Below are 72,089 nucleotides of genomic sequence, written 5' to 3'. Positions count from 1 at the left end.
GTAGTGAGTAAAGCCGAGTGCATTACGTTCCCCGACCGGCCTTTGTAGTATTTAAGTGGTCGTTAGATCTTCTATCGTGTCATATAAAAGCTTTTTACGTCTTCATGGAGAAGTTACGATTTTTATATAGACAGTCATTTGCTAGCATAGCGGCGATAAACGCAATCTGCCGTCCTTTCGTATTGGACGGCCGGGCAGCGAGCGCCTCCATTCTTACGAGTCGATACTTTGTCAAGCTTTGAATATTTCTTTACAAACTCTCGGTTTTTCTTAAGAATGCTTTTTTTATTTCAATTCTATACTGTTTCGATAAATGTTTGTGTTTTTTTTTTCTTTTGCTTTTTCGTTGTCTCGCCTACCTCGACTTGTTATTGGAACCAATTTCTGAAAATTATTATTTTTGGATCTGTTACGGACGCTGACTTTTATCATATTTTTATTTGTAACAGATTTTCCTGAATGGATAAATACTTTGTATACCGCTTCCATCGACGGAATAAATATAAACGATTTACTATTCCGTATCGTGACATTCAATTGGTCCACTTAGTTACCTAAAACCGATCATTCCACGAAGCTATTACTGCTACTTTCCTGTTATGAATCGAATGGATCTCATCCATAAATATTTCTGTATTTTCTATTCCGCAAAAGTAATAAAATAACGAGAATGCCGATACCGTGACTCGACATCATTCTCTTGTATCCCGCGCGCCGTACTCGGTACTATATACTATTGGATCACAGTAAATGCTGAGCAAATGGACATAATAAATTCAGTGGAAAACAATAAGCCGCACGGAGGACTTTAATCCAATAATATGGCGGTACCTGGAGTATTTACTGGCCATCGATAGGGCAGGAGTGTGACAGGTACCACGTGACTGTGACACTCGACAGCTGATACCTTCTTACTTTTTGAACGCGCATTAAGAACTTCTTTATATTCAGATCGACCTCAGGGACCTCACAGTCGTCGTACTACGTCCACTATATTTGGATATAATATTACATTATCCTTTCTCTTATACATGGTCAAATTGTTACAAATTATCCATAAATAGACAAGTAGGTACTGTACACATATAAGCCTTGCCTTTTACCAAATGGGGTAAAAACCAAAGATTGTATTTTGCTATTCACTTATATACTAGATGCTCTAGTTTCGTTTAATATCATACGTTCGACAAATAGACACATCAAACCGATTTTACTGACTGGCAATAAACATCGTATGAGTGAATGAAAAACGTGACACTCCATAAATATCGCATATAATGTATACATACATACATATACCTATATCCATACACACATACATACAAACATGCACGTATGTCAATAAAATCGTTTTATGACACGTAAGAGTTTTTGAAGTATCATTCATGTTTTTGAAGAAGTATAAAGTTTATGAAATATTCAATAGGAGTCATTTGAAGAGATGCGAACACTGACGAATATTGGTTTCAAACTACTTGTAAATAATTTTTATGTCATAACTATTAAAGATTAAATTAATTCAAATTACAGCTTCTAACTTGAACTATTCGAGAAAAGCTCTACTAATTACAAATCGCAGCGAGACCCATAATTATGAGCAGTATTGAAACTAGTAGACCGTTTCTCGATTACTTCACACGAGTAAACCATAATTTTAGTATTTATCACTAATTAAAGTTATTGTGTAGACAAACTAGAAGCCATCAATAGCAGTCGGTAGCTGGTACCGGCAGTGTCTGGAATGCCGCGGTCGGTAGGAAGCAATATAGTTTTTATTGATTCATAGCCGCTGCGGATTGTTTGCCCACAACGACTGCTTGCGGCCGATGTTATTGACAGTGCTGCGGATCGAAACATCAACCGCTTTGCTAAACTTTTAATACGAACGATAATAGAAACTTTGTGATGATATTTTATGTAAAAGAGTCAAGCTTTGCACCGTTGGGCCGGCTCGAGTGGAATGATACCATGGCCCAGAAAAGATCGAAACGTACTTGTAACTTATCCGATGTTGTAGGTGTCCAAGGGCGCCATTGTTTATCATCAGGTGATCCATATACCCGTTTGCCTTAAAATGTACTGGAGGATACTAAGCTTGTTTAGTAAATTAAAAAAAAATATAAGTGTGGGAGAGTTCTATGCTTCGCCACGAATGGGCCGGCTCGAGCGAAGTTATAGGTACCATGGTTTCGCAGAAAACCGACGTGAAGCACCGCTTACGTTGTGTTTGCAACGTACTTGTAACGCCTCTGATGTTTCGGGTGTCCATGGGCGGCGGCAATTGCTTACCATCAAGTGATCCGTCTGCTCGTTGTTGTTGTTCACGTTTTTTTCCATTGTCAACATGACTATTTCAGCCACAAGACATCTAGTACTACACGGAGTGTTTCATTACCTACTAAAAATGTATTATGAGCGTTGTATAATAAATGGCCAAAGTTAGGCAATATAAGAGTCAAGGGTTTAGTATAAATAGCTAAGGTTAAGACATTTACAATATAAAGTCAAGTATTAGATACATAATGCTAAGCCGAGCCGCCAGCCCAAGTTCTGGAGTTCTTCTTCAAACATAATTTTACGTAACAAAGTAAGAGACGAGCTCCGATTGAGTAAACATAAACAAATACCTACTATATTATACATGTATTGATGAAATGTTTGATTTCAGGATCAGTGGGAGGAACGTTTAAATAGTTTTTTACTCGGAACAATTATAATTTGGAATATTGAAATCCATGGAAAACTGCCTTAATTATTGAATGACTGTTAATGATCATTGGTTTTTGAATTCGATATCCGTTTTAGGAAATAATTTTTAGTTATTTTTTTATATTAAGTCAAGACTTGCAATAGTGGCGGAAAGTAACTAACTATTTCAAGGGGGACAAGGGGCCTGTGTTGGGCCTCGCGTTCAATTCCCGGTTCGAACCGGGTATTGTATGGCTCAGAGATAGAGTTTGGTGAGTTGACGGTAACGTGGTGTAAGATGGGAAGCGTGACACCCTATTACATGGAACTTGTAACAAAAATTGTGGGTGTACATTATACAGTGCTTATCCCAATGGGGATAAAAAGGCGTGACGATACGTATACAGGATTGTATGTTCCGTAATAATATCAAAGGAAAGAATGACGTAAAAGTTTGTTTTTTCAAAAAATTCAATTACATGAAAATAATAATATCGGGCCACTTTGTTCAGCTTTTTACTGCGAAGTGTGGCGTGGGTGTCGACGCGAATTACTTTCGTGTTGTAAGCAGAGAGGGAGCGAGGCTTGAACTGGAAGTTAGAGATCTAATACAAGTCAACAAAACGAAGCTGTGATGTACTGGACCAGACTTTTTTTTTGAGGGGGTGGGTCATCCAATGACTTCTCCCGCCTTGGGCAAGGCGAGAGGGAGTGTCAGACTTTACTGACTAAAAACTACCCCGTTCCTTCTCCTGCTTTTCGACCCGGAGCTCCGGTAAACCCGCTAGGTAGTCCGCAGCTCCGGAACTGGACCAGACTGGACTGGTTTTTATAAGAGTGTTATGTGAATGTGAATAATGAATGATAACTGGTACTACGATCCAGTATAATAGTATTAGAAAACAGAGAGTAAAGCTCCTTGAGTTCGGAAAAGGAGGATCCTCCAACCAGGCGAGGTGATCATGACTGGCAGGGTTTCTGCCCAGCAGTTCTTCGTTGGGTTTTCTATCCATATTTATTCGCATGTAAACTTCATATGTGCGATGTAGGATTTATGACGTCATTCATAGATTTGTTCGTCGGTCGTCTATGTGCGACGTCTGTCGTCTGTCACTTGTCGTGTGTCACAGCGTGACGTTAAAAATAAACGCCAATATTATTGGTAGGACCTGGGCGTCTTCAATTCTCGAATGAATAGATCACATCACTTAACAGACGAGATAGAGATCAAACGCCTACGCAATAAAAAAAAAACGTTAATAATTGTGAAGAATTTCAAACAGTATTGTAACTCTACCTTCTACAGTATTGTTGGGTTTCTAGCTACTCCTTTAGTTCTTTGTATCGATCTCCAAATCTTGCGAAAGTTTACCCGAACTTTGCTTAATAACTCCGTTGGTGATTAAGGGTGATTTTCCGACCAATCTTCACATTTATTTAACAAATCATTGTTAATCAGTTTGTCAAGCAAATTAGTAACTTATTATATCAGCAACACGGTTTAATTTCTCAAAAGCATGTTAATTTATGTTTCATTTGGCAGAATTACTAACTTTGGGTTGAGGGTAATGATATAGGTATTTTTTATTTAATTAATGTAAAGAATCGCCCTTGAAAAGTATGAAGTTTAAGGCTCTCGCTTTTAATGCATAGAGTGCGAAACCTAAACTACCACCCACAAACGGTGAAAAAAACATGAAATCACCAAGCCATATTATGCAAACGTGGTGATTAATGCTTAAATCTTCTCTGTGTGAGAAGAGCAAAACAAAGCTTTGTTCAGCCGTGGACTATTTATATGATGTGATGCTGAAGCAACAACTTAAAGTTATTCTATTCGATTCTTACAAAAGAAAGAAAAACAAAACGATGTGAGTATGGGACAAGTATATACTGATTGAAATAAAACAATTGTGAGATACTTCCCGGTCCTTATCGCTCAGATAGCAGTATAGAGTACAGTATAGCAGCGAATGTTCGGCGATAATATAAACTATAACAATAAAGGGAAACTGCTGCTACGACCCGCTAAACTGTAGCCGCTGTACGTTCCTACACGAGACATGTTTGATAATAATATGGCATTCTGTTCTGTACAAAATGTATTAAACATTTTTGTACAAACACAAAAATACGTTGATATGTTCCTGTTTAAATATTCTATGACATCACGGCTTTGTACCTCCATTTCACTAGAAGTGACGTTATAATGTCGGACACGCTTTACAAAACATACCTGTGATAAAACAAATATTGTTCATTTATCAAATAGAATTTATTGTCCCCATATCCTGTCATTATCACTATGACGAGAATGCAGTTATTTATTATACGATAAAATAAATAAACGAATAAACTTTCACGTGAACAAAACAAATAAAAGAATTGAAATATAAATCGATGAACAAAAACAAAGCAATGACAGGTAATTTCCCGGTTTATGAAATGGGCAAAAACTAAAATGATAAATATATTTTGTGATTATAAACACGCGCCATTTGTAAATAGAGCTATCAATTTTATTCTGTGTAATAATAGAGGCGTGCTGTTGTTCGGCCGGTCGGCCTCAGCAGTCGGCCTCGGCAGTCGGCTCGGGAAATATTAATATTTGAGTAAGAGCTGTCGGTTCCAGTGAACCGTTTCGGACAGAACTTACAAATTGGTCAGGATAGCAACTTGGGCAGCGGCTAATTGAAGGTTAAACTCGTGGAAACTTGTATCTCCCGCGCCGGCCAGGTTTACGACGCAACTTATACTTCTTCAACTTGATGAAGATTTCTTCTCGGGTTTTTGGAGACATGGTTTATAGTTTTGATATGCGATGTTAGTTTAAAGAGTTGTATTTTTTATTAAAATATTATTTAGGTACCTAATAGTTTTTTGTTCGATAAATTTTTTTATTGATCATTTCTTTACAGGGTTTTTTCTATATAGTATATGTCACCCTGATTATAGCTTACATTTAACTTATACTAGACTAATATTTGTTCAATCATATTTCACATAATTATCTTCTTAATTTTTTGTCAACTTATAGCTAAGGCATATAGAATTTCAGCTTCCTAACTCACATTTCATAATATTAAACATACATATTAAACGAACGGTCAGCCAATACAAAAACCACACATCATTAAGAGAAATGTTCTCAAACCTAAACCGCTGCCCTCGTCCGAGAAAAGTAGAAATACAAAAACACGCAACGGATTATCTAATAAGCGGATAAAGAAGTACGAGATATCAGAAGATAAAAGACGTTCTGATACTAAAAATAGACATATAATAGAATCAATTGAATAGTCCGGGAGCCCGCGTCTTCCAGCCAGCACAATCTAATAAACTATCAGCCTTCGATGCTGTAAAACTAATACGTAACAGGATCCTTGTTTATCCTTTAATATTTAATGTGACAAAGACAAAACGTGATATGATTCGCACTTGACATAAGTGTATTAGTTGTCAGTTGATACCTTGTCACACCACGTCGTACATATTGCATGGCTCCACAAAGACGGTGCTAAATACATCTTAAATCGACACCAGCAATTTATACTACGCTAACTCGAAATTTGGTAAAATCGTTTTTTTATGCCAAGTTGCTTAAAAAGTGTTTTTACATACGATATAAAAAAATTGAGAAGAAATATGCAAAAATAAGAAAGTTACAAATCTTATAAAACGCTAAGTAAAGGTACTTTTTGAAATCACTCGATTTATATTACGCCAACTATTATTAGCGGAGTGTGCGCGGGGATCACTTTGGTCAAAATCTGTGCAACACTGCGCTAACTCATAGTTAGCGTAGTTTAGTGCGTTCGTGTGTATACTTGTTCGTTTGTAAAATGAACTACTTAGCGACTTTTACGTAGTAAATACTTATGTGTTAACGTATTAATTAGTTTATTAATGGTACGTTGACTATTCTTTTTGTAAGTAAGTACATGTTCTTCATAAAAATATTGAAATATGCATGCACTACGACCTCCCGTACTACACTACGCTAACATTAGTTAGACGTGTATAAGATGTAACATTTTTTTTATGAATTACGTTTATATACGGCTAACTTGCGCTAAATCAAAAAATAGAAATAATTAAGGAAATATAAATATGAGATATTACAATGAATAAATTAAATATTAAGCATACCAAATTTCAAAAAAGTATCTTAATTAATGGAAAAGTTATCACGTTTTTCCCTTTAAAAACCTCTACTGTAAAGTACGCTTTTTTGAGTTAGCGTAGTATAAATTGCTGGTGTCGAAATGTTTAACATTGATACCATTAGTGGTGTTTCGGCTTCTTGTCTTATTACATTACTGACGTGAACCTATCAAAAATGTATCGCGGACTGTTTATTTGATAAAGGAGCTTAAATGTGACGTATGTACTTATCCTTAGATAGGTAATACGATGACGACGAATAATTAGGCGATGCAATCATGATGATAATTAGAGGAGAGATTATTTATCAGAAACTAAAACTCGACGTTCTGTTATTATCCGTTCCAAAGCAAAATTTAGCACTTCTATTATATTTCAACAATAGGTCTTTCCTCTAAGTGATGAGTAGTAGAATCATTAAGGAAGCCTACATCAGCGTTAAAATATCGCCGCCGACATTTAGCTCCATTAATGCTCACGGTTTAATGTATTCCTCCCACGCCGCCGATACAAGGAAAGCAAAATGAAATTATATAAAGATGAATGTTATTGCAATTACTTTAATCTGCCGCTGAATGTCGGACAAGTTAATTTGACGCCATCTTGCTAATGACGTCACCGTGCTGCTATTGTCATGTAACGAGCCCCGCGGGGCGGGTCCCCGCTGCCCGCCCGCCGCCCGGCCGCCGACTGCGCTTATTATAAAACGCTGTATTTTGTTGGAAGTTCCTGTAGGATGGTGTTATTGTCTGGTAATTGAAGATATCTCCTTTTTGTATGTCAGATGATATTTGTAAACGATTCGCTGGGATGATGGATTTTATTTTTATTTACCTGTTTGTAATGAGTTCTGTGATGAGCAAGCTTTTGAAAATTTATAAAATTGATTTACATTTAATAGCCTAAATGTTAAAAATAAGGACGAACGAAAAGAAATGAACTAGAACGGGGAATTATTTTATGAGGATTTTGCGGAATTATTTTATCTACTAAGTGGATAAAAACTTATCAGAAAAATCTTAAGCCTAGAAAATAAAAGTTCCTTTTAAAAAATCGCTGAAAAGGTTCATCTTTAAGGAACACGTTATCGCGTTGACTTTTCCTTAATATTCAGGAACCTGGATTATTACAGGTCGAGTGTCGAAGAAAGGTAAATGAGGGAAGTGGCCGTTAAGTGGCGACCTCTGGCGGGTTTCTTAAAACATTGGCTGAACGCACGGACGTCAGGAACGCTACTTAATGCTAAAGTAGCTATTGACCTTGAACTGTCAGCAACATTGCTCACTTACACTTGGTATCTTTAATTCAGTGTTTCGTTATTTATTTACACTTTATGTACCATATACAAACGAGTATACATGAGTGAATTCTTTAGTATTAATTCTTTATCAAACAAACGCAGGTGAAGAATAGTTTTGACTTGAGAGAAAATTATTTCACAACTCTTTGCAACTATTATACCTATGTACACATACATAACACACGCGTACATATCCGTAAAGGTGCAGCGCCACGATAACATTACGTGATGGATAACAATGATAATACAACATTCACTAATTCTTTCTTCCATCAAGGCCAAAGAGATTACGTACGGATTACAGGTAGCTTATTGTGTCTTAGTAGCATACAAGCCGCTATATACCTACACAGAAATGTATTATTGTCTTAAGGAAGACAAATTAGACAAGTATCTCCGGCCACTCTAAGTGTGGGTCTGCGGACGGCGAGCAAGGGTAGCTCGCCGCCCAACCAGAACCAGACACATCAGACTACCATAGATGGGGCCCAGTAGGACTGATGCCGACCCGGAGCTGCGGACTGCCTAGCGGGTTACCGGGGTCCCGGCTCGAAAAGCAGGAGTAGGAACGAAGTGGTTTTTAGTCAGTAAGAGTCTGACACTCCCTCTCGCTTCGCCCATGGCGGGAAGTCATTGAATGATTTTTACCCCACAAAAAAAACTAGGCAAGTGCCTAGGGCGCCAGGGTAAAGAGGGCGCCTTTAGTGTGACTGCGATGCCAAAAAAATTAAGACGTTTGCCTAGGACACTCGCTAGGTTTAAATCTTCCCTGCACTCAGTACATAGTCGTGTATTTTAATTTAGTTTAAACAAAGTCAGAGGGCTCGGGGTTAATTAAGCGATCCGTTATTATAATCTGTCCCCGTGAGCTCTACTTACCAGCCATTCTCCTCCAAACTACCTTCGCTGCCCGCTCTGATGCCTTCAACTTTTACCATCGAAGGAAAATTAGTTACACAGTAGAAAGATCTAGAAGTAACACTATTTTTTTCTCAAGGGAACTTACTTATATTTGTGTGTGACCACACTTAACTTGCCTCTAGTACAATATAGATTTAAATGTTATTCAATTATTGAGTAAACATTAACTAGTTGAAATAGCCATATTAATGGATTGGACAGGATTTGCCCAATAGTGCCACTTAGTAACAACTAAATATTTAATAGTCCAGTCTTCATCGCAGCGAGGATATTGCATAGAATATTTTACGTGATTAAGTTACTACAAATCAGAGTTAGACTTCTACAGTTTCCTGTATAGTGTCCCTCTCTGCACCTTTTTCATAATTATATAAGCACTTCTTTCTAAATGACAACGGAGCTTCAAAAAAAGGCAAACTGTATGCATTGTCCTTGTTGAGGACAGCTGTACTATAGAACGTGGGCGGAATATTCGGCGGCAGGTTATTTTTATTATTTTCCCTTTATTTGTAAAAACAGAAGTGATAATATTTTCTTTTGATGGTATCGCAAACAATGTTCTTAATTTTCGTCTTTTTCCTATGTTTTCTTTTTGTTTTGAGTTGTTTCAGTGAGTGCAGTGTTGTCTTAATGTAGTGCTGTTATATTGCAACCGCGGAGGGTCGTTATGTAAATTTAAAACAGAAGAATATTTAAAGAAGGAAGAATTCTTTCTTCCTTCTTTAAATGCAGCGGAACCTCATCACAGCTACTACGAGCTGTCGGTGACACATTACAAAACAAACTTCACTTTACATAAGCTACATAAAAGTGCTCCCATAAGTTTGTCCAAGTTCCGTAAAAAATCCCCCAAGTTCCCCGGGAAGGAAGCTCCCTGTAGTTTCCACATGGCACACACTACACGACACCCAAACCGAATTTACTTTCCAAAACTGTCGTAGAAAGTTGTCGATAACCCCCATTCAGAAGTTGCGTTAAAACTAAACAAGAAACAAGACATCCCGTAAGTGCGGCCGTCAATACCGCGGGTCGTTGCGACCCCACGGACTGAATAAACAGTAAGTGTATTGGGCTTAGAACAACGGGGTACGATTCGTCCCCAACTAATTCGATTTCATCGGTCGGCTGAAAGTGGATCGTTAGCGGTGAAGGGTTGGATGGATCTCGATGGACGGCGGCGAATCTTATCGACACGTAAAGTAGCGAGTACACGAGCCGTGCGTGGCCGTGTTACACGCACGTCTGCGAGCCGCGCTGATCTAATAAACGTAGCCGATAGACCTTCGATACAGATACGATCTACACTAACAACTTCTACTACTACAGAATTTTATTGAAGCCATTTTGTAACGAAACTAGTTTTAGAAAAGAATTCATTATTTTATGAACATTTGCATAGTCATGACGATTTTAATTAAAATGGTATTTAAAACACGCGGTGGGGATTCAGAATGCATATGTTGTAGAACAATTTTATCGCAATTCATTTATTCTATGTCATTCTAGTGTGTGTGTGTGTATGTGTGTGTGCTGTAGAGAATAAAAACTTAAATTAATTTTACAGCTTCAATTACAAGGAGACGTGAGATAGATAAATTGGTTTTTAAATAAATAATTTACAGCGACATAAATAATACTTTGATCTCTTCTACGAGTAGATAGCACTCGAGAAAATAATTAGCAAACGAAATTAGACCTAATTGTAAAAAGTTAAGCAAGTAATTCAATTAATTAGTATCAGTTTCAAAACTTCAAAGTGGGACTAGTTGTGAGAGCTAATTATTTACTGTATGAACACAAGTATATGAGTAAATTAGTACTACAATATAATACATATATAAAGGGCGGTTTTATGAATAGAGAGTGTTGTCAATCATAAGTCATTTTAATTAGTTTTAGTTTCTTTATTCGTTTATTCAGAATTATTGAGAAATATTTCATCATCGTCGTCATCTATAAGTGCCTATTAGTAGCCACTGCTGTCTAAGCATCTCACACGGAGAAAATTTGAGTATTAATCACAACGCTTGCCTAATGTGGATTAGCCTTTTAAAGCTTATAATTAGGAATTATAATCCCGAATCCAGACCATAATCTACCCTGGTTCTAATTGAATCCTGATGCCAGCTATTTTGACGTGATTGAGTAACAAACATACCCAAAAATACACAAACTCACAAATATTCGCATTTATAATATTAGTAAGTTAAGAAAATAATGTCACATATATTTTGAGTGGATGCAGTATGACATTGCGCCACCAAGCGCAAAGACATTTAGTTTTTAATTTTAGTAGCGTTTAAATTACTCTACAGCTCTTCACAGTCATACAGTGTTTTATAAAAAGCTAACATTTATGTTTTTTTCTAAAAACAGAATCTCCACATTTCCAGTTAATTTAGTTGAATGTTATTCTTTCATTCGTAATAGTATAATGAAACTTTTTTTGAATGAAATACCTAACGTAATTAGCTACTAACTGTACCTACATAAAACGACAACTAAAAAGATATTTCTTCTAGCCCGAGGTAATTAGACATTGCTTGCAAATTAGATGAACTAATTATGTGGTCGCTCCGTTATTTACTTAGCTCAGATATTTTAATAATGGTGTATTACCTATGGCTACAGTTTGAACTGAGTATACCCAGTTTACTATGATCTTGCGTTGTATGATCTTTCTGCACATTCGATGGTTAATTTATACTGGTTAAGTATAGCCGTATGTTACGTATGTAGTATTTCGGTGGGACTCATCAGTCTGGGTTAACTTTTTTTAAAAAAAAAACCTTGCCCAATTTCTAGGAATTTCTCATGTGTCGTGGGAGCGTTTAGAAACCCACAAATTAACATACACGTGGCACCCAGACCCGAAGCAACAATTTGTGGATCACACAAAGAATTGCTTCGAACCTGCTACCCGTCACACGGCAGCCTGTTGCCCAGCCACCGCGTCAACTGTGCAGTCATTGTATATACCTAGTCTTATATACTGACAATAAATAATTATTTCTAATACAGAATACAACACACATTTGAAATGTAGTTGATAATTTATTGTTTTATTATTCGACCCAGCTAAAACTGCAATTAACACTATATTTGTGTCAGACTAAGTCAAAATCATTTATTTCAATCAGACCAGGAAGGTGTCAGTCTATCGGTCAGTCCTCTCCAGTGAAGATATACATAAACGACTTTTGTTCATTGATTTGTTTGTTCTGAGTACAAGCAATCTGAATCTTGTCACCCGACATAATTATCTAAGATCAAGATCTCGATTGAAACCATTTCGATTGTACTCGAGTGAAACCACAGACAGTGTACTGGAGTGAATCCACGAGAGTATTTAAATGTTGAACTGTTTAATCATGTAACCGCCATCAATTCATGCGTCCCTGGTACTTAGGAGTAGTAGCGGTTTAGCCATCCGTTTGTTTTATCATGTTACTTATGATATTGCCTGCCTTTTTTGCTAGACTCAGTTATTACAGTCTAGTTTACGAAGCAGAAAATTTAGTGTTCCCAGATAACAGAATGGCTATTTACACTTTTTGTAAGGAACAGTTTTAAACCAGAATAGACTTTGTATATTTAAAGGAACCCCCAAGCTAAGATAGGTGACTCTTAATGTAATTTTTGTTTTAACCAAGCATAAGAGATATCTAACAGTACAAGGAAGGGGTTAGTTTAGGTAACTCACCATGACACCACCACAGATGGGGCCTGCCAAAAGGGAGGTAAAGGACCCATTACCATAAACTAAACGAGTCCGGTTTTCTTTTCGAAACTGTTTTTTCATGACACTATTTATATGCAGGCCGATCATTGATTCTGCATTAGACTTTACAGGGAAAACAAATTGTGCAGGAAAGTGACAGCCTCCCTTATTGCGTGTTTAGTCAACAACGTACCTATTACGATATTCATAAATGTACGTAACCTTATATTGTATGCCTTTGTCTCTAGAAAAAGGTTATTACCGTTATCATGTAATAATGTACACAATCTGTGTACTTCATCTCGGCTCCATAAACAAGTTAGTAGATAACTGGATGAATCTGCCGCCGCCAAGCCATTGCTCGTCCTTTTTTACATTCCGCAGCTAGAAGATTGCCACTCCGTCGCCCGAGGGACGAATCTAAACAACTTCGCCACGTAAACCAATTCCAACTATTTTCCGAGTCGCGGACCTCATTTCCCTCCAATCGCGGGTATTTTAAAAAAGCCACTAAAGAGCTTTAGCTAAACGCAACGGCGGCCGTAATAAAATCAAGCCGGCTGCCAGCGAGCGGAAAACGTCGCTCAATCGAATTCCATCGCCTCGCTTTTGAAGGAAATTGGGTTGAAACATCGCGAGGCTGCGGAGACATCATGGCCGCCCTGCCTGCCCGGCCGTGCCAATGTTCCCCTTAATTTCTAGCGAGGACGCCGGAGTGCGCACTGAAATCAATTTGCCTCAAATTTAATCAATAACTGCTCTCAAGCTTTTTCTACTACATTTTAATTCCAGTAATGTCTACAACTTGACACGGTGAAAGGTTTCATTTTACGAAATAAAAGCTTTTCCAGTTTCCTGAACCGTAGTAAGTGTGTCGCCGTAACGCAGCTACCGGAGTATTTACAACGAAATAAACGAACACAAAAAGCATTCACGGCCGTCATGCAAACAATACAATATTCAACATTTACTGTTTTTCCACAAAACCAATTTAAATTCAGGTCTGTCCCTATTTAGGCTTTATAAAAAGTTGGAAAACAAAAATACAACGAGAGCACATGTGCCCGAAAAAGTAAAGTTCCGACGATTTGGAGCTCAAAAATGAAATATGTGTAGTAACATGCCCCCGGGCCATAACTCCGCGAGTCGTGATGCCAAGGGACGGCACATAAAAAGTTTTTTATCATCTTCCGTTAATATACGGCGGCCGTGACATTACCCTTTGCAAAACAACGGACAACTTCCCTCGCATTACTCACGCCGGCTCTAACTACCGCACTTAGCGACACGCCACGCTCCTCACGCCGCCACCGCCGCGATACCACACCACTACTTATATCATCCCACCTATTAAAATGTTCCGGATAAACGTTCCTGAGGGGATACCGGGGCTCCAGTTCGAAGCATAAGTAGGAACGGGGTGGATTTTGTAGTCAGTGAGAGTCTGACACTCTCTCGCGCCTCACCCAAGGCGGGAGAAGATATTGGACGATTTTCACCCCTCAAAAAAAGGTATCAAAATGTACCTAAATAGAAAAACTTTCGATCAGTGAGTCAGACAATGAAATGGAGTTTATCGGGACCACATCATTCTAAACTAATCAATCACCATTTACATTATATGTTTAAATACCATACCAAACCTAATTTCCTCTAAAATTTTATTTTAATGTAAACACTTGATTGTTTTAAATTCAGAAAATATTTTGCAACAATATTATGTTCTCCGAGTACTGGGAAGCAGTGGGAATCGAACATCAGCAGCATATTGCTCAGTCAAGAACAGCGGGCGCTGACAAACAGTTTTAATTAAATTCACTATTTTTAACATCAAATTAATTTTTGTGTTATTTTTTAACCGACTTCAAAAAAGAAGGAGGTTCTCTGTTTGACCTGTATGTATGTATGTTTGTGCGCGATTATCTCACGATTGGCCGAACCGATTTTGACGCGGTTTTCAGAAATGAAATGTGTTTGTTACTCTTAGGAACCGGTTCTTAATAGACCTTTGTCCTATGAAAGGAAGCTAAAATTACAGAGCGCTATTGTCTCCTATAACGATCCTTGCATACTTCTTCGGCGTCCATCACACTCATGCACCTAGTCACACACCTGTTAAAATAACAAATGTCCAACAACTTGCTAAGGAATGTGATCAAACACAGGTACTAAATAGCACAATTAAAACAAAACTTCGTTACCATTAATAGCATATAATTATATATCATAATATGGCACTTACAAACTAATTTGTATGTTAATGTGTAAGCAGGTAATACCGCCCGCGATACATTAGTTACGGCTGTGTGTAATTAATTCTGATCATCGGTAATTAACTTATTCGCGGTTACAATACTCGTTGGGGAGAACATTATCTGTAACTAGGTGTGTTTGTCTTTATGTACATTGTAGTGAAAGTGGGATGGCTATGAAAATTACAAAAATATATGTAGTCTGTCAGTTAGATGGTGAAAAAATATTAAACATCTTTTTTTGCGTGTAAGAAAACAATAATTACATAGATTAAAGTTTAGAAGTGGGAGCTAGCTACGTCATTTCTAAGTATAAAATCTACCTAGATCGGTTAAAAACATAACGTGACGTCAACGTTATGTTTTTAACCGATATATAGTTAAAGCATTCTGTTTTCTTAAGAAAATAAATACAAGATGGACATTTAATTTTTAAAGTCCCCATCCCAATTGAACAAGTAACTATTGTTATTACGTTGAAATGGTTCACCAAAATTATCGATACAGGAAAAACAATAAAGTGAATTATGTTCAGCGAACAAATTGAAGTGAATGTAACATTTGCATTTAAACGTATCACATGAACGATATTGTAACTAATTCTACTTTAATACTAATTTGTTTGCACCGCAGCGACCGCAGGTTGGTTAGACACGGAATGAACACATAACTAATGAATATTGAATATAATCCTAAATGATATGACGATAACTAATACATACGTACGTAGCTAGATATAATACATTCAGCGTTTACGTGAAACTAGAGATTCTCTATACAAATACTGTACTGCGTGGTATAACCTTACAAGATCATACGCCTTCAATTCTTTGAAGAACATTGTAAACCGTAATTTCGACTAGCTAACATAGAAGGTAACAAATATTTCATTACACGCTGTGTTAAGTACGAATCGATCGAAAATACGTTCGTTAGTGTAATTTAAGTAAACATTATTATAATTATTGGAATGCTTGAGACTGTTTTGATCCATTCATGGACGGCTTAAATACATTTTAAGTAGAAAACTTGAATTTATCAAACTAGTTTGTTGTTATTACAGATTCGTAAAGGCCACACACATAAGTCCGACTTGTAGTATTGACGTCTTAACTAAATTCTTAGAAAAAGGGGTCGTGTGGCAAATCGGACCTGTGTGTATGGAACCTTAAGTAACATCTTTATACATTTGTTCTTCTCTCTCTAAATAATAGCTTGGTGCCTTAGTGGTGTTAGTTCTACAATCTTAGGTGTGATGGGTGCGATCGGCCCGGCGGGAAGAAGCAGCGGGTTGAACTTGGCTGGCTTGTTGCGTGCCCCCACACGGAGGAGTCCTCTCTTCGCTGCCAGCACCAGCAGCAGCGCTATTGATAGCGTGAAGGATAGGATCTGCGAACAAATACAGAACAAAGACGATTCTTACAATGGCCTTTAAAATTCTTTGGTTAACAGTTTACAAAAGAGAAAGTCGAGTCATGCAGATTTAATATTGAAGTAACGACCCCAAAAATACCACGCCGGTCTCAGGTAATAAGGACGAGCCCTACACCGAGTACAAACCGAGACTACAAGCCCTAGACCCTAGACCCGTAGCTGCTTGCTGAGTAGTTGTACCATAAGAACACTTCCATCTTGAATAGCTTAATAAATAAAGTAGATCAAAAACATGTTGGCCAGAAAACATAAACCAAACAGTAGGTACGAATGTATAAAACATGGACGTATTGTATATTGCAGAGAACATTACGCCAGTATTCCCTGGACACTCCGCCGGTACTTATAGTACAGCTAAGTACTAAACTAAGTGTTATAAATAGCACGTGTGAGGGACGCCTCTCGCGCCTCTCTCGCCTTCCACGAGATAAATCCAAATTGTTTTCAACAAATTCCTGAGACCTAATAAAACTTTGTTCGGAGCCTCGGGCTTGTAATTCAGTGCGACGAGCTGAGATATGTTATTTTTTCTCGAAAGTACTCGAGACTCGGATCGGCGTCGATTTAATACGAATAAAAAGTATAGATGTCTGTTTAAGTACTTGGTACTTGTGCTCGAGTGTGACTGATAGATGACATTGATTAGCATTTTTTGCAATAACAACGTACAAAGATTTTAAAAGTAAATCTTCCATTTGTATGCAGCGTCTTGTCTCGAGATTCTCTATTGAGACGTGAGTAATATGGGAGCATTAATTTGTAATCTGTGAATAACACACGTGCATGGATAGTGTAAGCTGAATGTTCTGCGATGCGTCAGCGTGCTGCTGTATACCTGGTGCAGCCAGATGTCCACATTGTTGGCAGCGATACAATAACATTATTACATCATTGTAATGGATACGCTCGTACACCCGGAGTAAGGACATTGCTGCAGGTAGCAAGCATCGACTCACAAAGGGTAGCCCTAATACCGGGAATACGACAAAGGGAGCACCAGAAATTGTCGTGCCTCAGTAACTTCGTCTTTGATAGCAATGTCTTCAAACCAAATAGCTATAGCAAGAGGAATTGATTTCTTTAAACATACGACGGCATATCAAGTGTAAGTAACCAGTTTATCATGGCCTTGCTTTGTATGGTATTTCCGCACATTCGACGGTCAGTTTATACTGGTATTGTATAGCATTATGTGTAGCCATGTCTACATTTACTAAATATAAAGGTGTGTCCAAACATAGCGCGGCATTCAAGCGCGGCTGCCGCGCGCGGCTTGCCGCGCTATGTTTGGACGACTGCCGTGCGCGGCAGCCGCGAGCTACCTGCCGCGCACGACGTTCGCCGCGAACGGTGTTAGTGTCGCCGCACACGGGCCACACGCGACAGCCACAAGCGCCGCGACAAGAGGCAAGAAACGGTCAACACTTGCGGTCGGGATTGTATCTCTGATATAAATATTTCTATATCCATATTTATCTACCTATATGAACCACAGACTACGTGCTTGCGTTATCGTTGACTTAAAGAGGTTTACGCGCACAGTGGCGTGTGGCGGCTTTTTGTGTCGACGTTTAGTCGCCGGTGCGGGCCACAAGAAGCAAGCTGCGACGATTTGTGATTTGCATGTGGTAGTTGATTTCGTAATAGATCCCTTCTAGATTCTTTGTCCTTTGTTGAAAGAGTGGTCGCATCCAACACTGCCTTTCTTTTATTCCTTCTTCTACGTAACTTGCGAATAATAAGCATCGCGAAATTACATTACGCTGCGGGTCTGCGGACGGCGAGCAAGGGTAGCTCGCCGCCCGACCAGAACCAGACCCGTACGTACGGCGCGTCGCGTTTCGCGCGCGCCTCAAAGAGCCAGACCACCACAGATGGGGCTCAGTAGGGCTGATGCCAGTAGTCAGTATGAGTCTGACACTCCCTCCCGAGTCACCCAAGGCGGGAGAAGTCATTGGATGATTTTCACCCCTCAAAAAAAAAGCGACATTACACGCGGCCGCTTTCATTGTAGTGTGAATACGAAATAAAGAGCGCGGCGTGTCTCGGACATGCCGCGTAGCACTGCCGCGCCGAAGGTTTAAACTAGTCGCGCGGCAAATTTGTGTCTCGCGAATGCCGCGCGTAGCTGCCGCGCACTTTGCCGCGCCGTGTTTGGACACACCTTTAGATCTAAGAAATGAAGTATTTATCATTATAATTACAAGATACGTTACTGAAACATATAATAATATGTGTGTAATACTTAGTTAGTTGCATAAAACTATTGCGTTGTTCGAGACAATGCAAACCAAACGGTTGATTCAATTGTTTTTGTGGAGTAATCAGTAAGTCGTGTAATCAGATACAATTGCTAATTGTTAGCACATACACAGACACACAGATAACTCGAACAAGAGCTGATATCAGGGCCATGTGGTATTACAATACAATGCAACACATTTTAATTATAATATAGGAACACTTGACAACACAGAATAACTTAAACCAAGAGCTACGTGCTTATAATACATAATTGATACTTGAAATCTAAATATGTATATTCAGCCAACCTTAGATGATGACCTAGCTAGGTGGTCTCTCAATAGGTATTCTATGTTAAACTCAAATACCTGATACCCAGGTAAACCTCCAATATAACTAATTACTTTTAGATAAACTTAAAAATATCCTCAGAATAATAATGAGTAAAGCAGTGAGCAGAGTACAAGTAATTACACTTCCAAGGCTTTGTTTTTCAATAACCGTCTCAAGAAACTTCCTCGAAGAGAACAAAATACGAATCCTTATTTTGGTAAACTTAATATTTAACTGCTCTTTGTGAAAGAACAGTCTATTTAGTGCTAAAATGTTATAATTTTGTGATATTTTTATTACATTGACAAGACAACACGGGCGAGTCATCAAATCGAACCTCATTACTATTCACTACCGATAACTTCCTAACCAATAACCTTATACAAAGAAATAATGAACCAATCGAGCACACTCACAGCTGATATCCCAAATGTAGCAAACACCTCGTATGACGTGAACATTATGCACAAATTACTTGTCAAAACAACAAAAACTAAAGAAAAAATGTAAACATTCGTTGCGCACGCGACTGTCCACTCACTCCGAACTATCGAACTGTGGCATTCACACAGGTGTGTCAACCAATGGAACGCGAGCGACAACGATACATTTGTCACGTTCCCTAGCATTAGAGCGAGACGCAAATACACAACCTTACCAGAGGAAACGAGACGGAGAATCAATATGTCCGTCCCGTACAATATGCTTTGCATTTTCTAGATAACCGTGGTGTTTTTGAATCCGATTTTTTATCTCTTTCTTTCAAGATATGTAGCTTTAATGATAAGACAGGTGCGTACTACTTTTCTTGGAACCCGAGTGGAGAGCAATGACAGTGACATTACTGTGACATACGGGGAAAAACTGCGCAAGTTAGCAGAATGGCAACGTCGCATTCATACGTCATTCATAAAACAGGTTGCCTGGTTGCGCACGCGCTCACCTTGCTGTTATCTGTGCAGCGATTATTTTGTTATTTCCCTTTGTTTTAATTAATTGATCTCAGCTGAAACATGTAGTTTCTCTAACAATGAACTTTCACGCTGGGACATGACATCACCTTCCTTTATCTGCCTCCCTTAGGTTCAGGTAGAGCAAGTACAATCAATAATTATTATTGACCTGAGGTTCTAACGCATTTATAGGCCGATAGGTTGTTCTGCTGCAAGTTCCAGGGTCGATTTCCACTAGAAGCAGTAATTTTGCGTTTCATGTTATGCCTAGAGTATGGACGCTACTTTATAATAAACATCAACTCTATATAAATCCGGTAATAAAATAATCTTTACTTATTTCCGGATTAATTTTATTTTTTGTGATAATACAATAAGTACTTATCTAATGGATTTTAAATAGCCCTGTTATCAAAATAATTGTATTAAAATTATTTACCTATGTCGTGGTGGCCTGGAGGTTCCAATGCATGAGGGTATGGGTTCGAAACCTACCAACAGCCAGTACCAATATGACTTTTTCCGAGTTTGACATGTTCTCACTGCCTGTCGCACAGACTCACAAGACAGATCGGTGGATGGCTAAAGGTGTCTTGGCCACAGTGAGAGGTGGAGGAAGGGTATTGAGTCAAAGTCGGGCTCAACTAGTGACTCCTTTATTGCTTAATCTACATGATCTTATATACTAAACTTATCCTATGTATATACTTTCTAAGATTATTTAGGACTAGCTACCTCCGCGCGGTATTACCCACTCTGCTTGGCTCCTTTTGACTTTTAAAATTTTACCAGTAGTTCTGGAGGTTGGTGCGGTCGTCGATTAGACACCACAGACAACCGGACAAGGAAAACAAAACCTGAGCTTATAATTTCTTATTATAAGTTTGTAATCACCAACCCGCATTGAGCAAGCGTAGTGATTAATGCTCAAACCGTGTGAGGAGCAGCCTATAGTCAACAGTGAAAAATGTATCACAGAAATTGTAAACATAATATTATTATGTATTTTTTAAAATAATAACGAATGGAGTTTCTTACTCGTTCTTTTCCATTCGAAGCTACACTTTGGAACGAGCGCCTGACAGAATATTATTTACTTCTTTACTTGTTGACATTTCAAATGTACCTATTTATGGGGTGATTGGAATAAATTATTTGACTTTGACTTTATATAGGCTGTAATGTTGGTGTGACGTTGTGCAATACCATAAATGCTTCCCAATCGTCTACCTATAGATACGGATCTTACATGTGTACAGTTTATCAAGTAATTTTATTATAATCACCAATATCTATGTTCGATAACATAATTTCGGTGCAGGCTTTGGAACAATGTATAAATAATTACCATATCGTAATCTTGGTACTAAATCCATTCATTTGTATTATTCTGAATGATAAAGAAATGATGAAAGTCGGTTACAATCATACGTAACTATAGAATGATCGTCATCGTCATCAAGAGAAATGGCCATAATATATCTGAAATGTAATAAATTGCATCACCAAACTAGCCAGAAGCCAGATACAGCCAGGTACTACAATCACTACATAGTATATAAAACAAAGTCACTTTCTCTGCCCCTTTGTATGTTTAAATCTTTAAAACCACGCAACGGATTTTGATGCGGTTTTTTAAATAGATAGAGTGATGCTTAATGAGGATGCTTTATATGTATAATACAAGCATAATATATCATCATTGCACTCATGCGAAGCTCGGGCGGGTCGCTAGTATTATATTATTGTGGATATCTAATCTACATTATATTTGCCAAGTTCAATAATGATACAATTATAATGAAGTGCCTGCAATAAAGTTGTAAAATTGTGTTAAATAGTTCGCAACAGGCCCTATCAAAACGTGTCAAAAATATGATTGTAGGACGGCAAATGAATGAATTTATGGGAATAATTTATAGGTAAAGAAACAGAAATAATAAAGAAAATAATATCATCATTCATATTATTATTATTTTAATACATCACTTCGTATTCTTCACTACGACTAAATCACAAAAATGTTTAAAATAGTGTAAGAGAATAAATATTTGTTATACATACACGAGAAAGATACTTGTACATCATAAAATAGTCATCTAGCCTTATGGGATGGACATTTCAACCACTGAACCGTATTTGGCCTAAAGATTCCAAAGAAAAAAACTATTATTTTTGATACCTATACCTTGTCATTATAAAAATCTCCATTTTTAATTAATCACAATTTCCTTATATAATCAATTTTATCTGTAGTGATTAAATTCTATTCTTATATAAAAAAAAACCCACTGCACCAATGTATCACAAATTGTACGAATAGAACATGAGCAAATAACTATTGCATTATTTTTAATGGCTGCTTTGAAACAATTATAATAATTAGACTATATTTAAAAAAAGTCATTCCATAAATGTGATATTTATGTTAAACGGTTTTAATGAACTCTATTCGACCAATCAAACCCTTTTGTTTGATATCAATAATGGAGGGAGTTTTGAAAAAAAATAGCTTACATTATATGTCATGAATATTAATGTATGCCAAAATATCAGATCGAACTGACGTCAGAGAAGGGGGTATAATCCCAATTACTAGACCAGACACACAAACGGGAGAAACTAGATTAACCGTTTAAAGAACTACTTTTAAAATCATAAATACCATTTGTAAATGAAATTGATGCCGTCCGGAGTAAAGACGGCCAGTTTTATTCCGTGATATAATTAATTAATATTAATTCATCGATTGCATCGACTTGAGATTCACTTCTGATATGCGATTCAGTGATAACCTTATTAGTGTACTTGTCTATCTTTATCGATAGATACATTTACATAATTATCACACATCACACCATTCCTTCCTGATAATAAGCGAACAATGTTGGATTACGTACAAAATAATTGTTTTGTAGAAAGTCGACTTTGTAAAGGAAAATGTTCATAGAAACCAATAATTTATTTTCTGGAACCTTTGACTAAAATAGGCGGCAATTATAACACCAATATTCTAGCTAGTTGACTACTTTCATATCAATCCCATATGCCCAGTTCGCACTCTAGTATTTAAGTCGAGTAGCGAGTATTCCACTTCCCTCAGAGATATATCACCACCACCACCACCAGCTGGGAGAAGGATTAATAGGAGGATTGGAAGGAGAATCAGTAGGTGCGTTTGTAGAGGGGTCGGTAGGTTCGTTTGAAGAGGGGTCGATAGGTTCGTTTGTAGAGGGGTCGATAGGTTCGTTTGTAGAGGGGTCGATAGGTTCGTTTGTAGAGGGGTCGATAGGTTCGTTTGTAGAGGGGTCGATAGGTTCGTTTGTAGAGGGGTCGATAGGTTCGTTTGTAGAGGGGTCGATAGGTTCGTTTGTAGAGGGGTCGATAGGTTCGTTTGTAGAGGGGTCGATAGGTTCGTTTGTAGAGGGGTCGATAGGTTCGTTTGTAGAGGGGTCGATAGGTTCGTTTGTAGAGGGGTCGATAGGTTCGTTTGTAGAGGGGTCGATAGGTTCGTTTGTTGAGGGGTCGATAGGTTCATATGTAGAGGAATCGGTCGGTTCGTATGTAGAGGATTCGGTAGGTTCATATGTAGAGGAGTCGGTAGATTCATATGTAGAGGAATCGGTCGGATCGTATGTAGAGGATTCGGTAGGTTCATATGTAGAGGAGTCGGTAGGTTCATATGTAGAGGAATCAGTAGGTTCATATGTAGAGGAATCGGTCGGTTCGTATGTAGAGGATTCGGTAGGTTCATATGTAGAGGAGTCGGTAGGTTCATATGTAGAGGAATCGGTCGGTTCGTATGTAGAGGATTCGGTAGGTTCATATGTAGAGGATTCGGTAGGTTCATATGTAGAGGAGTCGGTAGGTTCATATGTAGAGGAATCGGTCGGATCGTATGTAGAGGATTCGGTAGGTTCATATGTAGAGGATTCGGTAGGTTCATATGTAGAGGAGTCGGTAGGTTCATATGTAGAGGAATCGGTCGGTTCGTATGTAGAGGATTCAGTAGGTTCATATGTAGAGGAATCGGTCGGATCGTATGTAGAGGATTCGGTAGGTTCATATGTAGAGGAATCGGTCGGTTCGTATGTAGAGGATTCGGTAGGTTCATATGTAGAGGAGTCGGTCGGATCGTATGTAGAGGATTCGGTAGGGTCATATGTAGAGGAATCGGTCGGATCGTATGTAGAGGATTCGGTAGGTTCATATGTAGAGGAATCGGTCGGATCGTATGTAGAGGATTCGGTAGGTTCATATGTAGAGGAGTCGGTCGGATCGTATGTAGAGGATTCGGTAGGGTCATATGTAGAGGAGTCGGTCGGATCGTATGTAGAGGATTCGGTAGGGTCATATGTAGAGGAGTCGGTAGGTTCATTTGTAGAGGAATCAGTAGAAGGGTCTGTAGGACGATCGGTAGTAGGAGCGCTCGTCCTTGCCTTATAGAACGTGCGAGCGACGCGGGCGCTGGCCGCGATGCCTTGCCACGTCTCCTCGTTTATGTGGTTGATGTACTGCGGAGAGACCTCGAAGCGTTGCCCGTAACTTGGTAGCTCCAGTGTCAACGAGAAGGGAACGCCAATAGACTGCAACATAAAAATACCCATGCCAACAGTTAACCAAATTGGTATAATTGTATACCGGCGAATTAGGTACTAAAACATTTTCTCTCATTGGTTGAGGTGCGACTGCCGGTCAAAAGTTTCGATTTCGATTCCCGGTAAAAACCGTAACTGGGCTGCTTTCGGTTTTTCTAAAGTTTGTCATACTATTTCAATAGTCTACGTCTGTCGCCGGTGTCTAACGCTTGTAGAGGTTTGACGATCACCATTTTTGTGATTTTATTTTTAATATTTTTGATTGAAAGTTTTACGAAGGAAACACGAGAAAAAAATGAACTGGTTTAAACGTTTGGTACAACATATAAAGAAATAGAATTTAAGAGGCAGAATATAATGTGGAATAACAGGAAGGCAGTACAGATGCTACTCTGTGACGAACAAAGCCACTGGTAGAAGCAGTTGTATGTACCGTAGTTAAAGAATTATAGCAAGCGATCTAAACGGTCATTCTGGAAGCGAATGAAAGAGACACAGTGGACGTGGATATCTTGCGGCTGATTAAGATGACACTATAACTACTGTAAGAAATTTATTAATAGTAAAATATGTTAATATGGCAAGGCTCATGTAAATAGTCTTTCCGCACATTTCAACATTTATCGTTAATCTTGTTTATTAAAAAAAGTGCAATAAAGTTATTGTTGCACCAAATGTAGAGAGATACGAGATAGTTAATCTAGACAGTTCTGCAGATAAACGAAAATGATTAGTAGGAGTACATTAATCCGCTTGATAAGATTTAGATTAAAAACTGTAAAACGATTACCACAAGCAGCCGTAAGAAATAATGCTGGCCTCTGCTTAAGTTAAAGGTTCGGTGGCGAGATTATTGAGAGTTAAGTGAATGAGAAAAGAGTGGAGATTCACCCGAAACAAATTACTAATTTACTTTGTTGTTCTGTGTCCAACTTTCATTTACTTACTATTTAAAGAACACCATTCCTATTTAAATAGTTTTAAAACCAGTTTCAATGCCTACCTGAGCGTAGTCCTGAGCGCAGCCAGCGGTGGGGTACATCAAGATGCCACTGTTGCCCACTCTATAGAAATTAGCCTCGGGCAGTTTGTGCACGTCTATAGCTGACCCCATCACTGAAGACATCAGGTGCAGCTCTACCACATTCGGTGGCAACGTACCGTCGCCATAGCCATATGTTATATAATTGCCGAAACTGTGAACATCCATGAATAATTGGATCCTGTCCACATGTTCCAGCAAAACGTCTCGGACGTAAGCAGTCTCCACTTCAGAGAAGGGTTCAGGTCCAGGGTAGGTAACATTACAGGGATCACTGCTAGCCCCAATCACACCGAAGTTTACGGAATCGTAATTCCTGTTGCCGTCCACACCCCAGCATGTGTCGTTGAATTCAGGTCTGTATGACCTTGTCTTTCGCCAAAGACGTTCCTATAAAATGGATAGATTTAGATTTAATACATTTTGGGACGGCTCCAATCCCCAAATCCAGTGTCTATGGCCAGCGCCGATGGCTTAACATCAGGTGATCCATCAGTTTGTTTACCACCCTGCCTCATTTAAGAAATGGCTAAGCACTGAGTATCCAACTGGTGAAATGGGTGGACTAAAATTCAAGGAAAAATTAAGAACATTTTTACAACATTTATCAGTGTCGATATTAATAATTATGTCAATCTCTCGAGTTGGTTTGAGCTCAAACGATGGTCGTAACAGTAAGACTCACGGTCGTATGTGAGTACTCGTAGCCATCAGGGTTGAGTAGCGGCATGATGATCCAGTCGATATCCTCCCGCAGGTCTTGGTCCTGACTCCTCAAGTTCTCCACCAGCCGATGCATGGAGTACAGGAGGGTTGGAGTGGTGACCCACTCGCGCGCGTGGATCATCGCAGTCAGCATGTAGATAGGTTTGCTACTGTCTTCAAAGTTGCTTGTTGAAATCTGGTTGGTGAAATTTAATATTATTTACAAAGAATTCAAAAGTTACACTATTGAGGTACTCATAGCAGTAAACCGTAAAATGAACACAAACCTTAATGTACTTGATGTCGCGTCCTTCAAAGCTCTTACCAGCTGTGACAACGGTGGCCAGGTCGGGGTGCTGGAGAGCAATCCTGTCCATGTACGCATTAACCTGTGAAACGAAATATATTATGTTGCTCAATAACAAATTTCAGAAATTTTAAATTTGAGCAATTTGCACTTTTACAATACACATATTATATGTATTTAGGCTCGTTAATACTTTGTTAGATTAAATGAAGATAACGCGTGTGTTTTAGGGGGTTTGTGTTGTAATTTATATCTGACAGTTGTAAAACATTGTTTGTAGACAGTTTCCTACGATAAGGTCTTTGAAAGTACTCACTTCTTCATGTCGGGGGTAGTCCTCGAAGGCCATTCTATTTTGTTTCGAAGCCCTCCACGACTTCAGCTCATTGTCGCGCTCTTCTAAGTCCCTGTGGTTAAATAAGTAACGGATGCTTAGAAAGGAATTTTCATCAAACAAATTGTATATCTACTGCATTGTGCTCCAATCCATTTCTTCAAAAATCAGCCAAGAACCAGATCACACTTACTGAGCAACATCTTCCAGGTGGACGTAGTGTTCTATTCCCTCTTCTTCCAAAGCGTTCAGGAAAAGTTCCTTGTTCTCAGGAGCCACTCTGATGAAAGCTTCTCTCTCCGAGACGATGCCGTGCTGCCACACGTCCAGGTCCAGGATTGGCTCCAGATCATGAAGGAGCATCTGGTGTGCTTTACTCCGCACATGTACTCCGTACACAGAATGCCTGTGGATGGAGATGAACAACGAAAAGCATAAATAAGAGTAAATGATGGTATATATTGGTGAGACCGGGAAGGGCCGCCGAAGGAATACTCATACAGAGAGTGGTTTGCAAAGACATCCTGAAAAATTCCCAACATTTAATGTGTGAAACAAAAGGTGTAGTGTTGTATGGGTCTACCTTTTATAGCAGATTTTTTATGTCATAATTTTATTTTGCATAACAAAATATTGGGGTTGACAACCCCATACCTCATGCCCATTTCAACTTGCTAATCTACTGAACTTTATCGGCGAATTTTGTATGGCTACAGATCTTCTCAGTTTTTATGCGATTTTGCAAAGAAACTCCAAGCATAGCCCTTTTCATAGCGCGCTGAGCGACCTAGAGCTCCCTTATAAGGCTCACAGTAAGAGACCACGTCTTGATTCAATAGACCATCACTAGTAACACACACTGATTAAAGACTTTCATCTTGAGGCACTAAAGTATATTAGACTGGAAAATGTTGTGTAATTCCTCGAACGCTACCACTCCACTATTGAAGAAATTTGTCAGATGAAGGTAGACCAATGTGTGTACTGACCCCGAGTAGATGTCGTGCTGCCCCGCCTGCACCGCGCCCAGCACGGCCGCACACACCACGAGCAAGTGTCCGGTCTCCATGGTGGGTCACTCACAACTGGCCACTCCATCATTCACTGATTTTATCATTTTTATTTAAATTTATCGTATAATGATTTTATAATCGCCTTGATATGAATTCTTACCAATTAAAGGATTAATGACAACATGGAGAAATTCGTGTTATCTATCTTCTATCTATATGTACATGTTACAGCCAAAGTAATAAATCTTGATATTATATATACTGTCTAGCAATTATATATAACGTCTACTCAATTTAGATAAAGTGATAAATGACACAAAATTAATCACATTAACTAGCAATTTTATATACTATCTTCGAAGACTTGGATCATGTAATAAAACGAGCAGCATGCAAACAAACATAGCTAGCATAGCATAGATAGCTGAAACTTGACATTGGGGCCGTGTAAGGTAGCGTTACGAGACAGTTTTTGGACATTCTCCGTCTAAGGGGGAGAAAAGGAGAGTAAATTTAAACTTTTTACTAAACCACTTTTTATCAAATCACTGAACCAATTTTAATAACATCATGTATAAATATGGCCAAAACACGAAAAAGGCCATAAAATTGTGTTTATCCCGGTAATCCTACGTGAACTGGAAGAAAACGTCAAAATCCCGAGACTATCTCTACCACCGAAAGTATTTCAGGGAAATTCGGTACAACGACAGCTTGAGTTGATAGTTTTATCTCTGAAATCCCACGGGTCAACGTATAAAATACCGGGGCTCTCTATCTTCTAAACGACTGTACCTATTTGAGTGAGATTCGGTATAAAGATGTTTGAGACCGGGAGAGGACATAGAATTATTTTTATAATAAACCTCATGGGAACCTCAAAAATATGTATGAGGTTGGCATATCCTATCGGACTATTCTGAGAAAAAATACCGAAACAAACTCAGGGATCGTTGTCTCTTTAAAAGCCCAGACAATATTAGAAAAAAAATTGTTGTGTAGTGGTCTTTTGAGGAAAGAGCCACAACAGTTTAAGCGGACCCGTGCTGATGGCAGCACGCATGTGTCGGTTTACAATCAGCTCCATTAACGGATGCCGCTGACTGATCCAACGAATACTTACCGAAAGAATATTTGGGTGGGTCGCACAAGTACTCAAAGTGTCAGTGTGGGTAATCAGGCAGAAAATGGCAGAGCAAATAGTCCCACGGTGCTTGCACCAACAATATTGGATATGAGATAAAAAATAAACTACTACACCAAACACAGTGAAACCAAATCGGTATCACTTATATTATTATTCCACTAACCCAGTGTCGCAGATAACCAAGTATAATATATATACATATATTGGTCTCATTTACAGAAGGTTCCATTAATATAGGTGAGAATGTAGGTTATTTCAGATAAAGAGGTGTGATTCTTAAATAAAAAACAATGCGTTATGTGCACATTATAAATAAATAAGAATATATATAAGTAAGTCAACAAACAAAACGATGTTATCCCTCTATTGAGGTTTATGTATTTAAGATTCATCTGTTGTCTCAGCTATAGGGGAACTATGATGATAAATCAAAAGAACGAATCTCAGATAAAGAGGATTGTCTTTTCCACAAATAGAGGTAATTAAGTACCAATGTGGTGGGACCTCAGTATGAGTTCCAGTAGTGGACGTTGCCGACTTGTCCAGGTCCCACTTAACCAAGCTTCATTTCACATTCCCATACCTAACTAGCATTGAGACTAACGACGCAATGAGGAGTATTATATATTTATCCTAGACCGCAATTGTACACACACACACACACACACAAACACGCATTTTATATTTATTTGTTTTTCCTATTGAGCGGCGTACCGCCGTCCGTGAGTAACTGCAGGACGCCATCAGAAAACCAGCGCTGGGCGCATACACTCAACACAATGCTGAGACGGAGGCCCTTTTGACGTGTCCGCGTGTCATTCATATTGATTTTTTTATTTTATTTTTTTACTCTTTTCTTCTATTCCGCTGTTTCTTTGTTCTTGTATTTACGTATTTACTCTTTTAATTATTTTATATTATGTAAGTATTGTGTGTGTAGTGTTATATGTATAATCTTTGTATTTGTGTGCGTGTCTTCTGTCAAATAAATTCCTTATCTTTCTTTCTTTCATTCATTATTTTAAATTCTTTAATAATTCTGAGCGAGTGCCTTCTGAAAAACCGTCTTCTGCAGAACAAAGATTGACTGAATGTCAGCAGCATTCCCCCACAGGAGAATACCGTTTGACATGACGATGTGGACATAAGTAAACTAACCGCGCTGCATCTAAATGTGCAGAACTAAGCTTTTTCGATAACTTATTTATAAGTGGGCCCCACTGGAGCGTAGAATCTAATGTTACACCCAAAAAGACAGTGGTATCTACAGGGCCCAACTCGTCGCCCTTGATTAGCGAACTGGTGTACCGTTCTAACATTTTGTGGGGAAAATATAATATCTTTAGTTTTAGTTTCATATAATAATAGTTATTTGCTCTAAACCGGTTTACTATTTTTGAGAGAGCATTATTTACATTATCAACAACTGATTGTCGCCATTAGATTTTAAATAATAGTGAAGTATAATCAGCCAACAACTCTATCTCATGGTTATATTACAAGGCAGGGTAAGTAATCAATGTAAAAAAGAAATAAAAATGGACCGAGAATCGATCCCTGCGGCACACCCATCCTGACAACAGAACCGGCAGAAACCTCTCCGTTCAGCTCAACTCTCTGAACCCAGTTACTCAAGTACTAGGGAAGAAGGTCCAGAGAGGCACCATGCATACCAAGTTAAATGCACATAACTAACGCAGATCATGTTGAAGTTTACTACAGCCGTAGAATATACCTTTGAAATGAAAAATGCGAAAACCCAAAATCTGCCAGAAGTCATTAACCCCCGCGGACGAAGTCGCGGATAAAAGCTAGTGTGAAGTAAAAATTTTATAATTCAAAAATTACATAGGTATTCGAAAGTTAGATAGCAATATCTGGATGTTATCTGGTTTATGCAGGTATTAACTTGCTTGCTTGTCTGATGGCTAGATAACAGAAGGAATTCATTCCGACAAGTAGGATTACACGAGAATCGGAACCTAGAACAGACGCCGCCGACACAACACGCGAAGTTAGGTTATTTAAAAACAAGCTCAAGCGTTCGACTAAGGGTTCTCCCGGCGACTGTTATACTAGTTTACGAATTTTTCAAACACCGCTTCATTTACTATACTATCGCCTGCATATACGAGTATCTTAAGATATTGCGTTAATATAAGTCATTTGTGTGAAGATAAGTAAGGTTTTTGAAAGTACTGACCGTTGAGGAATACCGTCTGACCAATTATGTATTGTACTTAATAGGTACTTAATAGTAGAAGTTCGGTATAAAGATGGTTAAGACCCAAGAGTGGACAAAGAAAAGTTTTTATCCCTAAAACCTCACGGGAACAGGCACTATATGGGTAAAACCTCGGTGCGATTGTTTTTTTTTTAAACCAAGGAAATATTTTTTTAAAACAATGACAACTTTTTTTTAATATGTTACAATATAGCACTTTTTACTGAAACAGATGCCTAATACTTAACTTGAAAGCGTGATGTTTTATAGCCTTCCTCGATAAATGGACTATCCTAAACCAAAATAATTTTTCGAATTGGACTAGTAGTTTCGGAGATAAAATTTATATCTGCGACAAAACGAAACCAAAACCTGGTCTTATAATTTCTAATCATAAGTTTGTAATATCGCATTGAACAAGCGTGGTGATTAATGTTCAAACCGTGTGAGAAGCAGCCGTATGTGGAAAAATGTATCAGAGAAATTGTAAACATGATCATGTATTTTTTTAAGGGTAACGAATAGAGTTTCTTACTCGTTCTTCTCTATTCGAAGTTACACTTTGGAACGAGCATCTAGATTTACTTCATATTATAAAAGTAATATTATAATATCAAGATATCTAATCTAATCTACATTATATTTGCTAAGTTCAATAATGATACCATCATAATAAAGTCCTAAAGTGCAATAAAGATTGTTAAATTATACAAACAGTTCGCAACAGGTCGACCTTATCAAAACGTGTCAAAACTATGATTGTAGGGCGGCAAATGAGTACACAGATTACCTAGTTAATGATAATAATCAATCGCCGTTTGATAGTTTTCTACTACGGATATAATATACTACAGATAGACTGGGAACACCAGAGGAGTCACGGGAGCGGTGTGCCTTTTAATATTGGGGATTCGGGTATTGGGGATGGATAATTTTATGGAAATAATTTATAGGTAAAGAAACACAAATCATTAATACCTAATAATATTTCATTCATTCATATAATAATTATTTTAATACATCATTTCGTATTCTTCACTACGACTAGATCACAAAAATGTACGCACGTAAAATAGTGTAAGAGAATAAAATAGTCATCTAACCATATGGGATGAACATTTCAACCACTGAACCGTAATTGGCCTTAAAGATTCCAAAGAAAAAACTTATTTTAATACCTATACCTTGCCATTATAAAAAAAAAATCCATTTTAAACAATCATAGTATCTGTTTGTATCACAAATGGTACGAATAGAACATGAGCAAATAACTATTGCATTGTTTTTAATGGCTGCTTTGAAACAATTATAATATAATTAGACTATATTTTAAAAAAAGTCATACCATAAATATGATATTTATGTTAAACGGTTTCAATAAACTCTATTCGACCAATCAAAGCCTTTTGTTTGATATCACTAATGGAGATAGTTGTGTTATTTACAAAAAAAAATTAGCTTACATTGTATGTCATGAATATTAGGATTGTTTAGTTTTAGTCCGTGATATACTTATTAATTTTAATTAATCGATTGCATCGACTTGAGATTCACTTTGATATGCGATTCAGTGTTAAACTTATTAGTGTACTTGTCTATCTTTTTCGGTAGATACATTTACATAATTATCACACATCACACCATTCCTTCCTGATAATAAGCAAACAATGTTGGATTACGAACAAAAATAATTGTTTTGTAGAAAGTTGACTTTGTAAAGGAAAATGTTCATAGAAACCAATAATTTATTTTCTGGAACCTTTGGCTAAAATAGGCGGCAATTATAACACCAATATTCTAGCTAGTTGACTACTTTTATATCAATCCCATATGCCCAGTTCGCACTCTAGTATTTAAGTCGAGTAGCGAGTATTCCACTTCCCTCAGAGATATATCACCACCACCACCACCAGCTGGGAGGAGGATTAATAGGAGGATTGGAAGGAGAATCAGTAGGAATGTTTGTAGTGGATTCAGTAGGTGGGTTTGTAGTGGATTCAGTAGGTGGGTTTGTAGTGGATTCAGTAGCTGGGTTTGTAGTGGATTCAGTAGCTGGGTTTGTAGTGGTTTCAGTAGCTGGGTTTGTAGTGGTTTCAATAGGTGGGTTTGTGGTGGTTTCAGTAGGTAAGTATGTAGTGGTTTCAGTAGGTGGGTTTGTAGTGGTTTCAGTAGGTGGGTTTGTAGTGGATTCAGTAGGTGGGTTTGTAGTGGATTCAGTAGGTAGGTATGTGGTGGTTTCAGTAGGTGGGTTTGTGGTGGTTTCAGTAGGTAAGTATGTGGTGGTTTCAGTAGGTAAGTATGTGGTGGTTTCAGTAGGTAAGTATGTGGTGGATTCAGTAGGTAAGTATGTGGTGGATTCAGTAGGTAAGTATGTGGTGGTTTCAGTAGGTAAGTATGTGGTGGTTTCAGTAGGTAAGTATGTGGTGGTTTCAGTAGGTGGGTTTGTGGTGGTTTCAGTAGGTGGGTTTGTAGTGGATTCAGTAGGTGGGTTTGTAGTGGATTCAGTAGCTGGGTTTGTAGTGGATTCAGTAGCTGGGTTTGTAGTGGATTCAGTAGCTGGGTTTGTAGTGGATTCAGTAGGTAAGTATGTGGTGGTTTCAGTAGGTGGGTTTGTAGTGGTTTCAGTAGGTAAGTATGTGGTGGTTTCAGTAGGTAAGTATGTGGTGGTTTCAGTAGGTAAGTATGTGGTGGTTTCAGTAGGTAAGTATGTGGTGGTTTCAGTAGGTGGGTTTGTGGTGGTTTCAGTAGCTGGGTTTGTAGTGGATTCAGTAGGTGGGTTTGTAGTGGATTCAGTAGGTGGGTTTGTAGTGGATTCAGTAGGTGGGTTTGTAGTGGATTCAGTAGGTGGGTTTGTGGTGGTTTCAGTAGGTGGGTTTGTGGTGGATTCAGTAGGTGGGTTTGTAGTGGATTCAGTAGGTGGGTTTGTAGTGGATTCAGTAGCTGGGTTTGTAGTGGATTCAGTAGCTGGGTTTGTAGTGGATTCAGTAGCTGGGTTTGTAGTGGATTCAGTAGGTGGGTTTGTAGTGGATTCAGTAGCTGGGTTTGTAGTGGATTCAGTAGGTGGGTTTGTAGTGGATTCAGTAGGTAAGTATGTGGTGGTTTCAGTAGGTGGGTTTGTAGTGGATTCAGTAGGTGGGATTGTAGTGGTTTCAGTAGGTAAGTATGTGGTGGTTTCAGTAGGTGGGTTTGTAGTGGATTCAGTAGGTGGGTTTGTAGTGGATTCAGTAGGTGGGTTTGTGGTGGTTTCAGTAGGTGAGTATGTGGTGGATTCAGTAGGTGGGTTTGTGGTGGTTTCAGTAGCTGGGTTTGTAGTGGTTTCAGTAGGTGGGTTTGTAGTGGTTTCAGTAGGTAAGTATGTGGTGGTTTCAGTAGGTGGGTATGTGGTGGTTTCAGTAGGTGGGTTTGTAGTGGTTTCAGTAGGTGGGTTTGTAGTGGATTCAGTAGGTAAGTATGTGGTGGTTTCAGTAGGTAAGTATGTGGTGGTTTCAGTAGGTAAGTATGTGGTGGTTTCAGTAGGTGGGTTTGTGGTGGTTTCAGTAGGTGGGTTTGTAGTGGTTTCAGTAGGTGAGTATGTGGTGGTTTCAGTAGGTAAGTATGTGGTGGTTTCAGTAGGTGGGTTTGTAGTGGTTTCAGTAGGTAAGTATGTGGTGGTGTGGCGACACATTGACAAGTGACAGATGACAGAAGTCGCACATAGACTATCGACGAGCAAATCAATGGATGACGTCACAAATATCCTGCATCGCACATATGAAGTTTGCATGCGAATTAACACGGATAGAAAATCCCAACGAACAACAGTTGGGCAGAAAGCCCGCCAGGCACGATCACCTCGCCTGGTCGGGGGATCCTCCTTTTCTTAGGAAACTTTACTCTCTGTTCCCTAAAGTGGTGACCCCCGACGTGATTGAAACCAACCTTCACGGAGCAGATCAGCACCGTCATCCTCATCGCCATCTCCCTCACCCATCACTTCTCCGCTGAGCGGTAATCAAGTCGCAGCCAACCAGCATCCTCGGCCTCATCAGGGACCACCACACGCTACATCGAAGATATGCAGCCTGGTTCTTCCCTACGGCCTCATCAGCGTCTAGGCACAGCACTCTGCACACGGTCTGAGGACGTCTTCCTCCCGTCAACGCAGATGCCAGCCACTACGCACCTACCCTCGCAGCATTATTCCCCGACTCACCGTGGGACACTGCGAGCCTCACTACTCCGACTCACTGGAGTATCACCCTGCACCGCTCACCCGACTCACTGGGCATTCAGCGGCACAGTTCCGACTCACTGGAACTAGGGACATCCTACACTGGCTCTGGCACCGCTCATCTCAAGCATCGACAGCCGTCTCAACAGGATCGACCTCCGGTCTTGGGGGGGAGTGATGTGGCGACACATTGACAAGTGACAGATGACAGAAGTCGCACATAGACTATCGACGAGCAAATCAATGGATGACGTCACAAATATCCTGCATCGCACATATGAAGTTTGCATGCGAATTAACACGGATAGAGTCGGATAGACTCTCTGTTCCCTAAAGTGGTTTCAGTAGGTGGGTTTGTAGTGGATTCAGTGGGTGGGCTTGTATTAGTTTCAGTAGGTAAATATGTGGTGGTTTCAGTAGGTGGGTTAGTAGTGGATTCAGTAGGTGGGTTTGTAGTGCATTCAGTAGGTGGGTTTGTAGTGGTTTCAGTAGGTAAGTATGTGGTGGTTTCATTAGGTAAGTATGTGGTGGTTGCAGTAGGTGAGTATGTGGTGGTTTCAGTAGGTAAGTATGTGGTGGTTTCAGTAGGTGGGTTTGTAGTGGATGCAGTAGCTGGGTTTGTAGTGGATTCAGTGGGTGGGCTTGTAGTGGTTTCAGTAGGTAAATATGTGGTGGTTTCAGTAGGTGGGTTTGTAGTGGATTCAGTAGGTGGGTTTGTAGTGGTTTCAGTAGGTGGGTTTGTAGTGGTTTTAGTAGGTGAGTATGTGGTGGTTTCAGTTGGTGGGTTTGTAGTGGTTTCAGTAGGTAAGTATGTGGTTGTTTCAGTAGGTGGGTTTGCGGTGGTTTCAGTAGGTGGGTTTGTAGTGGATTCAGTAGGTGGGTTTGTTGTGGTTTCAGTAGCTGGGTTTGTAGTGGATTCAGTAGGTAAGTATGTGGTGGTTTCAGTAGGTGGGTTTGTAGTGGTTTCAGTAGGTAAGTATGTGGTGGTTTCAGTAGGTGGGTTTGTAGTGGTTTCAGTAGGTGAGTATGTAGTGGATTCAGTGGGTGGGCTTGTAGTGGATTCAGTAGGTGGGTTTGTAGTGGATTCAGTAGGTAAATATGTGGTGGTTTCATTAGGTAAGTATGTGGTGGTTTCAGTAGGTGGGTTTGTTGTGGTTTCAGTAGGTGGGTTTGTAGTGGATTCAGTAGGTAAGTATGTGGTGGTTTCAGTAGGTAAGTATGTGGTGGTTTCAGTAGGTGGGTTTGTAGTGGTTTCAGTAGGTAAGTCGGTGGTGGTTTCAGTAGGTGGGTTTGTGGTGGTTTCAGTAGGTGGGTTTGTAGTGGTTTCAGTAGGTAAGTATGTGGTGGTTTCAGTAGGTGGGTTTGTAGTGGATTCAGTAGGTGGGATTGTGGTGGATTCAGTAGCTGGGTTTGTAGTGGATTCAGTAGGAAAATATGTGGTGGTTTCATTAGGTAAGTATGTGGTGGTTTCAGTAGGTGGGTATGTGGTGGTTTCAGTAGGTGGGTTTGTGGTGGTTTCAGTAGGTGGGTTTGTAGTGGTTTCAGTAGGTAAGTATGTGGTGGTTTCAGTAGGTGGGTTTGTAGTGGTTTCAGTAGGTAAGTCGGTGGTGGTTTCAGTAGGTGGGTTTGTGGTGGTTTCAGTAGGTGGGTTTGTAGTGGTTTCAGTAGGTAAGTATGTGGTGGTTTCAGTAGGTGGGTTTGTAGTGGTTTCAGTAGGTGGGTTTGTAGTGGTTTCAGTAGGTGAGTATGTGGTGGTTTCAGTAGGTAAGTATGTGGTGGTTTCAGTAGGTAGGTTTGTGGTGGTTTCAGTAGGTGGGTTTGTAGTGGTTTCAGTAGGTAAGTATGTGGTGGATTTTGTAGCTGGGTTTGTAGTGGATTCAGTAGCTGGGTTTGTAGTGGTTTCAGTAGCTGGGTTTGTAGTGGTTTCAATAGGTGGGTTTGTAGTGGATTCAGTAGGTGGGTTTGTAGTGGATTCAGTAGGTAGGTATGTGGTGGTTTCAGTAGCTGGGTTTGTAGTGGATTCAGTAGGTGGGTTTGTAGTGGATTCAGTAGGTGGGTTTGTAGTGGATTCAGTAGGTGGGTTTGTAGTGGTTTCAGTAGGTAAGTATGTGGTGGTTTCAGTAGGTGGGTTTGTAGTGGTTTCAGTAGGTAAGTATGTGGTGGATTCAGTAGGTAAGTATGTAGTGATTTCAGCAGCTGGGTTTGTAGTGGATTCAGTAGGTAAGTATGTAGTGGTTTCAGTAGGTGAGTATGTAGTGGTTTCAGTTGGTGGGTTTGTAGTGGTTTCAGTAGGTAAGTATGTAGTGGATTCAGTAGGTAAGTATGTAGTGGATTCAGTAGGTAAGTATGTAGTGGATTCAGTAGGTAAGTATGTAGTGGATTCAGTAGGTGAGTATGTAGTGGTTTCAGTAGGTAAGTATGTAGTGGTTTCAGTAGGTAAGTATGTAGTGGTTTCAATAGGTGGGTTTGTGGTGGTTTCAGTAGGTAAGTATGTAGTGGTTTCAGTAGGTGGGTTTGTAGTGGTTTCAGTAGGTAAGTATGTGGTGGTTTCAGTAGGTAAGTATGTGGTGGTTTCAGTAGGTAAGTATGTGGTGGTTTCAGTAGGTGGGTTTGTAGTGGTTTCAGTAGGTAAGTATGTGGTGGTTTCAGTAGGTGAGTATGTGGTGGATTCAGTAGGTGGGTTTGTAGTGGTTTCAGTAGGTGGGTTTGTAGTGGTTTCAGTAGGTAAGTATGTGGTGGTTTCAGTAGGTGGGTTTGTAGTGGTTTCAGTAGCTGGGTTTGTAGTGGTTTCAATAGGTGGGTTTGTGGTGGTTTCAGTAGGTAAGTATGTAGTGGTTTCAGTAGGTGGGTTTGTAGTGGTTTCAGTAGGTAAGTATGTGGTGGTTTCAGTAGGTGGGTTTGTAGTGGATTCAGTAGGTAAGTATGTGGTGGTTTCAGCAGCTGGGTTTGTAGTGGATTCAGTAGGTAAGTATGTAGTGGTTTCAGTAGGTGAGTATGTAGTGGTTTCAGTTGGTGGGTTTGTAGTGGTTTCAGTAGGTGAGTATGTGGTGGATTCAGTAGGTGGGTTTGTAGTGGTTTCAGTAGGTAAGTATGTGGTGGTTTCAGTAGGTGGGTTTGTAGTGGTTTCAGTAGGTAAGTATGTGGTGGATTCAGTAGGTGGGTTTGTGGTGGTTTCAGTAGGTGGGTTTGTAGTGGATTCAGTAGGTAAGTATGTGGTGGTTTCAGTAGGTGGGTTTGTAGTGGTTTCAGTAGGTAAGTATGTGGTGGTTTCAGTAGGTGAGTATGTGGTGGTTTCAGTAGGTAAGTATGTGGTGGTTTCAGTAGGTGGGTTTGTAGTGGTTTCAGTAGGTAAGTATGTGGTGGTTTCAGTAGGTAAGTATGTGGTGGTTTCAGTAGGTGGGTTTGTAGTGGTTTCAGTAGGTAAGTATGTGGTGGTTTCAGTAGGTGGGTTTGTAGTGGTTTCAGTAGGTAAGTATGTGGTGGTTTCAGTAGGTGGGTTTGTAGTGGTTTCAGTAGGTGAGTATGTGGTGGTTTCAGTAGGTGAGTATGTGGTGGTTTCAGTAGGTAAGTATGTGGTGGTTTCAGTAGGTAAGTATGTGGTGGTTTCAGTAGGTGGGTTTGTAGTGGTTTCAGTAGGTAAGTATGTGGTGGATTCAGTAGGTAAGTATGTGGTGGTTTCAGTAGGTAAGTATGTAGTGGATTCAGTAGGTGAGTATGTAGTGGTTTCAGTAGGTAAGTTTGTAGTGGATTCAGTAGCTGGGTTTGTGGTGGTTTCAGTAGGTAAGTATGTGGTGGATTCAGTAGGTAAGTATGTTGTGGATTCAGTAGGTAAGTATGTAGTGGATTCAGTAGGTGGGTTTGTAGTGGATTCAGTAGGTGGGTTTGTAGTGGATTCAGTAGGTGAGTATGTGGTGGATTCAGTAGGTGGGTTTGTAGTGGTTTCAGTAGGTAAGTATGTGGTGGATTCAGTAGGTGAGTATGTGGTGGTTTCAGTAGGTAAGTATGTGGTGGTTTCAGTAGGTGGGTTTGTGGTGGTTTCAGTAGGTAAGTATGTGGTGGATTCAGTAGGTAAGTATGTGGTGGTTTCAGTAGGTAAGTATGTGGTGGTTTCAGTAGGTGGGTTTGTAGTGGATTCAGTAGGTAAGTATGTGGTGGTTTCAGTAGGTGGGTTTGTAGTGGTTTCAGTAGGTAAGTATGTGGTGGATTCAGTAGGTGAGTATGTAGTGGTTTCAGTAGGTAAGTATGTGGTGGTTTCAGTAGGTGGGTTTGTTGTGGTTTCAGTAGGTAAGTATGTGGTGGTTTCAGTAGGTAAGTATGTGGTGGTTTCAGTAGGTGGGTTTGTGGTGGTTTCAGTAGGTAAGTATGTGGTGGTTTCAGTAGGTAAGTATGTGGTGGTTTCAGTAGGTGGGTTTGTAGTGGTTTCAGTAGGTAAGTATGTGGTGGATTCAGTAGGTGGGTTTGTGGTGGTTTCAGTAGGTAAGTATGTGGTGGATTCAGTAGGTGGGTTTGTGGTGGTTTCAGTAGGTAAGTATGTGGTGGATTCAGTAGGTAAGTATGTGGTGGTTTCAGTAGGTAAGTATGTAGTGGTTTCAGTAGGTAAGTATGTGGTGGTTTCAGTAGGTGGGTTTGTAGTGGTTTCAGTAGGTAAGTATGTGGTGGTTTCAGTAGGTGGGTTTGTGGTGGTTTCAGTAGGTGGGTTTGTAGTGGTTTCAGTAGGTAAGTATGTGGTGGTTTCAGTAGGTGGGTTTGTAGTGGTTTCAGTAGGTAAGTATGTGGTGGTTTCAGTAGGTGGGTTTGTGGTGGTTTCAGTAGCTGGGTTTGTAGTGGTTTCAGTAGGTAAGTTTGTAGTGGTTTCAGTAGGTGAGTATGTAGTGGTTTCAGTAGGTAGGTTTGTAGTGGTTTCAGTAGGTAAGTATGTAGTGGTTTCAGCAGCTGGGTTTGTAGTGGATTCAGTAGGTAAGTATGTAGTGGTTTCAGCAGCTGGGTTTGTAGTGGATTCAGTAGGTAAGTATGTAGTGGTTTCAGTAGGTGAGTATGTAGTGGTTTCAGTTGGTGGGTTTGTAGTGGTTTCAGTAGGTAAGTATGTGGTGGATTCAGTAGGTAAGTATGTGGTGGTTTCAGTAGGTAAGTATGTAGTGGATTCAGTAGGTGGGTTTGTGGTGGTTTCAGTAGGTAAGTATGTGGTGGATTCAGTAGCTGGGTTTGTAGTGGTTTCAGTAGGTAAGTATGTGGTGGATTCAGTAGGTAAGTATGTGGTGGTTTCAGTAGGTGGGTTTGTAGTGGTTTCAGTAGGTAAGTATGTGGTGGTTTCAGTAGGTGGGTTGGTAGTGGTTTCAATAGGTAAGTATGTGGTGGTTTCGGTAGGTGGGTATGTGGTGGTTTCAGTAGGTAAGTATGTAGTGGTTTCAGTAGGTAGGTATGTGGTGGTTTCAGTAGGTGGGTTTGTAGTGGTTTCAGTAGGTAAGTATGTGGTGGATTCAGTAGGTGGGTTTGTAGTGGTTTCAGTAGGTAAGTATGTGGTGGTTTCAGTAGGTAAGTATGTGGTGGTTTCAGTAGGTGGGTTTGTAGTGGTTTCAATAGGTAAGTATGTGGTGGTTTCGGTAGGTGGGTATGTGGTGGTTTCAGTAGGTGGGTTTGTGGTAGTTTCGGTAGCTGGGTTTGTAGTGGTTTCAGTAGGTGGGTTTGTAGTGGTTTCAGTAGGTGGGTTTGTGGTGGTTTCAGTAGCTGGGTTTGTAGTGGTTTCAGTAGGTAAGTATGTGGTGGTTTCGGTAGGTGGGTATGTGGTGGATTTGGTCGGTTCGTATGTAGAGGAATCAGTAGAAGGGTCTGTAGGACGATCGGTAGTAGGAGCGCTCGTCCTTGCCTTATAGAACGTGCGAGCGACGCGGGCGCTGGCCGCGATGCCTTGCCACGTCTCCTCGTTTATGTGGTTGATGTACTGCGGAGAGACCTCGAATCGTTGCCCGTAGCTTGGTAGCTCCAGTGTCAACGAGAAGGGAATGCCAATAGACTGTAAAATAAAAATAACAGTTAACCACATTGGTATAATAGTATACCAGCGAATTAGCTACTAAAACATTTAAACCCTTAGAACGGCGACAAACGACTTAGCGACGCACCGCACGTAAGGGTCTGGTTCTCACACCATTACTTTATAAATAGTTTTAAAACCAGTTTCAATACCTACCTGAGCGTAGTCCTGAGCGCAGCCAGCGGTGGGGTACATCAAGATGCCACTGTTGCCCACTCTATAGAAATTAGCCTCGGGCAGTTTGTGCACGTCTATAGCTGACCCCATCACTGAAGACATCAGGTGCAGCTCTACCACATTCGGTGGCAACGTACCGTCGCCATAGCCATATGTTATATAATTGCCGAAACTGTGAACATCCATGAATAATTGGATCCTGTCCACATGTTCCAGCAAAACGTCTCGGACGTAAGCAGTTTCCACTTCAGAGAAGGGTTCAGGTCCAGGGTAGGTAACATTACAGGGATCACTGCTAGCCCCAATCACACCGAAGTTTACGGAATCGTAATTCCTGTTGCCGTCCACACCCCAGCATGTGTCGTTGAATTCAGGTCTGTATGACCTTGTCTTTCGCCAAAGACGTTCCTATAAAATGGACAGATTTAGATTTAATACATTTATTTTATATTTAAGATATTGGGGACGGCTCCAATCCCCAAATACAGTGCCTATGGCCAGCGCCGATGGCTTAACATCAGGTGATCCATCAGTTTGTTTACCACCCTGCCTCATTTAAGAAATGGCTAAGCACTGAGTATCCAACTGGTGAAATGGGTGGACTAAAATTCAAGGAAAAATTAAGAACATTTTTACAACATTTATCAGTGTCGATATTAATAATTATGTCAATTTCTCGAGTTGGTTTGAGCTCAAACGATGGTCGTAACAGTAAGACTCACGGTCGTATGTGAGTACTCGTAGCCATCAGGGTTGAGTAGCGGCATGATGATCCAGTCGATATCCTCCCGCAGGTCTTGGTCCTGACTCCTCAAGTTCTCCACCAGCCGATGCATGGAGTACAGGAGGGTTGGAGTGGTGACCCACTCGCGCGCGTGGATCATCGCAGTCAGCATGTAGATAGGTTTGCTACTGTCTTCAAAGTTGCTTGTTGAAATCTGGTTGGTGAAATTTAATATTATTTACAAAGAATTCAAAAGTTACACTATTGAGGTACTCATAGCAGTAAACCGTAAAATGAACACAAACCTTAATGTACTTGATGTCGCGTCCTTCGAAACTCTTACCAGCTGTGACAACGGTGGCCAGGTCGGGGTGCTGGAGAGCAATCCTGTCCATGTACGCATTAACCTGTGAAACGAAATGTATTATGTTGCTCAGTAATAAATTTCACCAGAAATTTTAAATTTGAGCAATTTGCACTTTTACAATACACATATTATATGTATTTAGGCTCGTTAATACTTTGTTAGATTAAATGAAGATTACGCGTGTGTTTTAGTGGGTTTGTGTTGTAATTTATTTCTGCTAGTTGTAAAACATTGTTTGTAGACAGTTTCCTACGATAAGGTCTTTGAAAGTACTCACTTCTTCATGTCGGGGGTAGTCCTCGAAGGCCATTCTATTTTGTTTCGAAGCCCTCCACGACTTCAGCTCATTGTCGCGCTCTTCTAAGTCCCTGTGGTTAAATAAGTAACTGATGCTTAGAAAGGAATTTTCATCAAACACATTGTATATCTACTGCATTGTGCTCCAATCCATTTCTTCAAAAATCAGCCAAGAACCAGATCACACTTACTGAGCAACATCTTCCAGGTGGACGTAGTGTTCTATTCCCTCTTCTTCCAAAGCGTTCAGGAAAAGTTCCTTGTTCTCAGGAGCCACTCTGATGAAAGCTTCTCTCTCCGAGACGATGCCGTGCTGCCACACGTCCAGGTCCAGGATTGGCTCCAGATCATGAAGGAGCATCTGGTGTGCTTTACTCCGCACATGTACTCCGTACACAGAATGCCTGTGGATGGAGATGAATAAGGAAAAGCATAAATAAGAGTAAATGTTGGTATACCTCTTTTAAACAACATACTAGAATTCAAGGATATATGTGCGTGTTGCTTTATCCGTTATTTTAGTATTACACTTTGCAACTATATGTTTAACCGTTCTGTCAAAACAATTTGCGAAGTTGTCAGCAATGATTTTGGTAGTAATTCCCTGCTCATCAATAGCTCTGAGAATAGCCCTGTCATGTGACAAGGGCACTTTTCCTACCATTTGATTTAGCCCTTAATTTGGTAATGTCCGGTGTGACGGACACTTATTTAAAATAAATCCTGCCAAGGTTTTATTTCATTTTCATCGATTTCTAATGGACTACATGTTTGTTTATACCATAAACTAATAGTAAAAACATACATAATGATTGTGGCACCATTGCAAATGTCAGTTGGGACGCAAAATATCTGTGAAAAGGCGGCCTCCTGTTTTGCTCAAGGTATTTATAATTGTTTTTCTTATTTTTTGTGGAAAAATAAACTGCAATATAGATTTATTTATTAGATAATAAACATGTCAATCATTATTTACAAAAACATACACACTTTATTACATTTTTATGATGTTTATTTGTAACTAAAATGTTTTGTCCGTCACAGCGGACATTGCCAATTGTTTAGAAAAGTACGACTTTATCACTATGTCCGCTGCAGCGGACAACGCCAAAATGTGTGTGCTTTTGGTTGTTTGCTTATGGTGCTGAGTTTGATTGTTTTTCTTTGCCAACAGCCTAATAGCGCAAGTAAAATTATTGCTTTAGTGCCCAAGGAACATGCACCTTCCGATGCTAGCGAAATATCAGATTCGGAAACTGAATTGCATGATGCACATACTAATTCTTCCACCCCGCTGTCTTTTCCTGCACCATCAATTGCATATTCTCTTGTTAGCTTAACACTATACATCCGATGAAGAATTAAACTCTGAAGATGCTGATATTATACCAGATTCTGACGTCCGTGAAATTGGCAACTCCATTTATGAAAATGTTCCATCCCTATCTACTATTCCTTCATTGCATGCAACGCCTATAACACCAATAGCTTCTTTATTAGTATCCTGAAAAACAATATCTAGGCACCCACAGTCCAAGCCAAAAGAACAAAAAACGCCAAAAAATTTTAGCAGACAGACCAACCGACAATAGAAGAGGGTGAGGATGATATCAGATCTATGATACATAGATCTGCCAGAAGATGATTCACCTTTGAGTTTCTTTTACCTTTTTTTTCTCAAGATATTCTTACTAGTATTATAGAGCAGACCAACTTATATTCAGTTCAATAAACCGGCAAGTCAATTCAACTAACCGACGAAGAATTTAGAGACTTTTTAGCTATCCATGTTCTTAGGGGTATTGTTGTAATGCCTTCTTATCTTGATTATTGGTCACAAAAATGTATGCATTATGTATCATGTATCAATTCGTACTAAAATGTTCGTTTTTGTATTTGTCTTTAATAAAAAAAAACATAAAAATAATTATGGTTTTTATTTTCCGTAATTTGGCAGTGTCCGCCTCAGCGAACATATAAATCTGACCATTAATTTCTCAGTAATTGGCAATGTCCGCTGTGACGGACACCACTTTTCCCAACAGTGGGCTATTAGATTTTTTTTTCATTTTTCTAGGACGTTATAAGATACCCCCGAAGCCATACATTTGTCAAATTCATATATTTTGAATATTTTTATCGGTGCCAAATTAAGGGTTAGAATAGTGTATATTTTTAAAATTATCATTAATATATTGTATATAATAACGATTTATTCTATTTTCTAATATTTTATTTCTAAGATTTAGTTCTAGTATTCGAGTTTTTTAAAATATTTTTCCAATCACTGTATAATTTGTCTCTTTTATCACAAAGCCGGGCGTCATTATTATCAATCCAAGTTATAGTAAAAAGCTTCGAGTACCCGCTAGCCAGTTTTCTTGCCTTGTCATTACTTGCAGACTTTTCTGCTTTATTAAACGCTTCATAACTAAAACTTGAAATATAATTAGGCGGATTCATATTAGTAGTTTTAGTTCAGCCAATATTTTGAAGTTCCTTGTAAAAAGATTGCAAATAATGTTAGACTAATTTAGAACAATCTATCTTATCTCTAACGACTCGTCACCGCAGGTAAAGCCCCGATGGTCTGCTAGTACGACATCGACACCGCTGCGAACGGTTGCAGTGTGAAGAAACGTGCAAATACATGGTCGACACACGACTTGGTGATTAAATCTTTTTCAGTCCAATCGTTCGCTTAGTGTTCTTAGATATGAATCTGTGTATGTTGAACTTTGTTTCAGATTAATATCACCAAGAAGGAGTAAATTTTGTTTTAAATCAAACCGTAGTAGTAATGTGATTTTTGCGTTATATAGTAGTGTTCTTTGGTACTTGGTGAGGGCCTCCCTTGTGTAGAAGCGATCGTCAGCTTTATCTTTCGGAACGTTCGGCACTATTTGACCCACGGTAATACAGTTTTCCTTGCCAGCACCCATCCATTGTTGCTGGAGTGTCTTCGACTTAAGTTCAACGAGGATGGGTCCCGGTTTCTCTTTAATTCCTGGTAATTGACGCGTAGAAAGTATTTCCTTATCAGCCACATTCAGTTTTGATGGCCTCGGTATTCATAACTTTTCTATGTCCTTAGAGGCTATTTCGGGCAGCTCGGCTACTTCCAAGGCTGTCGCGAGGGACCGCTGGTCAACTTCTTGGAACCCTTGCTCCAAGTCATCATGTACAACTTTATCACACCTACTGCATTCCAGCCCGGTCACCTTCTTATTGTCATTTTTTTACATCTAACACACTTTTATTGACCATAGTTATTATAATTTGAAGGTATATTTTCTCGTCGCCACGAATGGACCAGCTCGACCGGAGTGATACCTCGGCCTCACAGAAAACCGACGTGAAACAACGCTTGCGTTGTGTGTGAGAGGCCTAATTACCTCCCTTCCCAATCTTCCCAATGCCCGATTCCCCAACAACTCTTAAATTTCTAACCCCCGAAAGGTTGGCAACACACTTGTAACACTTCTGGTGTTTCAAGTGTCCATGGGCGGCGGCGAATGCTTATACATACAGAGAGTCGTTTGCAAAAACATCCTGAAAATGAGGACAACGAAATGAGGTGTAGTATTGTATATGTATAATAGCATTAGTGGGTACTGTCCTATGAAAGCTAGGGAGCTTTAGATCGATCAGCGCGCTATAAGGCTCACAGAGAGAGACCACGTTGTGTCCAGATCCAAATTGAAAACCTATTGAAGTAATTTGTCAGATGAAGGTAGACCAATGTCTGTACTGACCCCGAGTAGATGTCATGCTGCCCCGCCTGCACCGCGCCCAGCACGGCCGCACACACCACGAGCAGGTGTCTGGTTGCCATGGTCTGTCACTCACAACTGGCCACTCCATCATTCACTGATTTTATCGTTTTATCAAATTTTAAAAATATTATCGTTAGAAGATTTTATAATCGTCTTGATATGATTTCTTGCCAATTAATGGATTAATAACCACATTGAGAAATGCGTGTTATCTATCTTCAATCTATGTTTATATAAAACTGACTGATTGACTGACAGGCAACACGACTGACACGCCATAGCTACTGATTGTAGAGAGCTGAAACTTGGCATGTGTGTTCATTGGGGGGTGTAAGAGACAGGTTTTTGGAAATTCTCCCTCTAACACCCTGCAGAACACCTATCCTGACAACAGAACCGGCAGTAACCTCTCCGTTCAGCTCAACTCTCTGAACCCTGTAACTCACGTACTAGGTAAGAAGGTCCAGAGAGGCACCCTGCATTTATATGCACAATTAACATAACTATCGCAGGCTACATAGTAGAATATACCTTTGAAAAGACGAATTTGAAAACCCAAATTCTGCCGGAAGTCATTACCCACGCGGATGAAGTCGCGGACAAAAGCTAGTTAGAAATAAAAATATTGTAATACGAAAATTACATAGGTATTCGGATATCTGGGTGTTATCTGGTTTGTGCAGGTATTAACTGCTTTTCTGATGGCTAGATAACAGAACGGATTCTTTCCGACAAGTAGGATTACACGCGAATCGGAACCTAGAACAGACGCCGCCGACACGACACGCAAGGCTAGGCTTTTAAAAACGAGTTCAAGCGTTCGACTATGGATTCTCTCGAAGACTGTTATACTTTGGTTACTGTACTATCGTCTGCATATATCCAAAGAGACCAATCCTTAAGGAAGATTGGCATCTGATCTGGGTGTTGTGTACCTTTGTATTTAGCTACAATACGTGAAATGTGAGTTGAGTACACCACAATTATCTCAGTTAGAATGGTCATCAATGATATTGACGTCAAGTTGGTCTTCTCTGCCAGCCTTAGTCCCAAACGATCCACACTGAGTCATGGTAGATGATACTTCTCCTAACACCTTAGACATAGCAATGTTAATATATTTAGCAAGCGTTCTAGTAGAGATACGGGTACGTATTAAAGGCGCCAGACTCCTGGCGAGGCTCGGTGGAGCCTTTCGAATATTTGGTTTCCTCGTTTGGAGTACTGACTCTGTCGACAGTACAGGAATAATACGTTCAGTGTGGGCTACCATGACCATAAGAGTATCCAGTTTAATAAATTCTTTGCTTCGACCCCTGTATCATTCCGGCCATAGTATTTTAATAGCATGGTCTACCTTACATGTGTAAAAGTACAAACCACTTCTTATACAAAAAGAAAAGTAGAAACGTCTTGTGAACTGATTTAGTTCGGATCTGCACAAATCCACCTTTGCTCGTATGAAAAGTTCAGGTGCTCCTGACAACCATTAACCAGGATGTGCATTAAATCTACTTTCATGACATATTAACTCGTGTGCCTGGCTGTGCACACCCATCCATCATTATCAGCAACTTAACGCAGGGATCCATTAATTAAGGCCTGTTCACATCGATCGTTAGTTCAAAATTCTCATTACATTGCGCGCTCACTCGCGGATTGATTTTTTTTATGAAACTCGCCGGTAAACGAGCTGACGTATCACCTGATAGTAAGCAATCACCGCCGCCCATGGACACTTGAAACACCAGAGGCGTTACAAGTGCGTTGCCGACCTTTTGGGAGTTAGGAATTTAAGGGTTGTTGGGAAATCGGGGATTGGGAAGATTGGGAAGGGTGGAATTGGGCCTCCGGTAACCTTGATCATGTTTTTTTTCTTTCTTTTACTTAAAATGATTGATTCGGTTTCCCTCTCGTGTGTACTAACTTTATAGTGCAGTTGCTGCAGTCGATCTTAGAATTTTGGAAATTAAATTTATGATTAAATTACTTCTTTGGATCTATTTATTTATCGACACATTTTCTCTGTTTTCTTCATTGTCTTTCAGAAACATTTCGTCATGGTTATAATTTATTTTATGTAAATAGGTGACATTAAAACGCAACCTCTAAGAATTGATAATCACTTTTTATTTATTATTGTTTTATACAATTGCACAATTGGACTTAATGTTAACAGCATTCTCTTACAGTCATCCCATCATCACTACATTTACAACGTGTGTCTCTGTGTATGTGAATTAACCTCTCTACAGATTTGTTATAAGTAAAGATAACTTTATGCTATGTAAAACTATTATTAGTTATTGTTAGGAGGGTTGACTGGTGGGTTCACTGGTGGGTCGACGGGGAGGCTGGACCTCTTCCTGTGGAAGGTGCGCGCGAGCCTGGCACTCTCGGCGATGCCGTGCCACGTCTCGTCGTTGATGTGGTTGATGTACTGCGGAGGAACCACGAACCCGTGCCCGTAGCTTGGCAGCTCCAGCGTCAACGAGAACGGAATGCCGATAGACTGAAACAAAAACATCCAATTAGGGACTAAAACAATATAGTCCTCCTAACAAAGGCAAAACGATTTCCTATTATTTCTTAAAAAACATATCCAGTCTGCTATTATGTTTTGGTCGATCACTGAAAAAGAAATAATAGGAAATCGTTTAACTAAGGCCCCTGGTCTGGTGAAAGCAGTCGAGTTACTTGTCTCATATATGTCTCATTAAAGTTATATTGCTTCGGTCGGGAATCGCAGCTGCTTGGCAGTCACTGCCAGTCACTGCGCTTACTCTGATAGATGTAATCATGTAGGTATGGGAGACCATAAAAACCAGTGAACATAGAATGACAGAAATTAATTTAATGGAAGGTTTCTGGCAGGAGGCCTAGTGTGGATAAATCAACGTGAAGATTCTAGATAGTACTGTACTGCTGCCGTAGCAAGCGTTGCTGTTGGGTCGATGTTCATGCTAAATAATTATAGGTTGGAACAAAAGTTAGTATTTACATCGCTCTTTGGAAAATAAAGAAATGAAATGATGAAAATACAGGAATGAAATTGACGGAGTTCACAGTAAAATTGTCATTTATCATAATTTATGAGATAATAATCAAGGTTATTTATAATATGCGTCAGATTTGAATAAGTGATTTAGTATTATAACTTTCGTGACACATATTGTTGCTTAAACGGTAAAACACAAACAGCAGCGTGTTTATCTGAATAATAAATCTGAACGTATCAGTAGATAAACAAATAATTAGTAGGTGCGGATTAAAATACACGTTGAACTAGATAAGACGTTGTACGATTCTATACTGCTGTGTGAAATTAGCAAGGACAAGAATATGCTCATCATAATCAAGTTATCGTTTACCAGCAGGAGCTGCCTTTCGTTGGAGATACTGCAATGCTTAGCACGCAGCTTGGACCATAGACATGATAACAATTACAATAAAAATTACAACATAATAAAAATTGTTATAATTTAAGGAATTTTCAAACATGTTCAAATACCCACCTGAGCATAATCTTGGGCGCAGCCAGCGGTGGGGTACATCAAGATGCCACTATTGCCCACTCTATAGAAATTAGCCTCGGGCAGTTTCTTCACGTCAAAAGCTGCCCCCATCACTGAAGACATCAGGTGCAGCTCTACCACATTCGGTGGCAACGTACCGTCGCCATAGCCATATGTTATATAATTGCCGAAACTGTGAACATCCATGAATAATTGGATCCTGTCCACATGTTCCAGCAAAACGTCTCGGACGTAAGCAGTCTCCACTTCAGAGAAGGGTTCAGGTCCAGGGTAGGTAACATTACAGGGATCAGCGCTAGCCCCAATCACACCGAAGTGTACGGAGTCGTAATTCCTGTTGCCGTCCACACCCCAGCATGTGTCGTTGAATTCAGGTCTGTATGACCTTGTCTTTCGCCAAAGACGGTCCTAGAAAATGGACAGATTTAGTATAATTACATTTATATTATTTTTTATTAAATAACAATAAAGTGGGAGAGCGAGATACTTCGGGACGATGGTCCAGCTTGAGCGGAGTCATACCTCGGCCTTACAGAAAAACAATGATGATATCGGGGACGGCTCCAATCCTCTAATCCAGGGATTAGATATGTAAAGTCAAATGTGAGGATTGGCCTCATATTCCTATTCCTAAAAGACCGACAAAGTACTTGTTGCGAGTGTCTATGGACGGCGCCGATGGCTTACCATCAGGTGATCTATCTGTTTGTTTACCACCCTACTTCATATAGAAAAAGGCTAAGCACTGAGAGCATCCAATTGGTGAAATGGGCGGACTAAAACTCAAGGAAAAATTGTGTCGATATTAATTATGGCAATTTCTCGAGTTGGTTTGAGCTCAAACGATGGTCGTAACAGTAAGACTCACGGTCGTATGTGAGTACTCGTAGCCATCAGGGTTGAGTAGCGGCATGATGATCCAGTCGATATCCTCCCGCAGGTCTTGGTCCTGACTCCTCAAGTTCTCCACCAGCCGATGCATGGAGTACAGGAGGGTTGGAGTGGTGACCCACTCGCGCGCGTGGATCATCGCAGTCAGCATGTAGATAGGCTTGCTACTGTCTTCAAAGTTGCTTGTTGAAATCTGGTTGGTGCAATTTAATATTTCTTACAAAGAATTCAAAGTTACACTATTGAGGTACTCATAGCAGTAAACCGTAAAATGAACACAAACCTTAATGTACTTGATGTCGCGTCCTTCGAAACTCTTACCAGCTGTGACAACGGTGGCCAGGTCGGGGTGCTGGAGAGCAATCCTGTCCATGTACGCATTAACCTGTGAAACGAAATGTGTATTAGATACTCCACACAAGTTCCTACAGGTAATTGAAACAACTGTAGTACTGCCTACGCTGGTACGGGCACGTTTTATAGAAACTGACAAACTGTGTAGGAAGCAGATGGCTGGCTATGCTGCCACTGCCAGGCCTTAGCAAGAGAAATAGAAGTGCTGGCTTGATATCCTGGCCAACGATACACTGGATGCGAAAGACCGCGCGAAGTGGAGAGAATGAAGCAGAGAAGCGGACCCCGGGCCCGGAGGCAGCCGGGATAACGATACGATGATATTGGATCAGTAAAGTTAATGAGTGATGTGCTGCATTTTATTTATTTTTATTCTTAGCCATGGTCGTCCCACTGCCGGACAAAAGACTCATTACACTCCTTTCTGCTGCATTTTATGCTCAAAATTTATTTTTGTCTAGAAAAATTGAACGCGTTAATAATAAACAAATTAATTTCAAACATTTTGGACTTCAGAACTTAATCAGTGTTAGTATGTTTTGTAAATTGATATATCTTTAGAGTTATCAACCGTTTATCGATAAGATAAAATGACAAATATTCAGATAATAAATATCTAAAATCACGTATCATGGACTAAAACTAAAACTGTGCAGAACGAACTATATAGGTTCATATATAATATTGTGTGTTTCATAAAATCAAAACAAAATCAGTAGGGAACAATACCCACTAAGCTGTTAATTAGGAATTGAATAAATAATGCAGTGAGCTAGTGTTTACTCCGTTTGGGATTAAATCACACAAACACCGGATTAGGCGTTTGTTTTAGTGTACTCGTATCTGCTTTATGGTTCTCTGATAGTTGAGAAAGCACGTGGACAGTAATGGGTACTTACTTCTTCATGTCGCGGGTAGTCCTGGAATAACAGCCTATTTTGTTTCGAAGCCCTCCACGACTTCAGCTCATTGTCGCGCTCTTCTAAGTCCCTGTGGTTAAATAAGTAACTGATGCTTAGAAAGGAATTTTCATCAAACAAATTGTATATCTACTGCATTGTGCTCCAATCCATTTCTTCAAAAATCAGCCAAGAACCAGATCACACTTACTGAGCAACATCTTCCAGGTGGACGTAGTGTTCTATTCCCTCTTCTTCCAAAGCGTTCAGGAAAAGTTCCTTGTTCTCAGGAGCCACTCTGATGAAAGCTTCTCTCTCCGAGACGATGCCGTGCTGCCACACGTCCAGGTCCAGGATTGGCTCCAGATCATGAAGGAGCATCTGGTGTGCTTTACTCCGCACATGTACTCCGTACACAGAATGCCTGTGGATGGAGATGAACAACGAAAAGCATAAATAAGAGTAAATGATGGTATATATTGGTGAGACCGGGAAGGGCCGCCGAAGGAATACTCGTACAGAGGGTCGTTTGCAAAGACATCCTGAAAAAGTTAATAGCGGGGGCACCCATTTATCATCGGAGTGTGGACGTGGATTAAAAAACAGAAGTTGCACAATTATTGTAGTAGCAGAGGGTATTGTCCTATGATTTCACATTTCACTTTAATCGACATCGTTGAAGTTAAGAGATTAGTCAGATGGAGGTAGACCAATGTGTGTACTGACCCCGAGTAGATGTCATGCTGCCCCGCCTGCACCGCGCCCAGCACGGCCGCACACACCACCAGCAAGTGTCCGGTCTCCATGGTGGGTCACTCACAACTGGCAGCAACACATTATCACATAGTACAAACCATATCGTATTTAATCATTTATTCGGCATCTTGATAGTGATTTTACTGGTTATTAGTATTTATTAGATAATTATTACTTGTAATTAATATTTGTGTTGATATAATTGCTACTGAGACGTGTACTATTTTATTAGCTTTGCCTGTGTTAATATTTTAGTTAATTGTTACGTATTAGGATTTTAACTAAAGTTAATGTGATTATACTAACTAATATAAATCTTATTGCACGATATGTCTGAAAGATTATGGCTTTTACTTTCACTAAACCGTCATCGGATTACAGAAAGCATTGATGAGACATTGATAAAAATAAAGCTATCATCGGCAACGAACAAGTTTTAGCCAGTAAATATCTTGATGAGATTGTCGACATGTGGGATGTAGATTCAGCAATCATTGTGCTGATAGTCGTATCTGTCCATGGCTTCAGAGCTAAGAGCCTCGACCAACACCTGAGTAGATTAACGCTAGACGATTGGGTCAAGGGCCTGATCCAAAAAGCAGTCCAAAGATTCGTCTCTTGAGCCATGACCGCCCGGTAGCTTATAGTATTCTCTATTAGTGGGAGTGGGATACTGATTTTTTTTTTATAATTAAATATTTAAAAAACATATTTAACATGTATTGGAAATTAATAAAGATAAAGAACAATAACTCATAATCATGTATCACTCTGTGATAGTTTTTTTTTAATTTGACGCTGTCCCGCTCTAGGATTTTCTCCTGTGTCGTGGGTTCGTTTATAAACATACAAGTTCACATACATATACCACCCAGACGTGAAACAACAATTTGTGGATTACATTAAGAGTTGCTCCGTGCGGGAATCGAACCTGCTACACTTTGCGTGGAACCTGGTTGCCCAACCACCGCGCCAACTATGAAATTGAACCGACTTTATTTAAATATTTGGTGACAATCGACGTCTATAAATCCGTGTGCAATGAACATTTCACAATTCACAAGTTCAGTCGTCCTGGATTGATAAATGATAAATGATAAATGATATTTATTTCTGTAAATAGGTCATAAAATAACACTTTTACACGTCAATATTTCAAATAGCTAGATGAGGCCGGCATTTCCTATCTGACTACTCTGAGAAGAAATGCCGAAACAAACTCAGAGGTCACAGTCTCTTTTAAAGTCCAGACAATGAAATAGAGGATAATGTGAGAGAACCGTGCAAGTTGGTTCTGTAGTGGTCTTTAGAGGAAAGAACCACAACAGTATGAGACAAACGTAATAATTCAGAAGGCTCATTGGTATTAATCTCCGGCCCGCGGAGCCTTCATTTATCAAATTCATAACGTTCGTCCAAACACAAAGTGCTCTTACATTAATGGCATTTGTGAACTAAATTCCAGTATAAGTCCGTTAGCTTCCGACGTTTCTAAGTTAGTTAAAAACCCTTCGCTCCCCTAAGTAAAGTCGCTTTAGTATTTAATACTAAATTATAATTATTTTACGCAAGTTCCAAACTTATTCCACCGACGAATTTTAAATTAAGCAGAGATTTATAACTGCTGAGTTCTATAGAGATTTCAGTAAAATATACCTAAGTACCTACTAGGATATTTCCATATTTTTTGCCCTAAATACCGAGCTTTAGGAAAAAAACGAGGCATTTGTAGAATTTAAGTGTCTTAGTAAATATTTCAAAATGGCCGTCGCGCCGGCTAATGTCTCTGTAATAATTTTGATTTTATCCTTTTTGTAAATTATTTGATAATTATGTAATTATCGGAACAATTTACTTGTTATATTGTACGTAAATATTGTAAACAAGATAGGCATATCTTATCTTAAATATACGTAAACATATCTATGAAATCTACAAGGGATCCCTACTTCATTTGTAAACTTGTTTCGGCAAAAATTCATAAACTTTGGCACCAGTTGTAAAGTTCCGTGAAGGCAGGGAACCTTAACCTCTGAAGTGTGAAGTTCACCGCACCTCCTGTCAGTCGGAGACAGGCACATATTAACTCGTGTGCCTGGCTGTGCACACCCATCCATCATTATCAGCAACTTAACGCAGGGATCCATTAATTAAGGCCTGTTCACATCGATCGTTAGTTCAAAATTCTCATTACATTGCGCGCTCACTCGCGGATTGATTGATTCGGTTTCCCTCTCGTGTGTACTAACTTTATAGTCGGGTTTATTGCAGAGGTCAGGCGGTTATGATGGAATGTGGGAGACATTTCACAGTTTTATGTATCAGACGTTATTTCAAGAAGACGGCATTTTTTATACAACCGGAATCGTACCTACAACATCATGCTAAGCAATGGACCTTTCGATAAGAGTTACATACACATTCAGAATATTTTAGTTATTACTTAAATTAGTCTAATTAAAACTAAGAGGGTACGATAGGGTTTGCGTGTTCATATGGATAAAAAACCCCTATTTTACAGTTAGTAATACATAATAAAATAAACTCATTTCATTGAAAATCCGCTTCGAAAACAAATGGGCTGACTGAAATGATCTCATTACGAATTGAATGCTGAGCGCAGTACTGACAATGATGTGACATCAATTATATGAGCTCGGAGTGCGCACTAAGTAATTACTGCTGTGTCCTCTCCCGGCTCAATTATTGTAAATTATTTGCCTTTATCAATACTGCCACTTTATTCGGTCAATATTCTTTTACGCTCGGGAATCGAAGTCGGATGAAATTGTGCAAATCGGTTTGTGTGGAAACATGATCTCGTATGAGTTTATTGAATTCAATATTTCTTTGTAGTTATTGTCAATTCCCAGTGCGGCAATGGCGACTGCCGTACTGTAGGTACACTGCAATACTGACAACTTTATGCTAATGTCATGAGAGTATGTTTATATGTGTATGTTTATTGTAAAAACACTTATTTTTTGTGAACAGAAAGAAGGAAGGATTTTATTAATATGGAACCGGCTTCACACGTTAAACAGTGAACCTCAATTTTTAAGGTTTGTAACAGTATCCCCGTAAGAAAAATACAGTGCTGAAAACCGCGTGGTTTTTTTTTAAATCAAACTTGAGATAATCGTGCAAAAACTTACATATATACATACAGTGCAAACTAAGAACCTCTTTTTTAAAACAATTAAAAATAATGCTGCCTTACTGGTGCTGATCTATAACCAAAACAAGTTTAATTGTGCTAAGGTGCTGTTTCAAGGCATAAATCCTGTAATGATTTTTAAAGAATTGACTTAGTGTGTCCTACTCTATCTAAAATTACATTTAGATATCCTAGTATTCTACAGAGGCTATCACAAGACATGCACTAACTTAGCTCTCGCCTAAGTGTAAAGTTGAGCGCTCCCAATTATCTGACAACTTTGACATTTTACATACAGCGTGTTCATCTTCATGGTTACGGTTTTGAACACACCCTGTAAGATGTTTAGAAATATTGAATTAACTAGGCAACGGTTTTATAATAAGACGAGAATTTCCTCGTAAACACATTATATTATCTAGACAATAAATTTAATAATTGTGTTTCAAAACAGAAGAAACATTTTTATAAATTAAGCCAAACGACAGAACAATTTTCGCGAAACCCGTCGACGCGAGTAATTGCGAGCTTCCTTGACTGGGCGCAGATAAATGTCTTTGAATTGTTGCTGGTAACACAGATACCGTCACAACTCACAAACAAAACTTTATAATAAATACAAGAGGCGCTGCACTTTCAAACACGCCGTCAATCGGTAATTATAAATACAACATGGACACCTCTACTGTTGTATACAACGGTAGAACCAACGAACCGTTAGATCGTCAAAATAATTATGATTACAGGCAGAGGGAATAAATATCCTTCTATTTAATATAGACACACGGCAGTGTGTCCGCCAAGTTCGAGCAAAAAAACCGACACACCGGCCGTGGGTTATATTACACGAACCATTTCGGGCCAAGTTCGACCCACCTATAACTCAAAATCTATTTTATCTACGCATATGAAATTTCTAGTATCTGTCGAGATCTACTTACTTATCTAAAATACAAAATTTCATTAATGTACCTATTGTAGATCTTGAGATATTGACGTCAGAAAATCGCTATTTTTACTATACACTCACTGACTGACTCACTCACTCACTCACTCACTCATCAAAAACCTAGACCACTTCCAATGGTCGTATTGACTTGAAATTTGGCATGGAGGTAGGTCTTTAGGTCAAGGTAAAGGAAAAAATCTGAAAATGGCCAAGTGTGAGTCGGTTTTAAAAATAATGAAGGTGTAAATTCATACCCCTAAGGAACTAAAACAAAAAAATTATCTATATCTTCCAATGGTCGTACCGACCTAAAATTCGTTAGGAAGGTTTGTATTTAGTCAAAGTAAAGTAAAATAAGAAAAAAAGAAAATAAACCTTACAAAAATAAATGAAATCCCACCCAAAACATAAATGTGAAAGGCTGCCAAGTTCGATAATATTGGAATGCTTCGCCTATAAAAGAAGTGAGATCTAAATAAGTACCAAGTTCCATACACAGACCTCAGTTAAAAATGATATAACTTGGCAAGTTTTAATAGAAAATTATATACTTGACTCATTGCGTTTAATAGGTTTATAACAAAGTGTGTGAAAACTTGCTTACTGCTGTGTCCTCTAATTACTACTGCTGTGTCCTCTCCCGGCTCAATTATTGTAAATTATTTGCCTTTATCAATACTGCCACTTTATTCGGTCAATATTCTTTTACGCTCGGGAATCGAAGTCGGATGAAATTGTGCAAATCGGTTTGTGTGGAAACATGATCTCGTATGAGTTTATTGAATTCAATATTTCTTTGTAGTTATTGTCAATTCCCAGTGCGGCAATGGCGACTGCCGTACTGTAGGTACACTGCAATACTGACAACTTTATGCTAATGTCATGAGAGTATGTTTATATGTGTATGTTTATTGTAAAAACACTTATTTTTGTGAACAGAAAGAAAGAAGGATTATTTTTTAATAGGCAACCTGCTTCCCACGTTAAACAGTGAATCTTCATTTGTTAAGATGGGTAACAGTACCCCCGTCAGAAAAATACTGTGCTGAAGACCGCATGATTTTTTTAAATCAAACGCGAGATAATCGTGCTCTAACCTACATACATACATACAGTGCAAACTAAGAACCTCTTTTTTTAAAACAATTAAAAATAATGCTCCCTTACTGGTGCTGATCTATAACCAAAACAAGTTTAATTGTGCTAAGGTGCTGTTTCAAGGCATAAATCCTGTAATGATTTTTAAAGTATTGCCTTTGTGTGTCCTACTCTATCTAAAATTACATTTAGGTATCCTAGTATCCTACAGAGGCTGGCTATCACAAGACATGCACTAACTTAGCTCTCGGCTAAGTGTAAAGTTGAGCGCTCCCAATTATCTGACAACTTTGACATTTTACATACAGCGTGTTCATCTTCATGGTTACGGTTTTGAACACACCCTCTAAGATGTTTAGAAATATTGAATTAACTAGGCAACGGTTTTATAATAAGACGAGAATTTCCTCGTAAATACATTATATTATCTAGACAATAAATTTAATAATTGTGTTCCAAAACAGAAGAAACATTTTTATAAATTAAGCCAAACGACAGAACAATTTTCGCGAAACCCGTCGACGCGAGTAATTGCGAGCTTCCTTGACTGGGCGCAGATAAATGTCTTTGAATTGTTGCTGGTAACACAGATACCGTCACAACTCACAAACAAACAACACTTTATAATAAATACAAGAGGCGCTGCACTTTCAAACACGCCGTCAATCGGTAATTATAAATACAACATGGACACCTCTACCGCTGTTGTATACAACGGTAGAACCAACGAACCGTTAGATCGTCAAAATAATTATGATTACAGACAGAGGGAATAAATATCCTTCTATTTAATTATTTATTACAGAAGCACGAAGGCCCGTTTTCGTTTGACAGCTGTCAGATCTTGAGTGTCGAGTGAATTAAAATTATACCTTAGGAAAATGTAGCAATAATATCAAACGAAATTTACATTTTAACATCAATTTCGAGAGAGGTATTTTATCGGGAGCAGCTTTCTTAAGATTTACGAATTGGATTATATAATGAATGGCGAAGTACACGGGAACAGAATACGCGTGCGACGTCCTTTACATTCGTCCACAAAGTGAATAAAGGAGCTCGTTGATTGGATTAGGGCCTGTGGGTCGAAAAAACAAAGCAGAAACAATCGGCCGGACAATTTGTGAACACACACAAATCGGCGAGTTCCAATCAAGCCTAAACGCCGGCCCCCATTACGTACGGAGTTACGTGCCACATCCAACTTATCTTACAGCCGGCTGCCGGACGGCGAGCGCTGTCCGGTCCGGTCCGGCCGCACTTGTCCGAGCCTTCGATTATTTAGTAGTCGCCGTCCCTTCCGGCCCGGCTAAATATCGCACAAGATACATTACGGTAATACAACCTTTCTCTTCGATATTCTTATTTTGTTATAAAACTTCAATTTTATTTGCAGGGTTCCCGTATATTATGCAAAAGGACCACATAAGCTTTTTCTGTTCAATGTTTTGGGATGTTTACGAAACCGTCGGCAGTCGGCAGTCGGCAGTCGGGTAATCGGACAAAAAATATTGTCCGATATTTTTTGTATCAAATGTTTGCATTCATTGTTCGTTATGGTAAAACATGAATTTCAATATTTTTTGCTCGAATCGTTGTTGTTGTGAATTCGCATTAATATTAAAACAAAATGTGTGTCGTTTAAAATATAACGCTTCTGCGAATAATTTGTCGCGTATTTATTATTTAAACATTTATTGGAGACCAAGTTATTACTCTGCTGTTTTCCAAAAACTTTTATTTTATCGTTTTTACCCGAAAATTGATTTTTTAACAAACATTTTGAGGGAACTTTTTTAATATCATGAGTTCCCTCACATGTTCACTTCCGCAGTCTCCTGCCAGTTACGATCAGCAAGAGTAACGCGTTATTATTTCCATTCGTCACTCACGCGCCAACTACACTCACATCACACACACAGGCTAACACTTTGTCTACCTCCCAGCAACACACTGTCACACTGTGACGTCACGTCATCCCGTCATACCCTGACATAGCTCCACTCTCACAATTCCACACATCGATTACATTTTGCTTATCACATTGAATGTCATTTAATTTCCTTTACTTCCCAAACAACGCTTACATTATTTATCTTATCTCGCTCCCAAATCTCCTGCGAAGCACATCAACGCATTTAAAAGTCGATAACTCGCCGCCATTAAAGACAGCTAAAGGGAAAATATCGAAACGTAGCCGTCAACAAATTTCACAATGTTGAGTCCACAAAGAGTTGCTTCAAACAAAATATCCGTTTCATGAGTCAGTGGGCCGCGTCTGAACATTACTCGATTGGCGCGGCGCGAGGCACGAGCGGAGAGAGTTGCTCAACTAAGTTATACTTGGGGTAATATTTAAAGACTACCTCTCGTATGTAGAAGTGAAACAGAATGAGCTAGATGTTATGGATTTAGCTTTGCATGAATCTCAATGATGCTAATTGTTAACTAATTATAATTATTATTTATCATATCATATTACAACAGCGTAAGAGCATGTGCTCTATATTAATATGAAACTCCTCTATTACACTTTCCATAAAGCAGTATTCACGTATAAACCTACCCCACAGCATTATTCATGTTACATGGCTATTGACAAACTAATCGTTCTCGGAACTAGTATCACCGGAGACATACAAACACACACACAAATAGGCACATATGGGAAAATAGCTTAACGTAATATATAGCAAGCGGCTGCTGCACAGAGGATACCTAGTAAACCAGTAAACCTTTATCTAATTTCATTTGTCATTATTGTACCTATATCTCATCTATCTTAATATTATATTTTGTTTAAATCTTTCATCAAGAGTCAAGAGTCTTAAGAACCGACAGATTCCACATTTAGGAGAGTCCAGGTAGCACGCTGTCTGATTAACCTAACTAAACCATAAATACTGCGATCGCCAACCCAAATCCCTCTTATGTAATCCTGCTCGTGTGGTAGATTGCCATGAGCTGACCATGATAATGTTCACAATATTGGTGGAAACTGCCTAGCTTTATATCGTTGGGATTATTTACTCGCTATATTCAGTCCCTTCGAGTCGCGACGAAAAATTTGCATAAACACATTTTATTATTTGGACCAACACCAAAATAAAACAACTCAATGTAAGTAGATTCGTGATTTTTGGTAAACCAAATATCGCCTCGAAACGTCTGAGCCGCGCTCAATTGAATTGTTTCAAACAAAAAGACCTCAGATAAGATGGAGGCTTACGTTACATCGCCCTTATTTCGGATCGCCGTATTTTACCGAACAGATATTGTTGTAAGTGCTTGCAGGCCATGATCATCACATTGATTTGTACATTGTAACTAGTTCTTGCTTATATACATAGGTTAAATAATATTAATTCTATTCGTTGCTCTTTCATATCAACAATCTAGTATTCATATTAAATTTTGAAATAGCATATTTACCCTAGGTCCTGACGGTTACAACACAGTGTCCTAATATCGAGAACTCACTTCCAAGATTCTTAATGTTAATAGTAAATAAGGCTTAATTTTTATAAACTACTTAGACATTTCAGCTAGTTACTTACTTATCCAATATTTAAGAACAGTCGGACACACGTGTTGAAGCCATTTGTTCTCAATCAATTACTGTTCCCGAGCTAAAGACGTAATAAATTAGCCATCGACAGCGAAATAAATGAAACTGCTGAGCTGAGGAGCTAAACTGGACTAATGGATGTCACTAAGTCAGGGAAGGTCCATCTAAAGATATCCACAATGGACCATTACCTAGACTTTCTTATTGTTAAGTGATTGAGTGTGTTACTTCTTAAAAGTAGGATTGTATACTTGTATAGTAACGCTGATGTTGACATTTTTGAGATTGAAATTGTCGGTATGTACTTTTTTATAATATAAGCTGGTAAAAGAGCAAACGGATCACCTGATGGTAAGCAATCACCGCCGCACATGGACACTCGAAACGCCGGAGGCGTTATAAATGCGTTGCCGGCGTTTTAGGGGTTAGGAATTTAAGACTTATTGGAGAATCGGGGATTGGGAAGAGGGGTTATTGGGCCTCCGGCTACTTCACCCACACAACGAACTTCTCATGGATCCTTAAATTGGGCTACCCTCTGCTATACACAATGTGCCTTCTAACTTAACCACCAGCGAAAAGTGAGTTTTAATCTCTGTTCAATAAAAAGTCGTAGAATGTTATATTTTACGTATATTTATATTATTATTCTGTCGGAGTGTATACCATACTTATCTACTGTCACCATTCTCGCTTCAGTACAAAGATGAAAGATAGCAATCTGCACATCGTTCCGTTACGGTGCACCGCGCCGTACCGAACTTCCACCGAAAAACACACGCGACTGCACACACGTATTATGTTCCATTCCTGTGAACATATCAATGATTCACGATATTTACGCATCTACTTGTAGGTAGGTACTAGAAGCTCTTCGCTATTGTAGTTCTACAGCCCCGCGCCACCCCCTGCTTTGCACCAATCGAACCGATTCGTCCAACTTCAAACTTGAGCGAAAGTCGACAATTTTGCAATCGAAATATTTGACCCTTCCTCGACTGGGCTACAATGGAGCAGGTCGCCGCTCCCATTGATTGCTGTATTATTCCAAATCGCTGAAAAAGATAAGTTTTAAAGAGATTGCGGACGACTGGCTCGCACTCGGCCGATTTGAGTGGACGCCTCTCTAAACAATGGATGGACGGAAAAAGTTTGATCTTGGCTGTGTAATGATGATTTGGTTTTAATTGAACCGAAATCAAATTATTGGGTTATTCGATTTCGAGAGATTTCCACTAACAAAAGGGCGGGTTATTATTCAGAACTTATTTTAAAATTGCCTTCGTATCGTCGGATGGCATCGTGGCTCGCTCCTCGTTGTAATGTAATCATATCCAGCCCGCAAAAATAAATATTTTTGCTAAAAATAGATAAATATTCGCCTATTCGTAGAATAAAGCGGCGTGAAGTTGATGTAACGGTTCCCCAAACACAGTATCAACCGATTACCAAGTCAATCGCAAACTCGCTCCTAAATCACATCATCCATTCGCCTATGAAATCAGACGACTAGGGAAAACGTTTCCGAGAGCAGACGGGCAGGCTCTAAATCAGGGCTGCCCACAAACTGAAACTCAAACAGCCCATAAACAGGACCCAAAATCATTTGACTATCTGACCCACAGCTGGACATAGTGGGTATATCTGACCGCACCCCATAACGGGTCAATTTGGCCCGCAGTATAGCAGGCCATCTCTTGACCTAAGTCTTGTAAAGTTGTACATTGTCACATAGTTGCTGCTTATTGTACGGGAGTTGTGGAACACATCAACTTGTTATTGACAACTATCTCGACTTGTTTGATTGAAATACTTGTGGATAGGACGCTTGGAGGGCGAATATTTATTGTAATTAGGTTCGAGTTAGGACCAAAATTTAAGGTAAGTATTCCACAAACAATCTATATCGTTGGCCAACTAATTTATTAGCTGTCATCAGAAATAACTTGGTAAATTGTCAGCAACAAAAGTTTTGATTTTCTATTGTCTTATTTGAAAGACCAAGGTCAGACGGTTATACCGTTTCTCCTCTATCTTTTTACTTTTTACAAAATTATTCACAATATAGTTGTTAACAAGAGACGTGTAACGCGTGGAGCTGATTTGAATTTATTACCGTGATATTGTGTGCTCTCTGTAAGACTATAAACCGCCACTAAGCATATAAGCGTGCACATGAAATATCACTACTAATAAAATATTATATGATAATAAAGGGCTGCGGGTACATGCTACAGGATATGCCCGCGACATTGTCTGCGCGATAAAATTTATGTCAGTTTACACAATGTATGTTTGTACTCTCTCACAAATCGTATTCAAATGTGTTGTAAAAAGTTTATGTCTGATGTACTTTCGTCTTTTCAGCATTTGCAAAGTCAATGTATTTATTTGTGAAACATAGGGTACATTGGAATTTGGAAGTTGTAGGGTATGCTGCTATAAATGAAGAGATCCTGCTTTGGAAAGCGTACCAAAATTTTACAATATGTGAAAAAATATATGAAAGAAAAAAATAAATGACATTGCAGATGTTTATAACTATATCAAGACTTGCAGACAATACATATTGAGCTTAGTTACTTAATTATGTTAGTTCTAGTGCTAATGTAATCTGATGGTCTTGGTCAGGGCAGTTGGTAGCTCGATGCAGCTTAAAGATCGAAAAATGTTGTGTATTTAAAACACATTAAATAGACTCTTTGCGTACCTAGCTCAAAGATTGTTTCACGTTTTATAAGATTATGCTTGTGGCTGTAAAAACTTACGATCCAGAATAAAAACCTAGGGTAAAGTAAAACTATCTACAAAAAATTGAGGACAACACTATTTATTTTATTCCCAGTCTCTATCCAAAAAACTAATACTATCCCGACCCGAACCGAATCGAAGTCGAAATTTTGTATTGATCCATAAATAGCTCTTTTGTTAAATCAGTCAAGGAAGTCGGTAGAGTAAGCACGAGTTACCGTGAGGCACACGCCTCACTCCACCAGGTACACTGCTGTCACGCACGGACAAATACCCGCTCGACGATACATACGGGCCGAAGCAGAATACGACGTGATTCCCAAGAACTGGGAATTTCACCTTTATGGGGGGAGCCAGCTTGGCTAATATTATCTCATACACAGGTATCTGGCCGGCCAGGCACGTGGCTACAACGACTAAAATATTGAACGTTTATTCCACGAAGGAGACCATGCTAGGATGGCTTAAACCGCTCCATTCGATGTTTATCTCTATTTTATCAAAGGAAATGGAAATTCAGCGATAAATATAGCGAGCCTGCGCGCCTGACAAACTGACCGACCCAATCTACTTTGGTCTGAATATTTAATACAAAAACGTAATAAGCCATCGAGTCGCTCAGCCTCGGCTAAACTACTGTCCACAATGAGGCACGTTAATATTCTGTCGCATCTGCCCAGCTATAAATATCCACTACAATACGAACAAAAGTAACCCATTTCGCCGTTTCTGGAAAAAAACCCCTTGGTCGCTAGTTTTCTTTGTAAAATATTTAAATTTTTCACATTTCAGACGTCGGCCGGTGAGTTATTTTGTCGCTTTGTTCGCGCCGCGGTGCGGTCTCCGCGATCCGTTTCACGCTAATTTATTGATACAACAGGTTTTCCCTGCGGTTTTACTCGGAATAGATTTTTGAATACACCCCGTTTTGTGGTGAAAAACGTGGCATTTTTGTATTTCGCTCCCATTCTGTCCATTAAAACCCAGTACGCCACTGTCCCTGTTCTAGCTCCCACAAGTGACGCCACGAGTATATGTTTGTATTTACAACTTGGTTTGGTAGACCGTGATTTACGATATTTTTATTTGTATTATTACCACCTAGTTGTACTGTCATCTCTACTTCACTGGTCCTATTAAAATAAGAAGCAATCCTATTGGAAAACATCGAACATAAATCCAGACTCCGCACACCTCAGCAGGGGTCCAACTATAGCACAACATAAAAGGTACAATAAGCCACGAGATAAATCTAAATAAACTAAGTATTAAGTGAGTAAACATACTCTATTAAATATGTTAAACTAACTACACAATGTCCGCTAACATGGCGGCAGTTAAAAGACACGGAGCGAATTCTCAATTAACATTATATTAGTTAGAAACACGCGACTACACTGTACTCTAATAGACTTAGTGTCATTCATATTCATGGGAGGATGTGAGTGGATGTGATTTGTGGGCGGGATACTGCTCACAAGTTTGTATGTTACCTACTATGTGGGACGCAGGACTCGGCCGTTATTTACGTATTATTAGATGATAAATTAATTCCCTGGAAAGTTAATATTACGAAACTAATGGCTCATAACAAATGTATGAATTTAATCAACTCAGTTACCAATACACGGGTCCACAATACTGGAAGCAATTATGATAAAGTGAAATATATGCTACAGATAATAATATAAAAGTAATTTACCGCCGCAGTAACAGTATTAGTTACCGATATCGGCAGTTATAACCCTAAATGGTACGGAACTACAATTCATCAAAGTCGCGAGGAACCACAAAAATCTCCGTTTATTGCAGACATTATATGTTTATGTGTTGCCATCAACAGATTCATGCAATTTTCTGCTTCTCGCGAATATTTTACAAAGATATAAAAGCCTGCGAACTAATCTTTCAACGTTATCCATTTTGAGTTTGGAAAAGGGAACTCTAAATGTATGTAGATAGGGGGCAGTTTTGTTTATGGAAGAAAATAATAAATTTACAAAGCACCTCAGCTGGCGGGGACAAAGTTGTAAAACATCATTACCGTGTTATTCGGTTTATCTCATCAATCTGTGAACTTTCCCTCACTTTACTCACTTACTTGACATACGACACACTCACTTTACGTCAGCCGATATTTTTTTATTATTTCCTCATCGTCTGTGGCGGCCATGGCGGTATTATTTGACTGCTTTATGTGGCTGCCGACATAACACGCTTACAGCTATTGCGTACTAAACACAATACCTCCTGATACACTGGGGTTGGGTAACGACGTGTTACTTTATCAGTTACCACATTGATCGAAATGAAAAATAGCGCAGAAAGTACACAAGCCTTTTACTATCTATACTAATACATTATAAAACTGAAGAGGTTGTTATATTTGTTTGTTCGAATTGAATAATTAGTTTTGTGTTGGATAGTCCATTTGTCAACAAGGAGGCTATAAACCTATGGCCAGTAGTAGCCGAGTAGCGGGTGAAACCGCATGAGTAGAGCTATAGAATGAGAGTATATAAAACAATATACCCGACTTTATTCCGGTCTTCATTAGGCATTAACTCGTCACATACCTACGTTTGTGCTTTTACGGGATATTCCTTTAGCAGTAAATGCAGTAATGCCATTAGCCATATTTTATGATGATTACTAATTTTATTGGCTGTCCGTGATATATGCAGGCCTGTCTTGTGCGTCCCTCATTCGGTTACTGCTTGGCGAACAGCCAGCCAGCGACGGTTCACACCACTACACAGAATGATCAGAAGGCCAATATTTACTCCCGATCTTTGGCACTAAATGAAAGAGAATTCAGAAAACTACCGACCAAAAACCTCCTCTCACATGGAGAAGGTTTGAGCATTAATCAAAACTTCTAATAAATTAGGAATTAAAAGTTCATGTTTCCTCACAATGTTTTTCGTCACTATGACTGCATGTGCATGTGAACTTGTATGTTTGTAAACGCACCCACGACACAGGAGAAAATCCTAATGAAAAAAAAAAGGTTCTATTTGTTAGTAGTATCAAAATAATCTTAGAAAGTACATATGACTCGGAAAAAAACATATTGGTACTTGCCTTTTGTAGGTTTCAAACCCACACCCTCATGAGAAGCGGACGTCTTAAGTCCTAAGTGCCACCACGACATGCTCCACCTTCGCACAAATGTTATTATCCACAATGGTTATGGGGAATTTCTTTCAAAGATAAAAAGCGTACCATACAAACAGCTATAAAGACGGAATATTAATTTAAACTTCTGTCTTAAGTGGTATTTCTGTAGTACTTTACTTAGTGTTAGTTGTATGAGTGCATGTTTTTATAACAGTCTGTCAGCTAACTGGTCTCTATATTTATGGCAGGCAGTGCGGATGTGTGTTCATTTGCTTTATAGCCGATGCAGTTTTAGGCCTTTTTCAGTTATTAAATGGATAGTTAAATATACTTTGGCAATAGGAGTAACGATACGAGATATTAGTTCATATGAAATAGAGTATTCTATGGAAAAAAATAACATCTGAAACTGAACAGCTGTTTCAGTTTGTTCAATCAAAGCGTTTGTTTTTTATCGAATGTATTGAAATATCTTTGAATAAAAGTACCAATATCGCAATATGTAGATATTTGTTCGGAATTTACATTACAATTTATGTTAATTAATTTTATAAATTGTTTATTACATACAATAATAAACCGCAATATATTTATGAAATATACTTAATTGTAATCAGCGTAATGTGCAAAGTTGTAACATTAAATTATAATAAATGTGCAAGCATTTACCTAATAATGTAGTGCAGGCCACAGCACTGATTGCAACAATATTATTTCAAGGACTAACTCAAATTTGGATTCAATTGAACCGTTCATAATAATAAAGGCTTCTAAAATAATGTTGATGCGATAATAACATTCGATAATAAAACAATTTGGAATTGATCATCGAATCGGTGATCTCTGCCAAAAATAAATTTATCACGCGCACAGACAGAATAAGAAGCCGGCTATATTTCAAATCCGTTTACATGATAAGTCTCACAAAGAATCATCCTAGATTTATATCAAAATCTCAAGGAAAAGATCAGAAGGTTTCATCTTTTTATGTCGTTTCCAGTTGTGGGTTGAGCACATTATTCTAACGTGGCCTCAAAACGCCACAAGCGGTAAATTATGGCTCCCTCAGGCCGCCCTGCCACTGCTACGCACCATAGGACCTTTAAATTGCAGGCTCGATAATACCGGAGGTGAAATGACGTCATCATAATTTCAATACACACCTTCCAGGGAGGTTTGTGTAAACAGAAAATTTTCGCTTCATTTTGTAAGTTAATATAACCAGTTTACTTGATTTTTGTATTATTGGGTACTTCTAAATATTTTATTTCGCTTAATTTGAGTGGGTCTGAGAAGTTGTAAAGTTTAAAATAAACTCAAAGTTTATTTACTTGGTCTCGAAGGTTCTGTACGTACCTTTAAACAAACTAACAACAAATATTAATTCCTATCCCACATTACACAACCGCGTGTATCTACATGTCGGCAGACGGCGGTGGGCTGCGGTCGCCATGGCGACTGTCCCAGTGATACGCCCTTTAATCAGAGCTCATTCAGCGGCCGCGGCCTGCACAACACGCACTCATTATAAACATCACAGCTATCATCAACCCACTGTGAGGCCGGACTCAGTGAATTTAATGTTTACGTTTTGCATTTATTCAACAGAAACCAGGGCAGCGGTACTTACGTATAATTATGTGTACAAGCTGAACCTGCCGCGCGAGGGAAACGATTACGCAAATGGGTCCTTTCATGTACAAAAATAATGCGACAATTTTGATATTCTCACAGGTGAATAAACCATTCAAATGACGTTCCATTTCTTTTTGATTCCTTTAACACCATTATCTGGGGAACGTGACACATTGCACCGAGCCCCGCGCCCCCCCCCCCCACCTGCTCCCGACAGACACACACGTAATTCTCGATGAAAAAGCTCCTAAAAATAAGTAACAAATTGTACTCGCTGTTAGTCGCGACTTTTAATAATATTCCCAATTCGTTGTCCCCGTAATGATATATACGGAACCGTGTTTCTGCCGGCTGACAAACTACCCTCATTTGACAACTGCGAAAGATTTTTATTTTGGCCACTTTATCTTGCTGAACCCTAAGCGAATGTAAGTTCAGCTGCGAACTCCGTTTACTTATGTTGATCGAAAGTGTTGAATGGAGGGTTGCCTGGAGCTGTATTTATCTTCCACCGCCTACACCCAGCAGGAGCTGAGACCTACGTTTTATTTCCACTACTTATTCAAAATGCAAAACAAAGAATAACTTGAACTGTAGTCTGTAGTAGGTAAGTACCCGCAGTTGGCCACCGCCCGCGACGGCGTCCTTGCTCGCTGCTCCTACATAAACAAAGTGATTATTGCGCTAACTTTTTATAACTCTTCTTTATAGAAGTTATTACTTCGGTAACTTAGCAATAGACTCTGTTTATTGCAGGGTAAACAACATGACCGGCTATGTATAAACCTATAGACGTCTTCATAACATTTGCGTACAAGTCTAATTTATCATTAATCTTTATTATTTATTTTTTGAAGAATTATTTGAAGAATCTCTCTATAGAATAAAGACACAAAGAATTATGCTAATGAAATCACAGCGCGACTTGTATCATGTACACAATTACGTAAAGTGACCGAGTGTTTACGTAACTCGGGATTAATGCAAATACTCTGCTATCTGTTGGAATACATCGCTGCGGTCTGTTATTGAGGAGCTAACGATGTTTTGTAATAATTCCTTTGTTATTCTAACAAAGGTAAAAAGTAGAAAAGAGTAGAAACAAGAAAGTGGTTTTCCATAGTTGCTCCAATTAGCATCAAGCGAATGGAACTTTGAACGTAGTAAAACCTTTTTTTATTAAAGACGTAAATCATCCAATGACTTTTACCTTGAGTGAGGTAAGAGCGAGTGTCAGACTCATACTGATTAAAAACCACCCGTACCTACCTCTGCTTCGAGCCGGAGTCCGGTAACCTGTTAGGTAGCCCGCAGTCCTGGGAGTAAGGTAAATTAAAAGAATAATTTTATACAGAAATTGCACTTTGACTGCACGGTTGGCACGGTGTCTGGGACACTGAGCGTCGTGCAACGTGTAGAGGATAAGATTCCTGCATGGAACAACTCGTTATGTGATCCACAAATTGTTGTTGCGGATCTGGGTGTCATGTGCCTGTAAACTTGTATGTTTATAAAAGCACCGACGACACAGGAGAATATATTAGTATGGGGCAACGTTTTAAAAAACTTACCAGTTAAATACCAACAATAACATAACTATCATTAGAACTTAAAACGGGATATTTACCATGTTTATTAGTTTTTGTACGTTGCCAATATTTTGGCACTGTTGAGTTCATTCGTGATCATGGCGCTTGCAACAGTGCAAGAATATCCCGTTTTGAGTTCTAATGATATAACTAGTGCCCATGTTAGTTTAGAAACATACATATAAGAACATAACTATAAATCAACAGAAGAAACAACCAACAAATACAAGCCCAGTAGTTGACAATGTCCGCTAATTGTTTGAGCGCCATATTTGTTCGTCACGTGACGTCACGTAACGGGAAGATATTTATGAGGAAGAGGGTTGAGGAAAATATCGGCGATATTATCTTCATACTGATGAGCCCTCACTAACTGACAGACAATTATCTCTAACGCTATTCTTGCAATACTGATTTGTCTGGACGCGTTCATTTCGTTGCGGATCGTTTTTTCATTAACTGCTTACGATGTGACTGATTCTTGTATTTATTTAGATTTTTTTGTTAGTGCTTCTAATTTATGCTCCGTTTTTTGTCTTACAAATAAGTAATTTGATGGAATTTACTTGAAGTTGTTTGCTTCCTAAAGAAGTACGCTAACTAAAGCATTCATTGAAATAAAAATCTTTTCATAAAGGAAACCACCTTCGATTTTCTTTACCTTCATTTCTTTAAGTCGGGTCATATACTTAAAACCTTCTCCTCTGTCTAAGTCTGAAAAATACTATACTAAAAACTGCATCAAAATCGGTTCAGTCAAACGCGAGATAATCATTTACAAACATACTAGTCAAACTGAGAACCTCCTCTTTTAGAAGTCGGTA

General features: G+C 39.2%; 4 protein-coding genes and 1 long non-coding RNA gene across 5 annotated transcripts; 1 reads left to right on the top strand and 4 right to left on the bottom strand.

Moving 5' to 3' along the window:
- Positions 1-21,959: 21,959 nt before the first annotated feature.
- Positions 21,960-28,149, bottom strand: LOC118274776 (mucin-5AC). Its single transcript, XM_035592474.2, has 7 exons — positions 27,986-28,149; positions 27,190-27,402; positions 26,979-27,069; positions 26,643-26,744; positions 26,336-26,551; positions 25,612-26,040; positions 21,960-24,596 (listed from the first exon to the last, which is right to left on the bottom strand). The coding sequence occupies exons 1-7, from the start codon at positions 28,063-28,065 to the stop codon at positions 23,121-23,123; spliced, it is 2,607 nt and encodes an 868-aa protein (XP_035448367.2). The 5' UTR covers positions 28,066-28,149; the 3' UTR covers positions 21,960-23,120.
- Positions 28,150-33,864: 5,715 nt separating this feature from the next.
- LOC126911218 (uncharacterized) lies at positions 33,865-34,519 on the top strand. The gene is made up of 3 exons (XR_007705738.1): positions 33,865-33,960; positions 34,369-34,392; positions 34,489-34,519. It is a non-coding gene; the product is annotated as an uncharacterized LOC126911218 (long non-coding RNA).
- Positions 34,520-34,525: 6 nt separating this feature from the next.
- On the bottom strand, positions 34,526-34,987 carry LOC126911217 (endoglucanase-like; the record flags this gene model as incomplete). Its single annotated transcript, XM_050696930.1, has 1 exon — positions 34,526-34,987. A coding segment is annotated over one exon (462 nt), but the record flags the coding sequence as incomplete, so codon positions are not given.
- Positions 34,988-37,467: 2,480 nt separating this feature from the next.
- LOC118274777 (mucin-2-like) lies at positions 37,468-47,091 on the bottom strand. Its single transcript, XM_050697104.1, has 8 exons — positions 46,942-47,091; positions 43,378-43,590; positions 43,167-43,257; positions 42,828-42,929; positions 42,521-42,736; positions 41,778-42,206; positions 37,747-41,600; positions 37,468-37,474 (listed from the first exon to the last, which is right to left on the bottom strand). The coding sequence occupies exons 1-8, from the start codon at positions 47,019-47,021 to the stop codon at positions 37,468-37,470; spliced, it is 4,992 nt and encodes a 1,663-aa protein (XP_050553061.1). The 5' UTR covers positions 47,022-47,091.
- A 1,980-nt stretch (positions 47,092-49,071) lies between these two features.
- LOC118275151 (carboxypeptidase B) lies at positions 49,072-53,535 on the bottom strand. The gene is made up of 7 exons (XM_035593018.2): positions 53,369-53,535; positions 52,854-53,066; positions 52,643-52,733; positions 51,673-51,774; positions 51,367-51,582; positions 50,478-50,906; positions 49,072-49,474 (listed from the first exon to the last, which is right to left on the bottom strand). Exons 1-7 carry the CDS (start codon positions 53,446-53,448, stop codon positions 49,262-49,264), a joined length of 1,344 nt encoding a protein of 447 aa, XP_035448911.2. The 5' UTR covers positions 53,449-53,535; the 3' UTR covers positions 49,072-49,261.
- Between the last annotated feature and the right edge of the window lie 18,554 nt (positions 53,536-72,089).

Source organism: Spodoptera frugiperda, chromosome 11 (assembly GCF_023101765.2).
Source record: "Spodoptera frugiperda isolate SF20-4 chromosome 11, AGI-APGP_CSIRO_Sfru_2.0, whole genome shotgun sequence".
NCBI classification, from domain to species: domain Eukaryota; kingdom Metazoa; phylum Arthropoda; class Insecta; order Lepidoptera; family Noctuidae; genus Spodoptera; species Spodoptera frugiperda.
The sequence above is the reverse complement of the archived record's forward strand: the minus strand, read 5'-3'. Positions and strand labels throughout refer to the sequence as shown.

Bases quoted from the DNA above. Each gene is read 5' to 3' on its own strand.
- LOC118274776 (XM_035592474.2), bottom strand. From the start codon at position 28,065: ATGGAGACCGGACACTTGCTCGTGGTGTGTGCGGCCGTGCTGGGCGCG. The intron at 27,403-27,985 runs GTCAGTACACAC...CTCCATCCACAG, and splicing joins CAGCACGACATCTACTCGGG to GCATTCTGTGTACGGAGTAC. The intron at 26,552-26,642 runs GTTTGTGTTCAT...TTCACCAACCAG, and splicing joins GCGACATCAAGTACATTAAG to ATTTCAACAAGCAACTTTGA.
- LOC118275151 (XM_035593018.2), bottom strand. From the start codon at position 53,448: ATGGAGACCGGACACTTGCTGGTGGTGTGTGCGGCCGTGCTGGGCGCG. The intron at 53,067-53,368 runs GTCAGTACACAC...CTCCATCCACAG, and splicing joins CAGCATGACATCTACTCGGG to GCATTCTGTGTACGGAGTAC. The intron at 50,907-51,366 runs GTGAGTCTTACT...TCCATTTTCTAG, and splicing joins ACGAGTACTCACATACGACC to GACCGTCTTTGGCGAAAGAC.
- LOC118274777 (XM_050697104.1), bottom strand. From the start codon at position 47,021: ATGGCAACCAGACACCTGCTCGTGGTGTGTGCGGCCGTGCTGGGCGCG. The intron at 42,930-43,166 runs GTGAGTACTTTC...TTCGTTTCACAG, and splicing joins ACTACCCCCGACATGAAGAA to GTTAATGCGTACATGGACAG. The intron at 42,207-42,520 runs GTGAGTCTTACT...TCCATTTTATAG, and splicing joins ACGAGTACTCACATACGACC to GAACGTCTTTGGCGAAAGAC.